This window comes from Arachis hypogaea, chromosome 8 (assembly GCF_003086295.3).
Source record: "Arachis hypogaea cultivar Tifrunner chromosome 8, arahy.Tifrunner.gnm2.J5K5, whole genome shotgun sequence".
NCBI lineage: Eukaryota > Viridiplantae > Streptophyta > Magnoliopsida > Fabales > Fabaceae > Arachis > Arachis hypogaea.
In genome coordinates this window covers 42,539,611-42,611,699 of record NC_092043.1, presented here as the reverse complement: position 1 = coordinate 42,611,699, position 72,089 = coordinate 42,539,611, and the positions used below count along the sequence as shown (strand labels likewise).

Below are 72,089 nucleotides of genomic sequence, written 5' to 3'. Positions count from 1 at the left end.
TCGTGAAGAGTGAAAAAATAAAATAAAATAAAAATATCATAAAATAAAATAAAAATATCATATGCATCGCACGTTTCTCTTAAAATTTTAGTTATCATCTTTATTTTTGACACAACTTCATTCTTCACCAAAAAAAATTTCCAGTTACAAATCATCTCTTGGAGATCATTATTCAAACATGGATACTCAACAGCAATTGGATGAAGAATAAAGATTGTAGTTAATTTTTTCAGAGAAGTGTGCATTACACATGATATCTTTATTTTTTTTTCTACTGTAAAAAGTGCAATTTTCACTCTTTACTATAGTATTACCCTTCAAAATCATGCAATGGCAAGGTGTATGAAATTCAAATCAACACTGAACTGAAAATAATTATGGGAAATTACCTGATCCTTGTCAAAAAGGGATGGCCAGTCCCTCTTTTCCACAAGCCTTTTCGCATCATCATAGCTCAAAGAAATTCTGTAATTCAAGTCCCCAAACCATATGATTCGGCTGGAGATCAATTCTCATATGATCAGAATTTGAGGCCATATATATGTAAAATTAAAGAAAGTAATGAAAAAACCGGCATTATAACTCAGAATGGTTCCGAATGAATGCTCACTCACTCATGATCTAAAATTTTGTCAGGCATCCTGCTCTGTGGTGTCTTACAAATCCTTGGAAACTGAGTGTTCTTTAGTATCTCTATGACATCGAGATTTCTGCGAAGTTCATCGCCCTCTTTCTCGCCGGATGCTAAATGACTGCAGATAAAACAAATACTCGTCTGATAAAATGACATGCTAACCGATATACAACCCTGCAACCACAGAACAAACATGGTGATGTGAATAATACCTTCAACTCTTTCCCAATAGAGATAATGTCACTGAAAAAATCACCACTTTTTGTGTATATTTACTAAACAAATCAAGCATTTTGCGTCCATTTGGTACTTCGGACAATAAATAAGAACCACAACAAAAATTACACTATAACATACCTTGTTTCCGAGACAACCCATGATCCCGCGACTGGTGCAACATATTCTCAAATGGCCTACATACTGAACAAGCTCCTTTCGCATCCAAACACAAACGAAAATTCCAACCATTTGCTTACAAGCAACAAGACTGTATTTCATCTGACTTGTGGCCAAAACAGAAATAGGGATATTGTCATCATCTTCTTCAGTGGAAGAATCATCTGGCTTTAAATTCGGTTCTTGGCAGCGGAAACAGAAATCCTTAGAGGCCTTCCTTTCCATTTCAAGAACACAGTTACAACTTTTTAGCTTCCTTCCATTTAGCTTCTTGAAAGTCTTCTTAATCTTCTTTAAAGAAGGCTTTTGGAAAGACAAGGAACTACCAAATGATGCTGTGGATTTCACTCCTTTGGAAGACAAATCATGAGATCCATTGAGTGATTGGTTGATTAAAGCAAGCCATTTTGCAGCCGGTTCATTATCCTCGAGGACTAGCACGTTTCCCGCATTCAATGGAACAATCTCCTGAAAGCTAAAAGGGTCGAGAAAGAAAAATTATATTCCCAAATAAATTATCACAGCAATCCTAAAATTGTACTTTACAAATCACTACTAGTAATTTGGATATTAATTTAAAAATATATGAATTTATATGTATTTTGTGGATTCGTCACTACATTTATCAGTTATATTGGAAAATACAGCAAAAATTGTAGTACTTTTTTTCAATACAACTGAACAAGAACCTCATAGTTTTGAACATTCAAAATGGCCTTTTTACTGTATTTAGTTATCCAACTTAAAAGCATATCATTGATTTGAAAACTTATTCCTGGATTAAAATAATTTGAATTTGATGTTAGATAGACCATACCCCAAGACATATATGTCGTGTTCATTTCGGACCTGCAGAAAATCACTCAAATCAAGGTTCCCATTGGGACATTGCCCTCCTACATTCCAAGTTGCTGCAAAAACTCTAAAGATTAAAAACAGTCAAATGACCATGATCTAAACTTGGTATTTTATATTGTGACAGTAACAGACTGTCATAAAAAAGTAAAAAACCAATAATGAATAGAAAATTTCACAAAAATACCTGAAATTATGAATTGCTTCAACAGAAGACATAGAAGACTCTGAGATGCAGTTTTCAATTGACGAATCAGGAATTGCATCTGCAAATAATTGCCAAGGGAGATATTGGTTTTAGAATGATGATACTACTGAAAAATTGATAAGTGCAAGGTCACCTTTTCTTTACATGTTCCTTCAGTAATAAGAAAATATAAATACAGTGAAAGTTAAAGGTAACAAAGATGTATAACTCATTCTTGCACATTAGCTTAAAGTCTAAACCTGAATATATTCTGATTTTTAGATCAAACCACAAGATGCTCCACACTCTCTTATACATTTCTAATTAAATTAGATGTTGATTCAACCATAGATAGATCATCAATCTCTTTAACATTATTACAAGAAAAAAGTAAAACAAAAAATTCTCCCTGCCACAAAGCACGAAAGGCATATGCTTTTCTTAATCCCAACCTATTATCGTTTTACTGTGAGGAGGAATTTTGATTCCCCGTATAAAAAGGAGAGAACTTATGAATGAGTAACATAGAAAATGAAAATGCATCTACCATTCTTGCTTCATCTAATACAGAATCTAAGACCCAACCCGGAATATATTCCAATATATCAAATAGCCTTGGATGTTCCGTTCGACGAATTTTAAGTTTCTCTTAACAGTCGCTAAATCCAGCTCATCTTCTAACCTTTACACTTCAGATGATTATTTTAAAATAACAAGAGATAGAAGAAGCAAGAAAAAAAGAAAAAGATAAAAGGTTCCATTCTAAGGGAGACAATAACAAACAGAACAGTAGTTATTCTGATAATATTCTGTTCAACAGAAAATTAGTGCTTGCAAACACTCCAGGAGAGCAAATTGAATGTCGAATGGTATCTCCAAAATAAAAATTAACAATGTCTATGATGAACTCCCATGCCATATTGACAAAAAAAATTAAATAAATAAATAAACAAACTATAAAGAAACATTTTTCTAGGTTTTCCATATCCATAAAAAAACGTTTTATGCATCTATTTAGTAAAACCAAAAATGAAATTCTATGGAACTCACCAAGTGAATCAACCAAAGCTCTTCCAGTTGTGCCTCCATTTCTCTCTTTCATCGTCAAAACTTTCCAAATAAACGACTGAAATCACATTCAGAAAAATATTTAGAACAGTAATATATACAAACCTATAGAAAATTAGGATTTTTTTTTTTAAAAGAACAGTATGTGTAAAAAGAAGAAACCTGCTTTCTTCTCTGGTGACTGCTTGGAATCTTGTCTGAAACTTCTTCTTGTATGTCCTCAAATTCATTGTCCATCTACAAATATTATGCTGGAACAAATTGATAACAAAGAATGAATTAAACAAAGATTTTAGTGCAAAACTATGTGACAGGTACTATTTAATTCCTCATCATGAAATAGCAGATACACAAAATGACATTCATATGAAGAAAGAATCCATAGGCTTCTAATGCAATGCACTTCCAGCCAGCAACAATAACAGAATAACAGAACTGAAGAAAATATAAATAAATAAAACCTTAATATAATTGTTGTTGTAGAACTGAAGAAGACTGTGTTGTGGTGTATAATTAAGCAACGGTTTTCCCAATTGGTTGTTCCGAAGAGTGAGAGAATTGAAGTTACCTAAACCCTATAAAAGTAATAATTGATGATGATTCTGAAAAGAAAAGAAGATAAGACAGATATAAATGGGTGAACGTGGAAACGTGGGAGTTGGGTGTTTCTTGCTCAGGAAATTGGAAGGAGATGTTCAGGGAAACACCCCAAAAAGGGGAAACAGTCAAACAGGAGAATAGAATAGAAAACAGAATCTCATGTGTCCCTTCTTCATTTCACATATTCTTTTTCTACAAACGGAATATCTATAATACATTACCAAAAAAAATATTATTTATACATTAAAATAAATTATTAAAATTAATTTTTATATATTTATGTATAAATATATAAAATGATAGAATTAATATTTTAGTCAATATTTTAGATTAATATTTAATTTTATATTATTAAAATTATAATTTAAAAATTTAATTTTTTATATTTAAATTAATTAGATATTAATAAAAAATAATAAATTTTGTTGATTATGTAAGATTATTCATATATTTTTTAGTATGGTTACTAGTTTCTAATTTACTTATTATAGTACTTTCATAACTGATACAACTAATGCAAATAAAAGATGCAAAAAGAAAAATCAAACTTTCACGCTTGACTATGAAAAATTTATTTATTTATTTGGGTCACATTTATTACTTATAATTTATTTATTTGTATATATTAAACTATTATTTTTATTTATAAAAATTTACAATATTAGTAAATTTATTTATGAATTAATAAAACTAACTTTATAAAGATGAATAGATTATTATTTTATATTCGTAAAAATTTAGAGTGTATAAATTTATTATGAGTAAAAGTAATATTTGAATATTTTATTACGTAAAAGTTATTTTTTATAGATATAAAGCTGAATTTATTTATTTATTTATTTATTTATTTGGTGACTTGATTTTATTTATTTATTTATTAATAGAATTGTCTTTGAAAGGTAAAATTTGTTGTTTATTCGATTGTGTGTTGTAATATTTGAGGGGCGTTGTCGTTGAAGGAAAGTCTTTGAACTTTGATTCGTCCGTTTGTTTTTTGTTCTGTTCTGTGGGAAACCAAAAACTCTTGTTTTTCTCGTTAGAGAGGATATAGAAAAAAAAAAAGTAACATAAGGACTCTTAATTCTTTCAGTTTCTTTCAACGCTCCGAGAATTGTTTTTGGAGTTTGAACCGGCCGTGTCCTTTGTACTACTATTTTAGTGATTAAGGTAAAGGATTGAAGTTACTTTTGTGTTTGTAGAGTGTAGTTTAGAGAGAGAATAACTTGCTACTCCCCACGTGCGTTCATGAGATCAAAATGGTTTTGGTAATCGCGGCACAAAGTTGACGGTTTGTGCTTTGTTTCCCACGAGTGTGGCTCCAAAAACTAGTTCTGCCTTGTGCTATGGGATGGAATTGGATTTACCCCTCTGAAAAAATAAATAAATATATAATTTATTTTTAATAGTCGATAAATATAAAATAATTTTATAAATATATCTAATTATATAATTTCATATCAATAAAAATAATTAATTATTTTTATATTAATCACATGAATAATAATTCAAAAAAATAAATGTAATAATATATAGTAAATTACATAGATAAATAGACTCAGAATCAAATTTTATAGATATCTTACACTAAATTATATTGCATGTTTGTCTCATTTGTATTTCTATATAAATCGAATCAATTAAATTCGATTTACACTTTTTCCATGTAAATCAAATCTATTGGATTCGATTTAGCAAGAGCAGTACTAAATCGAAATAGCTAGATTTGATTTAGTATCATAGGCCTTTTCTCCATGCAGCCCATAGTAATTCGAAACAACTGAATTCGATATACAGCCCATAGTAAAGCGAAAACAATTGAAATCGCCATAGGAAAAAGAGCCTAAACAAATCGAATCAAGTAGATTTGAACTACACTTGAATCGAAATAACATAAATCGATTCTAATTGATTCGATTTATCATTTGTATATTCTATGTAAGGGATTCAAATTAGCTTGCTTCGAATTACAGTCACAATATCCTCCTCCCCCAACAACCCACGCGAGAGAGAAAACCGAGGTCACAGCACGACAAGATTCAAAATTGCAGTTATGGAAGACGACTTGGATCGTATCTACCGATTGGACAGAATTGCCCATATTGCTAGTAGCATCAATGAGAAAGTTAGTAAACAAAATTTCTTTTCTTTAAATTAGATTAAAAATGTTAGCAATATTAAGTCACTTAGAGTATTTGATTATAGACATTGGTTAGATTAATGATTAGAAGTTTGTTAGAATTTTTAAACTAAAAAGTTTAGTTAGAGTAGTGATTTAGAAGTTTGTTAGAACTTTTAAATTATAAATGTTAAAATGAGTAGTGATTTGAAGTTTTGCTTAGAATTTATTTGAAATTAGAAATGTCAGTGATAATAGTGATTTAGTAGTGTTTGATATTTTATATTAAAATTTTTTTATTAGAATTATTTATGTTAGGTGAAATTATATTTAACGGGGATTTGATTTTTAAAAATAAGGTTAATAAGGGGCTACTGGTATTTTTCTCAAAAGGACATGCATAATTTAAAATTTGTGTAATGTATTTTTTTGTTAATTACATAAAGTTTATCATTATGTAGCCCACCTGATGTATTACCAAAGGAAAGCATGGTATGCCCTTAGACGACTGGATGGTACCGTATTTGCAGATGGTCGGGTTATACCATCTTACAAGATTTAACGACCACTGGTTTAGGTTGGATGAGTCGCTAGTTAGTATCTTCATGGAGAGATGGCGTCCGGATACGCATACTTTTCATATGTCATTTGGAGAGTGCACGATTACGTTACAAGATGTAATGTACCAGTTAGGCCTCCTGATCGGTGGTGACTATGTTAGTGGATGTCTGACGGACATTGAGAGGTATATCGAAGGAAGTCGACCTGCATGGACTTGGTTCGAGGAGCTATTAGGTGTATTACCTCCTTCAGACTGTATTGGCAAGTTCACTGTGAAGTACACTTGGATCCAGGATACACATTCAGTGAGCTTCCTTAAGACGTAGACGAGGATACAGTGAGGAAGTATGTGAGGGCATACATCATGATGTTATTATCAACTCAGTTATTTGGAAACAAATCTGGTACACATCATCACATCCGGTGGCTACCATACATAGCTAGATTAGAGGATATGGGCAGATACAGCTGGGGTACATCGCTCTTGCATGGCTATATCGATACAAGTGTTGTGTGGCTAACAGAAACGTTGTTAAGTTGGCTGGTCTGTTGTAGCTCCTTTAGTCATGGATCTTCTGGCTTTTTTCGAGTTTCAGGCATAATGGGTTTGACGCATTTCATTAGCTGTTGGCATCGAGGTACCTATGTTTCTTAAGCATGTTATATTGATTAAATTGTTCTCCGTACATTGCCATTGTTGACCTAATATATTGGATGTCAGGTGCTTAGGATATCAATCAACTCTGAGTGAGAAAGGGCCTAGAGTGACACATTGGAGGCTGAGGATAGACTTACTTTAGGTCATAGATGTGAGTGTTATTATAGTTTCACTAATGTTAACTTATTACCTTTATCATTATTTCTCTTTAAAAGTTCACATGGATGCTTTATAGCTCATAGAGGATGTTCAGATAGTACATCCTCAGATACTTAAGCCCCAACATACGATATTATGGAGGGCGATTACGATATTGATATATTTTGCGGTGATAGAATTGCATCAAGTAAATAAGGTGCTACTACAGTTAGGTGGAGTACAACATTGACCTCGTGCAGCACTCGACATAGATTTCTTGATGTTAAAGAATGACAGGGTGGTGATTATTGGTTTCCTAGTATATTACAGTCTTGGCACCTCTATTGGACTCATAAGGCCTAGCATGTACCTTAATCGAGACATTCGCATCAGCTCTAACCAAAGGAAAGATGAATGCAAATATAATATGATAGTCAAACATCATGTAATCACTAGGACGATGGCTTCCACTAGGCTCGTGTTCTGTTACATATCTTTGTGCTTCATTGCGGAGAATTTGGGGTGCACGAAGACCATGCTCTCGAAATTTATGAAGGATTGGAAGGTGGAAGAGGAGGCGAATAGGTACTCGCTGTCATAGTGGAAGAAGAAAACACTGGAGTGGAGTGGTGGGTGAAGGACTCCTTTGAGTACTCGTGGATGAAGCCATTTATATTGACCTGTGGATAATCAGAAACAGAATTAAAAGGAAGAGGAAATAAAAAGGAGTAAGGAAAGTTGATGATCAATTGATAGGATGATGTCAATGTGATGAAGTAAGAGAGGGGAATGAAAATGGAGATGAAGTAGGGGTGATGCAGATAACATGGATTGAGACAGAAAAGATGGTGTGATGGGATGATGATAGTGAAGACTACATTAGTTATTTTATAAAAAAATTAACTGTTGACTTCACATTAGTATCATTTTGTCAAACGAATTACATATTCAGCGTTCATTTTATCAAAAAAAAGTTAAAATCATTTTGTCAAAATCAAAATCTTTCGAATATCAAAATAACTATCTACTCTCTCTAGAATACTCACACCCACACACACGAGAGATCAATTTACATTAATTATATTGTTGAATTTTTCTTTTAATATTGTTAGAATATAATTAGGATCAATTAGGATCAATTAGTATTATTTAGTATATCTGAATATTTATTATAGGAGATTACGTCTTTATTATTACGATTCTCTTAGTACCTATAAATACCCTTTTATATTGTATCGTTCCAGACAACTTGAGTACACAAGTTGATTGCACTCAATAATATACAAATCCTTCCTCCAGTTTAGTCTCTTATCTCTAACATGGTATCAGAGCCATGGTATCCTCCTTGAAGAGGATAGGTTGTTTCCCTTGCGGTACCTTTTGTGTTTTTTCTATGCCATTCTTCTTTCCTTTTGTCACTCATTTGATGCTTTTTCACCTCACCGACTAGCCTATTTTCTCTGTCTTGTTTTTTTCGAGTCGAATGATCAAACACCATTGTCATCCGCTATTTACCTATTCTCATGAAGAAATCATATAGTTTTCGCTCTCTTTTGGCAATTTCGTATGTGTTCTCTCGTGGCAGCTCCGTCTGCATTCTCTCGTGACAGTTCCATCTCTGTTCTCTCGTGGCAGTCCCGTCAGCGTTTTCTCGTGGCAGTTTCATCTGCCTTCTCTCGTGGCAGTTTCGTTTGCGTTTCATTCGTGTTTCATTGTGGTAGTTCCGTCTGTGTTTCTTTCCGACAGTTCCGTCTGCGTTTCCCTCATATAGCGGCAGTTCCATCTGCGCTTCCTTCAGACAAGCGGTAGTTCCATCTGCGCTTCCTTAAGACTAGCGGCAGTTTTGTCCGCGCTTCCTTCAAACGAGCGGCAGTTCCATCTGCGCTTCCTTCAAACAAGCGGCAGTTCCGTCTGCGCTTCCTTCCGGCAGTTTCGTCTGCACCCGTTTTATCAGTTTATGCAATTTTTTTCTCTTTATTTCGTTGTTTTAAATAAGTTTCAAACTCAAGTGTGTCACTTGAGTTTGAGGGGGGATGTTAGAATATAATTAGGATCAATTAGGATCAATTAGTGTTATTTAGTATATCTGAATATTTATTATAGGAGATTACGTATTTATTATTACGATTCTTTTAGTACCTATAAATACTATTTTATATTGTATTATTTTAGACAACTTGAATACACAACTTAATTGTACTCAATAATATACAAATCCTTCCTTCAGTTTAGTCTCTTGTCTCTAACAAATATGTTCATTGAATTTTTTATCTAGGTGGACTTAGAATGTTTTTTAAGAGAGCCAAATTAAAATATTTTGGTCTTACATATTTTAAATACATACATAATACATATATAAATATTATTCTTATAAAATATGCAAGACCAAAATATTTATGAGTATTATTTTTTATAAAAATATTATTCATAACTTATATTTTTTTGTTTCGTTTAATTTTTATTTAATAAAATTTATTATGTTAGATATTTCGTTATTTATATAAATTGTGATAGCTAGAGTGTTAGGGTGTTTATCTTTTTGTATATAAATTATATTAAATTAGTGAATTTTATGTATAATTTTTAAAAGCCTACTATCGATATCTTATTATGTTTGATGTGTTAAAGAATAATATTAAATTTGTGAGTAAATCGTGATCAAATGCTACGCTTTTATATACTTTTGTAAAATAATATTGCTACGATATATACTTGTTAAAAATTAATACAATAATATTCTTAGTAAATCTTGATAAAGCACTAAAGTAACATGATTTATGAACAAATAGTATTTATTATTCTATAACTGATTCATATAAATTATAGTCTTGTTATTCATTTAATTTTTTAATAATTAAATTGGTCAAAAATCAATAAAAATCAATTTTATTAGTGAGTATATCTACCGTCTACATGTTCTAACTGTCTTTTTCGTATTTTTTTTCTTCTTCTTTTCAGTTTTATTAGTGAAGGCGTATCTACGCGCTTCAACTATTTCTGTCGGGTTCTTCCTCTTTTTTCTCCTTTGTGTTTTTTCTTTTTTTTTGTTTGATTTTTTCCGTGCTTTTATTCTTATTAAAAGGGTAAAAGAAGAAGAATTATAAAAAAAGAAAATAAGAAGGAGAAGATGAATAAGAAAAGAAGATGATGATGATGATGAAAAAGAAAAAGAAGAGGAGGAGTAGGTTTGAGTTATATATGCAGAATTTATCAGAAAATAGTACCAAATTTTTAATATGACATAGAAGTTTCTCAATTTGACACCATTTCTTTTTCTTTGACATAGTTTTTAATGTGACACATAAATTTCTCAATTTTGACACTAAAATTTTTTAACCATGACTCAAATTTTTGTTAGGAGGGTGAAACAAGAATTATGAGAAGAAGAAGAGAAGGAAGAAGAGTTTTGAATTGTGTAAAAAAATAATATCAAAAAATTTTAATCGTCACATAAAAATTTCTTAACTTTAATACTGAAATTTTACTACAAAAACATATAAATGCCTTATCTAGTGTTGTATTTTTTTCTTCTTATTCTTATTTCTTTCTTTCTTTCTTTTCTCTTTTTTTTTTTTGTTTCTGTTGCTCGTACTTATTCTTTTAGAAGTATTGCTTCTCATATTATACTTGAATGAACATGTCTGTACTATATTGCAATCTTATTTAGTTGAATGAATGTAGATTTACACTTATTATATTAAATTCTTTTCCAAAACAAAAGTAGTACCGAAATTTGTTTAAATTTGATGATGATGATGATGATGATGATGATGATGATGATGATGGAGAAAAAATAACAGAAAAAATTCAATTGAAAAAAGAAAAAAGAAAAAGAAGAGGAGGAGGAAAAGAAAATAATAGTGATGCTGGTTGTGATGATGATGACAATAACAAAAAAGAAGAGAAGAAGACCACGTAATATGAAAAATAATTATCACAACTTAATTAAACTTAATTAAATATATTGTTTGGTTGTAAAATTTTACTGTATAAAATAAAAAAAAAGTCATATATAATAAAATTTAGTATATATAATTTGACAAGTGATTTTTTTTTATGAAAAATATTTATTTAATCACAAAATTGTAATAATATTCAAATGTAACAATTTTATTAGGTGCCACTAAGAAGATTATAAATGTTTTTAGGAAGTGGGTTTTCACTTATTCACTCGTCTAATTTAAAGTATGTCCTCTAAGAATTTGTTAATTTTTTTAGTTGTACCTGGTATTTTTTAATTTAATAGGTTAAATATTAATTCGTTATAAATATAAATTTTATTTAAAAATTTACTGTTAACCAATAAATTATTATATGTATAAGATAAAATTTAAATTTTTAACATTTATTTAAATAAATGAGTGAATTGAGCACTCGATCAATTAAATTAGTTGCAAGAACTTGTTAACTAATGAACTCAAAGGCATAAACTAAACTTTAGGCATTTAAGTACTAAATAGGCTCTTCCAAATGAATGAATGAATCTATTCCGTCAAAGTCACGACCTTAGCTTGGACCCATCATAAAGATGGTGATGACTTGCTCAATAAATCCTTTTGTTTATTTTTTTTCTTTTTCTTTTTTCCCCTAGACTTGCACAGTGTACATAAATTCAGTGTCCCTATTATTCTGGACTCAGAAAGTACTTATTAAAATACTTATAAATTGCAATTAAAAAATCCTTATGAATTAGCTACCAGAAACCCTCACGAGTCACAACTATATAATGCACTTAAATTTTACATTTTTATGACGTACATTTTGAAGTTTGACCTTGTATATGTAGTCTTCATGAAAAATCTTTATGCTTTTGGTTATAATAAGAAAAGAATAAACTATTAAAAATATTTCCAAAAAATTTAAATGCTGATAAATTATCTTTTAAGAATTTAAAACGATAAAAATATTTCAGAAATTAAAAAATATGATAAAAATAATAACTATTTTGTTATTATAAGTAATATATAAATCATTTTTATATTTAACAAATAATATATTTACTTAATTAAAAATTTTATAAAAATATTTAAATAACTATTCAAAATGTACATGTAAAGAATTATAAAAAAATTCCATCTTTATACTTTTTTTTAATTTTTCGACTATTAACAAAAAATGACAAAAAGATTCACTTAATATAAAATTACAAAATTTATAAATAAAAAAGTCTCATTATTCTGACCATACTTAAAATTTGTCTTTTATCAAAATTTCATTTCTAACATCTTTTTTGAAAATATATATAAATGATGTACAGGGATCGAGTTAGTTCGAATTTAGAAAAAAAATCGAACCAATAAAATTAAATCAGTTTGATTATGATTGAATAATAGGTTTTTTTGTGAGTGAATCTAAATTAGTATCAATTGAATTATAATTGAATTGGTTCATATAATTAATAAATACTCAATTGAAAATTAAATTTAAAAAAAATTGAAAAAATAGGAAAATTTTCCTATAAATCTATAATAGTGAAAAAAAAAAGAAATAAGTAAGAAAGAAAGAATGAATTACAAACTACAATACATCATCAAATTCATACTTAAATAAATATAATCTAATATTCATAATTTGGAAGATTTTAATGTATATTATATAATTCCTACTGTTTTTTAAGACACATATAGCTAAACTCTTTTTCATAGTTTGCTATCAATAATAGAAGCAAAACGATAAAACGAACAATAAAACAAAGATCGAAAATTGAAGCTTTATAAAAGCGGATTCCTAGTGTACCTAGTAGTACTAGTATGGTCCAAAAAATGAATTTTCTCATAAATAATTCATATATATGCGTTATAAACTAGTTTTCCATATGGATCTCTAACTTTGGTGGCACTACGCCATCCAGCTGCAAAGAGACTAAAGACAACATAGAATATCACCAAATGGCCGCAGTTTCTTAACATCATTCTCCCCAAAATAAAGGATGGACATTTTCCTTTCGAATGGCAAGGTGGGGCTACTTAACTCCCACTTCACAGACACATTTCTTGGTATTCCTGTTTTCATGCTTCATATCCAAAAGCAATGTAACCCCAATTTCAGTTTATTTCCCCCAATTTTCAGGTTAACTTGTTCTCTTCAAATGTAACGGATCATAGTTTTACAAGAGTCAAGTGAATCTATGATGCGAGGATAATTTAAAATATTTGACATATATGTTGTCCTATACCATTTTTGTACGAGAAATTGAAAATGGGTATGCTTGTTGGATTTTTAATTTTTTATGGATATTTATCTGACCACTTGGATATATTAGTTTACACGTAATCTTAAGCAAAACCCTTATGTACTGAACTATAAAGATAGACTACATTATCATGGATACTCTCTTGATACGTAATATTTTGATAGATGGGATTATTCTAAATCGACTTTGAGCGACAGTATCAAATCTACATCTTTGCATGAAATTCTCATTACAAAATGGGGATCTACGATTTTTTAATGAAATAATTAACTATTAAAATAATTAAATATGACTCGTGTGTATTGCAAAGAACTTATTAAATGTTGGTAGAATAAATAAATAAAAAACAGAAATAAATATAAAATAAAAAAATATGAATAAAAATTTTTATTATTAATATTCACTAATATTATCATTTCAATGAAATAGAGACAATTCATATATTAATATTATATATATTACCGTATAAGAGAGAAAGAAATAGAGAAGTGTTTTTGTATTTATATATTATTGTGTGTTTTTATTTCAGAATTTACTCTTCTATTTATAAAAGTACAAAGATTATTTTTTTCAAATTTTATTAAATATAATTTCTTTTGAAAATCTGATCCTCCCACCTGGGTAATAAACTAGATCATATTACCTCCAATAATTTATCTTGATTCATATTTTTAAAAAAAATAATTCAGTTACTGTTTATATGCTTAATGGTTCTAAAGTTACTTCTTTTTGTAAAGATGTTGTTAAATTTTTAATTTCATTAACTCTTCGTATCGTTCTTTTTTTACTCCACTTTAATTTTGATATTATTTCTATTTCAAAAATAATTTCAATAATCAATTGCAAACTCACTTTTTCACACTCTTTTTTTTTTTTTTACAAGACAATAATTTGAAGATGATCGGTTTGAGTAACATGAGAGAAGGTTGTATGTCCCTAAACCTTCATCATAACAAATAATTCATTTTCTAGTCATACAATAAACTCTACTCATTCAACACCCATTACATCTTTCAATTTATGACATTTTCGTTTAGGACATCTTTTTGGATAAAGATTAAAATTTTTACATAGACAATTTTTTTTTTTATTTCTATGCCCCATGATGAGTCTTGTGATGTTTGTATTTTTTCAAACAAAAGAAACTTTCATTCTCTCTAAGTTTTAATAAAGCTAATGTAATTTTTGAATTATTGCATTTTGATATATGAGGACTGTTTCGACAAAATTCAATTCATTATAATAAATATTTTTTAACTATTGTTGATGATTTTAGCCGTTTCACTTAGGTAGTTTTTTTGCAATCAAAAAGCAAAATATAAAATCATGTCAAGAATTTTATTGCATTGGTCGAAACGCAATTTAACTCCAAAGTTAAGTATATATATATTTTGACAATGGACCAGAATTTCTCTTATATGATTTCTTTTTTTAAAAGGGCATAATTTATTAACATAGTTGTGTTGAAACACCCAAACAAAATAAGAGAGTGAAAAGTAAGCACCAATATATTTTAAATGTAGCTCATGCTCTCATGTTTCAATTTAACTTACTTCTATCATTTTGATCTTACGCTATCAATCATACAATTTATTTAATTAACCGAGTCCCTTCTTCTATAAATAATTTTAAAACTAATTTTAAAATTTTATTTAATAATAAATCTTCTAACTACAATGATATAAAAGTTTTTGGTTGTTTATGCTATGTATTAATTCTTATGGCTAATGGTTCTAAATTTGATCCAAATACAAAAAAAAAAAGCTATTTTTCTTAGTAAATAAATATTTATAAAATTAATTTAAAATATCCTTATAAATAATATAACTCTTTATCATATGAATAACAACTTCGATACATATTTTCTTTTTCTTGTTAAAAGTTTCTATTTGTTCTTCCCTTAACAAGTGCCTTTGGTGTCATAGTCATTGACCAACTTAATCAATTGAAATTAAGAGGGATCAAGTTTTTTGTCCTATTCGAAAATTGATTTTAATAATCATCAACAAAAAAGAATGCAGAATTTTTAACATATTCTACTTCTTTTTCGATTTTTTCCAGTGTTATTTAAATTATTTTTTTATTAATAGTAAATTTAGATTTATTTGATATAATTTTTTAGTAAAAATACATAAAAATTACATAGTATATAAAATATAATAGCTTAACAAATATTTTTAAAGTGGTATTTAATAAATCTCCTAACTACAATGATACAAAGGCTTTTGGTTGCTTATACTTTTTTATTCTTTTCACTTCAAAAATATTTATTGAACTATTACACTTTATATACCATATACTTTTTATGTATTCTCATTAAAAAATTACAATAAATAAGTCTACATCTATTATTAATAAAAAAAATAATTTAGATATTATTTCATTTTCTTTTCATGATAAAAGACAAAATACAAATTCCAAAGTCCGGATCCTTAACACTCTTGAGCATTTATTGGAAAATTTTGTTTAAAAATAAAACTACTGTCAATAGCATTGAAATAAATGCTCAACAGATTCTTTTCAAAAAAATTTTCAGGATAGCTCATGTCTATATTGCGCTAAACTAATGGTTCCTTACAGATATCATACCAAATACCGCATATGCATTGCGTGCGCATGTTAAAACAGTCAAAGTGTCGAACTTGATTAATATGTTGACGGTCACTTCGAGAAGAAGAGATAGCCCTTCTTTCCCAGTTTGGTGCAAAATGAAAAGATAGATATTAGAGTAGAGTAGTTTCTGGCTTCAACTTTAATTGGTTATATAACTAAATTTTTTTTATGAAAAAGAATAATATATAAAAATTCTAATTCTTTAAGTAAGATTTTTTTGTTGTGTTTTATTTAAATTATTTTTTTACTAAAAATAGATGTAGATTTATTTGTTGTAATTTTTTTAGTGAAAATACATAAAAATATTTGTTGAATTATTATATTTTATATATTATGTATTTCTTATGTATTCTTATTAAAAAAATTATAATAAATAAACCTATATCTATTATTAATAAAAAAAATAATTTAAGAAACATTCTATTTTCTCTTTAGAATGAAAGACAAGACACGAAGTCACTCTACATTCTTAACATTCTTAAGCATTTTTTTGAAAAAATTTTGTTTAAAAATAAATAACATAAAATTAGTTCGGAACATAACGAACAAATGAATGCCTAGATATATGTAAAAATTCATAGAAACTCATTGACCGAGAGATATAATCGAGCCCAAAATACTGAAATTTAATCAATAGCATTGAAACAAATGCTCAACAGATTCTTTCTAAAAAAATTTTAGGATTGCTCAGATCTATCTTTCGCCAATCGAATGATTTCTTACAGATATCATACCAAACATCGCATATGCTTTGCGTGCACATGTTAAGACAGTCAAAGTGTCCAGTTTGATTAATATGTTGATGATCATTTCGAGAGGAAGATATAGTCAATCTTTCCGTACAACATTACTATAGTTAATTTTGGGAGTGAAATGACATATATTAGAGTAGAGTAATTTCTACCTTCAACTTTAATTAGTTTCGGTTATATAACTAAATTTTTTTATAAAAAAATACATGAAAATTCTAATTCTTTAAGTAAGATGCTTTTTTATTTTTTTGTATTAATTAAATTATTTTTTTATTAATAATACATGTAGATTTATTTGTGCAATTTTTTTGTTAGAATATATAAAGAGTACATAGTATATAAAGTGTAATAACTTAATAAATATTTTTAAAGGAATTTTTCATTCCTTTCACTTAAAAAATATTTCTTGAATTATTACACTTTATATACTATGTACTTCTTAGGTACTTTCATTAAAAAAATTACAACAAATAAACTTATATCTATTATTGATACAAAAATAATTTAAGAAACATTCTATTTTCTCCTCAGGATAAAATACAAAACACAAAATCCGAAGTCACTCTGCATCCTTAACATTCTCACGAGTATTTATAAAAAATATTTATAATTTTTTTTATTTATGATTGAATATACTTTTTATTGAATTTATTATATATGGATATTATTAAATGTACTCTTTATTGTACTCTTTATATACGCTTAGATCATTTATAAATAGATATAAATTAATTCGATTTACTATGGTCCAAAATTAATTTGAAGCAGACCCATTCCATTTACTAGAGACGTCTTAGCGTGCATAATTCGAATCACCATGATTCGAACTATCCTAAGACTAGCATAATTCAAATTGGACAAATTTGAATTACAAGCATTACTACTAATTTGAATAGGACTAATTCAAATTAGTGTTGGTTTGTCTAATTCAAATGAGACTGATTCGATCTACATAAGAATGTGCTTTTGGGATATCCTAGTAATGTTTTTTAATTTGGTAGAATTGTATAATTTGGTCCACCATTTAATTTAATTGTGCATTTTATCCAATATATAAGGTACGTATAATAACTATGATCAGATATATAAAGTATACAACAAAAATCTGTGTGGCAATCAAATGTGTTCATATGATATATAATTATTAGGGCTATATACATCGAAGAGACATTTGGCGTAACATGACATTGTTAAAGCTTTTCCTCTGTAAGGCTTTACATTGTTAAACGCTCAACAGATTCTTTTCCAAAAATTTCTCAGGATTGCTCATGTCTATCTTACGCCAAACGAATGGGTCCTTACAGATACCATACCAAACACCGCATATGCGTTGCTTGCGCATGTTAAGACAGTCAAAGTGTCGAGCTTGATTAATATGTTGATGATCATTTCGAGAGAAAGAGATAGCCAATCTCTGTCGAGGAAGAGATAGCCAATCTCTGTCAGTTCTCTCAACATTGCTATGGCTAATTTTGGAAGTGAAAGGACATATATTAGAGTAGAGTAGTTTCTGGTTTCAACTTTAGTTAGTTCTGGTTATATAACTAAATTTTTTTATGAAAAAAGAATAATACATGAAAATTCTAATTCTTTAAGTAAGATGCCATCTTTTTGTTTTTTCTAATAATTTTATTTTTGTTAAAAATATCTAAGCCATTTGTGCTTCAATAAATGAATAGTAACAAACGAATTACTCATTGTAATGGCCTGTTGGGTCATAAAACACTAAATATTCTTGAAAAAGCGAACAATGTTTAAGTTACTTTTTTGTTAAGTTTTTTTTTTAAATAACTTAACTGCAGTCAAACAATCTTAGTACTGTTTTTCAGTCACCAAACAAAAATATCTTAATACTGTTTTTTGCCAAAGAAAAAAAAACATTTCTCTAAAAAAAATAGAAAAAGTTAAGCAAGACCATCTTATTTTCACGTTCAAATGCTAGAATATATAATAAATAAAAGCCTCACGATACTTCCCGCCATTTTCACAATCATTAACTTCAAGGGTTTTTGTTTTCATTTAGCCTACGAAAGAAAGAAAAGAGAAGCACGGAGAACTTGAAAAATCATCATCCATCAATGGCTGTCAAAATTTACATCGTGTATGAACTTTTACATTCCTTCTTGTTTGTCTTCTGCGTTACGTTATCTCTATCATTGTTAACCCTGTTTCTTGCACACTCTTACTTTCTTCTGTCATGCATTGTGCTGTTTCTTGCGTGCCTCATCAAATCGATTAGTTCTAATTTCAATGTTCTTTGAGCTTCTTGGGTGCTAATTGAATTGGGATTTTCATTTCATTCTTTAATGGATTTCTTAGTATGCTTTTATTCTGATATATGTATTACTTAAATTTTTTCCAGATACACGTGGAGTTCGTGCTTATACAGACTAGCCGAAGAAATAAAAACAGGTGCTGAATCTGTAGGTGTTAAAGCCACACTGTGGAAGGTATGTGTATTCATATATGTTTTCATACGTGTCACATTTTTTCCTAAAATTTGAAAAGAGAAGACAAGGAAACTAACTTTTAGATGATCAACATTAGCTAATTGTTTTTTTGAATTTAGAAAATTTTTATTTTTTTTAATTTAAAATTTAAAATTAAAAATAAAAAATTTATGATTTAAAATCTCAAGATAAATAAAATAATTTTTAAAAAATTAGTTAATATTGACTGAAAAAAATTGACTTCTTATTATTAGTCAATTAGTAATAGTAATTCTGCGTTATATTACCAACCATTATTGCAGAGTTATCATTATTGTTCATGCCATGATTGTTAACATGTATTGGATTCATACTTTGTTTTTGGAAAGTTCACTTCATTCTTGCATTGTTAACAAATATACTTCTTGTGGCTTTGGTATTTTGTTAAACAAAAACATTATGTGCATATTAAAACTCGGCTACTAAATTTGTCATTATGTATTTTTGATGCATGTGTTGTTTAAATTATTTTTTATGTGTATTTTATACTTATGTCTGATTTGGTGATTAATTTGTGTGTGTACACATTTTGTATTCATCTATATAATTCTGCCACGCCAACATACAAAAGGAAATAAGTAAGCAAAATGTTTCTCTTCTTGAAATCTAGCAATGCTCTGTGACCAAGTTCTCTTCAGCAGGGGGAACCAATTGCCTTTGATTTTTCCAATAGTTTCTCTGTTGATTTTTTCGATAAGCTTAAGCACCTTAATGTTGATTTCAATGAGAAAATAAACTCCATAGTTAATTGCTGAATGTTGTATGAGCACCTTAATGTTGAATGTGGCTGATACATTTCACTACTTCTTTTGACAGGCTTAGTGCTATCACTCATCTTTTTCGTCATGGAATGTTGTTTGTTCCTATTGGATACACTTTTAGGCCAGGAATGTTTGTTTCTATTGGATACACTGTGTCTCCTCTTCTTTCCTTTTTTGAATCATAAATTGACACAATTCACGATTCCTATCCGTATCGTGATTCATAAATTGAATCAGTTCGATGCTGAAAGTCATCCGGTTTTTGTAACTGATTCGAATCACGGTACTGACTCGTATCGAATCTTGCCATTCATAATTCAGAATCGCATGATTAGACTACCATGGTGCTTACTTCTATTGTTCTGTTACATTGTATTGAGTTAAGAAATTAACTAAATTAATTAGTGATGACAAACATTATTTTTGGGCAAAATAAATAATTAAGTGTTGATCATTTATATCTACATATTAACTAATTGTTTATTGTTGCAGACTAAATGTTAATAGCCCAAATGGAATATTAAGCAAACAGCAAAGATGGTGGGCTGAAAGCAAAATTAAGAGCCCAAGAAAAAGCAAAGAAAGAAGCCAAAGGAACCAACTGGGCTAAGCTAATCAAACCCGATCCAAGCCCGTTCCATCAATTCAAAGTTGATCTAAGCTTCTCATACAAGATTGAAGCCTTCATTCCCTCTCACTAGCTTTTACCAAAGCAACGTTCTTTTCTCTCTGACCATTTCAAATCACAGAAGTAAGAGAAAGTGCTTAGCTTCTAAGCTATTCAAAGAAGAGGAAAGAAAGAGAAGGTTAGGCAAGAAAAGCAGATATCAAATCACCCAGTTCAAACCAAATCAAGCTTAGGTTAAAGGTAACCAATTTCATCTTGCATGCATCAGATCTTCTTCTCTTTTTCCCAACTCTCTGCTCTATCCGAAAATGGCATTCAAGGGAAAGTTGTTCTCTTCCCTATTCTGCTTTACATCGACGGTCACAAGTGATACTTGGGGACCAAGTAGTTTCTCAATGGCTAAGATCAAGTTGACCATGAGAAGATTTCTATGGTTACTGCTTTGTGGCTTTTGGTCAAGATGAAGAAGTCAGAAGCAAAATTTCTACTCTAAGGTTTAACGAGAAAAAGTAATTCTGTGGGTTGGTGAAGCTCAAGGCTCAAGGTGTTGACCTTGGGAGAAGGTCCCAGCAACATGCAAGGAAAATAAAAGAAGACTTCTTGCTCATTCAAAACGAAGGAGAAAAAACCAGAGAGTGAGAACAGTGTTCTGTTAAGAAATTCCTCTACTTGGATAATGCTTTCTTTTAAAGAAGCATTCGGCCAATATTGAAGAACTGTATCTGAGGTTTGCAAATCTGGTTTTGCACATTTGCAAAGAGGCTGCTGATAAAGTCAATCTCCTTCATGTTTTACTGATTGTAATGTACTTTTCCAAGTTTATCTTTCTGTAATTTCTTGTGAGAAAAGGCATTGTGAGAAAGCTCAAGTAAAAGCCATGAGTGGAAAAAGGCTGAGTGATACATTTGAGAGAAAAGCCTAGAGTTAATTTTCTGATTTCTTTAGGTTGACTAAGTGTCTTGTATCTTGTACCTGTTTGGTATCCCTTTCTTAGTTGGGTTAGCACTAAGAGTAAATAGTTAGGAGTTAGCATAGCCAATGTCAAGTTAGGATAGAACTTGAGTGTGAAATTGGTGTTTGTAATTCTGTTAACTATAGTGAAATTCTTCCATAATTGTGGAGGAGACTGGATGTAGGTTGCATAGCACAAAGCAACTGAACTAGGATACATGCTGGTGTTCGCTTTTCTCTTCTCTGCTGAGTTCTGTTTTCTGATATTCATGAGACAAAAAAAATTGTCTCATAAATTTCTGCTGCTGAGTTCAAACAGAATCAGAATTGTAATTTTGTTTTAAAAAGGCCATAACAACAACTTAAAAGGAAGGCATAGATTCAACCCCCCTTCTCTAAGCCTACCACAACCTTCACATTGTAAATGAGTAATTTTTTTTAACATCAACTCATACTTATGTTATAATCATTAGTAATTTCTGCTAGTAAATCTTTAAGTCAGGTATTGCTAAATTTCTGGGAGAAGAACGGAATAAGAAGATAATATTATATATAAAGCTGTATTAAAGTTGTTAACTTGTTATATGATACAAGAATTATTTATGGATATTACTAACTAACTTCATAAATATTCTATCTACTAACTACTGGCTATTACTAACTTAACTTCCAACTACTAACAACTCTAATAACATTTTAATATGCCCCACAAGCTGGTAAATAGAAGATGTCAATAATCTCCAACTTGAATAAGTTTTGATGAGATGGTTGAGGAAGAGGCTTGCGGCGCAGTAATGCAGAAGAAGAGACGTGTGGCATGAGACACATAGAAAAACAAAAGAAGAGAGAGGTGTGGCGTGGGCCGCAATTTTAGTCATGACCAGAAGGGAGGAACATGGCTTCTGCTTTGCTTAGGCAAAGACGTGTGCGGCACGGTGATGCATAGGAAGAAAAGGGAAAAGAGGATGGTGGCAGAAGAGGTTGCTGTTAGTGAGTAGAGGAAGAAGAAAGAGAAGGAAACGCTGTGCTTGAAGGAGAGACAGCAAGCAGAGATCTTCAGCGAGTGTGTGGAGGTGCGTTTGGCAGCGAATGCCAGTAATTTTTGGCCCGTTGAACTCGGAAAGATGAAACAGGAATGATGGACTTATCGTTAAAGTGAAAAAACAGGTTAAAAGAAAACAACACAAATAAAAAAGTACTTTGTGAAAGACAATAAAATGGTTTCACCGAAAAAATGATATCGTATCCTCTTTAAGGAGAATACCATCACTCTGATACTATATTAAATTTCTGGGATAAGAATAGAATAAAAAGATAATATTATATGTAAAGTTGTTGTGTTGAAGTTGTTTTTATATTATACAAGAGCCACACTATTTATAGAGAAAAATATTTTATCTACTATCTATAATTATTACTAACTTAACTCTAAACTACTAACAACTCTAATTTTAATAGGTATGGCTCTTATTCTGAATCAAATATTGGTTCTTTACTCCTTTATCATTAGATACAGCCATTACCCATTAGTTCCTCTTTCTCATGTTTCCAATCATTCAATTTTAATGTAACAACACTTCATATTTTAGATTTTAGGAAACTGATTCTTTTCTCCTCATCTTTATGAATCATGAATTGGTTTGGTTCTCTCTTTGTAAAAGGAGACGTGAATCTTCATAAATTATTGGAATACGTCTTCCAAATTTGGCGTCCTGTTTGGAGGATTTCGATTGAATTGTTGTGCAAGAATTCTCTGATTATTCGAGAATATTAGATAAAAAAGAGAAAACCCAAAATAAATAAATAAGAACACTTTACTACCGAAACTAACTCCTACCAAACTCTCTAAACCATGAAATACACATGTAACTTTAATGAATAAATATCTGATGGTTTATGCACCTTGCTTTTCAGTCATAGAATCTGAATTGTTCTTGTTGCATTTTACATCTAATTCTCCGCTGAATCTGGAGATGGATCAATACTACCCAGTCTACACTTACCATTGGGGTTGTTCTTAATCTTACCACAAAGGCCACAATTCACCATACACAGCATTTTCTTATATACATATAAGGTTTATACAGTAATTAAATATTTATAATTGTCAAACTATCATACTAATTTGTGTTTGAAGTATCCCTGAAGTAAGAAAATAAAAATTAATTAGTCAAACAAAAAATTATTTACGAACTTCTTTTAACTAATAATTAGCCAATAAGACAGTAAATGAAAAAGGATTAAAAGTTTGAGTTGATATTATAAAGATAAAAAGAAAATTTTTAAAAGAAAAAGATTAACTAATTATTAGTTAACAGAAATCGGTTCCTAACTACAACAGCTTAATAAATATCTCCCGTGCAGTTGCCACTACTATTCTTCAACCATCAACGACGAAGAAACACATAACAACACACAATCATCAACTGAAAGAGAACATTAAAGATCATCAATGGCAGTCAAAGTTTACATTGTGTATGCGACTTATTTTTCTTCTTTGTTTCGTAATATCATGTAATTAATAATTAGTCATTGGTCTTTTTTTTTATCAAATTTATCGTTCTCTCATTCATGGTCTTTCATTATGGAAAATTCACAACTGATCTTCTTTCACTTATTCAACGGGTTCTTCTTTGTTTGTGGTACTGATTTGTAAAAAGAAAATGGATCTTTCTAAATTTTCTTGGGCTATAATTATCTTCTAGTGAGAGCACAGTTTTTATGATTGTTTTGACTTGAATTGGAAGCTGTTTTTCCAAGATATTTAGAGATGAAGACTTGTTGCTTGTTTGTGTTAGATTACTTTTTCCATTAAAATAGATGCTTCTGCATCTGAAATTGATATATAAAAATTTCAAGAGAAACACACATTGGATCGAATTAAGTATTTTCTATTAAAGGCGTTGATGTCATTTTGTGATCTGTGATCATGCAACTTTCATCTTTTCAGCTATTTTATTGTTTTACAGATTCTTAGCAAATTTGGGTGGTTTTTTTTTTTTTGTTGGATCTGAAATTTGGGTGGTTTGATATCTAGTGATTTGGGAGCGCTCCTCTTGTGAGTACCGGTCTTTAAAAGTGTATCAAATATTCTTTTAATTGGTTAAAAGAACAAAGAAAAATCTGAAAAAAAGAAATAACTTTAAAAATAATGAAAGCAACAACTTGGCAAAGAAAGTAAATTTGCAAAGAAAATGAAATTACAAAAGAATTTAAATAAATTTAAAATACATGGAAGGAACCTTACAGAAAATGAAACTATTAGCAAACTCAGAAATTTGTTGGAAATTTGAGAGTGCGAGAGTATTTTCTGAAATAAGATTCCAACCCCATTCCTTCCAATCTTCATCTATTTATCAGACTCTTTGACCAATCAAATTCAAATATATTTCCCACGTGCATCAATCTTTAAATAACTGTTCCCGTTCTTTGTACGATGTAAATAACTGCCATAAATTTTCTTCACTTATTACTTTTCTTCGATAAGACTTGTCAATCAATCTTACCTCTCTCCTTGATGAATTTCTTTCAACGAGTACTATATCATTCAAAAAATACTTATCAAACCTTGAACTCGATGTCTCAAAACTTGTTTTATTTTTTACTAACAAATTGTCCTCTTAGAATTAACGCGTCTTTTCGATATCATTTTAAAAATGAAATGCTTAATCCTATTTAACTTGCCTTTAAATATCATAATTAATTAATTAATTCGCACAAAACCATTCCTCTAAAAGAACCCAACAATTACGCCCACGATAGCATGTTCTCCTTCTCCCATTAATTACTGCTTCTCTCTCTCTTCGAGTTTCACTTTCTCAAGGAAGTTTTCCTCTTTTAAATTTGAAAAAATAAATTACAAAATAGAAAAAACTCTATTTACCTCTTCTTATTCTTACTTAGCAACATCTTCACAACACTTAACTACGTTAACTTTTCATTTTCAAATTCTTTCATTTTTTTTCTTTTTTATCCAGTAATTATTTCATCTTCAAACTCATCTTTTTTCTTTGCTTTTATCTATCTATAATCAAAGGGCCTCATTTAAAACTCCAGAAACTTTATTAACCAAAGATAAAGTTAAGAAAATCATAACTGATATTTTTATACAACCTGACTTAGATATTTTATCTCGAATTGAGGATATCATCGTCAAAGATCCAAATAACACTACCAATGACAAATTTTTTTTTTCTTTACTATTGAAGAAGATACTTACTGCTTCGTTAGCCCGATACATTCTCCAAAGTAAGCTGAAAAAATTGCTCGTCACTTTCTGAGTGTTGAAGGAAACGATCTGTTTATCAAACAAGACCTGTTCATAGCACCCTTTATTGACAGTAAAAAATCCTTTCGAAACAACCCTATGATCTCCTTTAAAAAGGCCAACTTCCTCTCCTAGTATTAAAGGATCGAATCTGTAAAAAGTGAAACTTGGAAATTATAAGGTATTCATGACCTCTTTCGTCTCTCTCATTTCACATCCACCACATATCATTGGATGATTGGTACTGTCTTCTACTTCTATAACAGAACTACCAACAACTTTCACCTTCCATATGGTATGGTTGGCCCTACGCTCTTTGATACCAGACTACCAATGAACAATCTTGTTGCCACGTTCAAAATGAAACCAAGTCGGCAGTACAAAATCATTGAGAAAAGTTCTTATGGTGAATTTATTAAACTCAATATGGAAAAAGAAAACACTTCTGTTACTGATTATGAGTGTGTATCATTTTTGTATTATTAGTTAAATGTTATTATATTTTGTTCGAGAAGTGTCTGATGCAAAAATTATTCATCCCCTTAGCTGCCTTAATTCACGAGGGACATAAATTTAATTTGGGCAAATTACTTTTTGGCAATCTGTATGATGAATTGGGGTAAATGGTCTAAAGTCTTCGAAAAAAAAGTCTCAATCAGTGCAAGAGGTCTCCTTTGGTTCTTCCAGCTTTGGCTCAACGCCACTTTCGAAAAATATATGAAACAAGGTGGAATCACGAGCTCCGATAAACAAAACATCGAAAGATTTCGACTAGTCTCATTGCAACCAAATTTCAAAAATGCACATTAACAGAGAAATTTTTTTAGAAAGCATTTTCGAAACTTCATTCATGCAAAGCTTTTCAAAATGAGGACCTAAAACTTTCTTCTTTCGCAAATCGAAGGTGTAAACCTTTGTCGTTCCAACATCATCTATTTTCAGATGATGACGTCCATTCTTCGAATAACGTAATTTGGTCCAACTTTCTTGCATTTCAAATTTTTTCGACAGGCATCCCCCATGCACTAAAGAATAATTCAAAGTAACCCTTCATGTCCCTCATTATATGGCCAGACAATTGGATTTTTCACAAGTCATCCCAACTCCTTTCTCAAGAAAACACCGAGTTCTTTGTCATGTTACTCTCAAAATAAAAGATGTTAAAAAATGTCTCAATCTCAGTGACAAGAATCGAAGCCATTATTCTCCACTTACCTTCCTTCATGGTGACTTCATTACCAAATCTTTCATCGAATGATGGAATAACTACTATTCTCGATATGATCGTACTTTAGATGATGTTATGAAGAAATCGTGTTTGACAGATGAGACATGGACAGAGATATTGTGTCCAAAAATATTGAATTAGTGTATTTTATCTCCATCTTGACAGGAAGACACGAAAACTCTAACAAAAGACACAACTTATTTTTTTATTATTCTTGTTAATTTTTCACAATTATATTTTTTATTATTATATTTTTCGTCTCCAATTTTTTAAATGAAAAAAAATAAGAATAAATTAGATTTTCATAATTTATTTTAATTTATTATCAAACAGAATATAAAACACAAAATTTTATGTCTTTATCTTTTGTGTTTCATTTTTAATGTCTTATCTTATATTATTCTCAAAAATAAATATAACTTAATGAACACTTAGATGTCACATTAATCTTTTTCGTTTTACACTAGAGAGCGATTAAAAAAAAGACCCATGTTATAAGCATTTTGAATTAGAAATATTTTTGTATTTTTCAATTTCAAAACAGAAAGTTTAAGAATCTATTTGTCTTTTTTTTTTAAAAAAAAAAATAGCCATATGATGTTTTGACTTTTGATCTTCTGAAAACCGAAAAAAAAAAACAAAAATCCTAAATCCCTAATTACCCAAACCCAGAGAGGTCCGCAGTCAGAACCCATCCCAAACAGCAGCCACAGACGGTGCTCTCTGCAGTCTCCATCTGCCTCTCTCAGTCTCGGCTCTCACCTCCCTACCTCGCTCACCGGTCACCGCCGAACACAAAGGCAGCCAACGGAGGTCAGCCCTCTGCCTCGTCCATACCGCCTGTCTCAGTTTGCCTCCTCTTCCTCCGTCTTGGCTCCTCTGCTCGTGCTTGCTCCACGTTCCTCCCTCGTGGTCTTCTTGCTCCTGCTTCTGCAGTGCGGGTGAGTTCACTGACTTCACTCTTCACTGAGTTGTTTATATTTTTTCAGTTTTTGTTTTATAATTTCTTTTATACTGAATTTTTCAATTTTCAGTTTTAAATTTTAATGTCGGTTTTGATAATTTGTTTAATTTGATGTAATTAGTTATTATTGATTAGATAATTGGTTCATTGCATGCAGGCTCAGTTTCTGTTCATTGTCATGAATCAGTGAAATACAGGTTCAGCTTCTGTGTTGTTTTTTATTTTTTATTTTATTTTATTTTTTATAATTGAATCCATTTTGTGGTGCTTTTATTCTCAAGATTAACTGCTAAATGCTTATTAATGTTCAATGCTTATTTCATTTGGATTTTAGTGTGCTTCATGTAATTGGGCAGGATGTTTAACCCTCTAAATCTGGTCTAAAGGATACTTTATTTAATTGGGCAGGATGTTAGTGAAAGCGTGTATATTTCACATTTTAATTTTTTTGATAATTTTAATTTTATATCTTTATTTAAGTGAGACTGGGTCAATCGGTTCAACCATTGATCTGCCAGTTGAACCATAACCGATAGACTGATCGGTTCGATAAACGGTTCAGTTCTAATAACTATGCATTCAATTCCTCACTGCAACCCCATTTCCCCTGAACCCTCTCTTCTGCGTCTTCCTTCACTTATTATTATTACTATTATTAATTAATTATTTCTCACAAAAGGTTCATGTCTGGTTGTTGATTAGGGGTTGGTATTCTCTGTGTTAGCCTTTTATCTTGTCCAGAGAAACTTCTAGATTGTTCTAGAAGGAAGCTGTGGTTCTTGTATGAGTGTGTGGGCATGGATATAGTTGAATCAGTGAGAAAGATTCCTTTGCAAGACCCACCCGAGGAAGATTTCTGTGCTGCTGATTTGACTTGGACCAAGTTTGGCAATGCTGAGCACCATGACGAGGTTGCCCTTATTCCCTATGACCGAGTTGATGCTTTTATAATTGGTGAGTGCTCTAATGTTGAGTGGCCTACTCGCTTCCATATTGAGCGCGGAAGGAAGCGAGCTATTGGTAGCTTGAAGGAGTATAAGGATGATGAGTATCTTGAGTACAGGCTGTAAGTTTCTGAATTAATTTGATTCAAGTTTTGATTTTGTTCCTTTCTTTATTATTATACTGTTTCAGTTACTATGTCTCTCTTAGTCTTTGTCCAAAAATGCTATGTGCACGTTAAAAATAAGCCACCATGTATTGTGTTGTTTAACTTATTTTAATATGTATTTTGTATTTTAATATATATTTTATACTAGTGGTTGATTTGGTGGCTGATATAGGACACAGATTGTTGTTCTTTGTCTCAGTGCAATCATACATATTTGTGTTCTACTAAATCCCATTTTTTTTAACCTCTGAAAGACACTAACCTAACATAGCGAAAGGTTAGATGATATTATACACAGCACTTCTTGATTTGCCATGTGATTCCTCTGGCCGGGGAAATTAGTGTCACATTTTTGTAAAATATAGGACTACTAAGTGTCATATAACTTAATACTTCAATCCAAGGGAAGTTTATGGCATGCATTTTATAAAAGCAGAGGTGCTGTGTGTAATCGTCAAATCGTGTAGCCTCATTGGAGGTTGATGTAATTTTACCCTTTATGATTTATTGCTTTCTTCTGGTTGGTCATTTTATGCGTTCGATGTCAAGAAAATAAGTAAGATCAATATGATACTGAAGCTTATCCCGCTTCCAATCTAGAAAAGCTTGATTTTTGCTAAGTTGCAAAATGTTGTTAAAAATGTTGGGAAGATCATTTTCCTGTCGCTGTGTACGTTTGGAATCAACAGTTGATTTGAAAATGAATAGTTCCAAACTTAAGTAGTCATTCCACAAACTGGATTCACATACTGATGATGCCAAGTTGAACCTTCTTCCTTGTGAAGGTACTGGTGCTCATTCGGACCAGAAAATTATGGGGAGGGTGGAGGTATATTACCCAGTCGAAGGTATCGGCTTAATACCAGAAATCGTGCTGCTAGACCTCAATCAATGCGGGGTTGTACTTGTCATTTTGTTGTCAAACGTCTTTATGCACGTCCATACCTAGCACTTATCATATACAACGAAAGGCGCCATATTAACAAGTCTGGTTTTGTTTGCCATGGACCACTTGATAGAGATGCCATTGGTCCTGGTGCCAAAAATGTTCCATATATATGTAATGAAATTCAGCAGCAAACTATGTCTATGATTTATTTGGGCATTCCTGAAGAGAATATCCTGGAGAAACACATTGAGGGAATTCAGCGATATTGTGGTTCGGATGCAAAAGTTAATAGTCTTGCCTCTCAATATGTTCACAAGCTAGGGATGATTATCAAAAGGTCTACCCATGAGCTGGATCTAGATGATCAAGCCAGCATTCGGATGTGGGTTGAACGGAACAAAAAGTCTGTATTCTTTTATCAAGATACTTCGGAGTCAGACCCTTTTGTTTTGGGGATCCAAACAGAATGGCAGTTGCAACAGATGATTCGTTTCGGTCATTGCAGTGTTGTTGTGGCAGACTCAACCTTTGGCATAAAGAGACTCAAAGTAATTAGCTTTCAATCTTTATTTTGAATTTGCTATATACGAAGGGAAAATAACTATATGTATGGCCTAACTTTGTTATCTTTTCATGCTTGTAGTATCCCTTGTTCACGCTTCTTGTTTTTGATTCAAGGCAACATGCACTTCCTGTCGCATGGGTCATTACACGTAGCTTTTCAAAGCCTGACATGTCAAAGTGGCTGAATGCTTTAATTGATAGAGCTCATAGTGTTGAACCTGGATGGAGAGTTAGCGGCTTTGTGATTGATGATGCTGCGGCTGAAATTGATCTTTTAAGGCAAGAATTATTACTTTGAAAAACCAGTTTAGTTTAAAATTGTTAACTAAAATTTTTTTCTTATGTGTTGTCTGCTTTGACAGAGACATATTTTGCTGTCCAGTCCTATTTTCACTGTGGCGCATTCGTAGATCATGGCTAAGGAATATTGTTAAGAAATGCTGTAACATTGAGGTTCAACGGGAGATTTTTAAGCGTCTTGGGGCAATAGTGTATAGTATCTGGGGTGGTGTTAATACATCGCTTGCGTTGGAACAATTTTTGCAGGACTTTGTTGACCAAACTGATTTCATGGAATATTTCAGAGCTTCTTGGTTACCAAAGATTGGTTAGATCTTTCTCTACTCTTGCTTTAAATAAAATCACACATCGCAGATGAAAATGTCTTAAAAAATTTTACTCTCGTTACTGTCTCAGTCAGTCATTGAGTGATTTACTCTAGATTTTTCCTTATGCTTCCTTCTTTTCCGCAGAAATGTGGCTTTCAACAATGAGAAATTTTCCGCTAGCCAGCCAGGAAGCGTCTGGAGCATTAGAAGCATATCATGTTAAACTGAAAGCTAAACTTTTTGATGATTCACATCTTGGAGCACTGCAAAGAGTAGATTGGTTAGTCCACAAGCTAACAACTGAGTTGCATTCGAGCTACTGGCTCGATCGCTTTGCTGATGAGAGTGATTCGTTCCAGAGTGTGAAGGAGGAATACATTGCTTCTACGTCGTGGCACCGAGCACTTCGAATCCCCAACAATGCCGTTACTTTCAATGATAAAGACCGCTTCTTTGCCAAAGTTGTTAGCCAGAAAGAGAGCAAATCGACACGTATAGTGTGGAATCCAGGATCTGAATTTGCATTCTGTGATTGTGCTTGGTCAATGCAAGGTAACCTTTGCAAGCACGTCATAAAAGTAAACATGGTCTTTGAAAACATCAAAGGTTGTCAACCATCCATGTCATTGAAATCATTTGAAGACATTTTGATAGATCTATGGAGAAAACCAGTGGATGGTTCCATTGCATTGGATCTGTCTCTAGCTTGGACGCAGCAGATCCTAGATCAAATCGAAAAACTCGTCGAACTGAATAACTCGCCGGATATTGGCACTGTTGTTAACAAAATGCCTTTGAATTGGGTTTCTAAGAAAGGTCGAACCTACACCGGCAAACCAACGTTGCGTTACACTCTTCCACCGGCTAACAGCAACCCCAAAAGTTTGATTGTATACAAGAGGAGTCGCAAAAGGAAAAGATTATCACAATTAAGATGATCCTGAATTAGCACAAATCGAGTTTATTCAGGAAGTTGCCGAATTGGCTCTTGTACCTGCAAATATCTAGGTTTCTGCTCTGTTGCCTCTTGTTATAGAACAGTTATTGTTACAATTATATGCACATCTTTCGCAGAAACAAAACCGAAGAATGAAAAGCAATTTCAGTGCATATTTTGTTGAGTCTACAAAGCTGGGAACAACTTTAATGTGATAGTTAGGATAGAGTAGCGGTTAATTTTACCTCAAAATTTGGAAGCTATTTCTTAACTTTTGATTCATTATTTTTGCCCTCATTCTCATACATTCATTTAAATAAAAAAATTTCTTTTACCATTTTAAATTGAAATAAGAAGATTTACATATTTAAGTATTGGGTAGTGTTAGGGAGCCAATGGCTTAAGTGTACAATGTGTACAATGGGCTAAATCTTTGGTCTATGAATAAAATGAACATTACCATACTATCTAGAATAATCATCGATACCAAGGATAACTATCCGGATACGAAGGATAATAAACATCTCAATAAAAAATTAAACTGATTTTGAGGTTCACCAAGGATTGAACTCTTGACCTTTCGAATCTAGAACTCTAATACCATATCTGAAACCACTCATCCCAAAAGCGTAACCTAATAGGACAATATAACACTAATAGTCATATCTCTAATGCTTCCTAAACCTCCATTGTTCACATTGTACGCTTAGGCCATTGACTCCCTATACTTTCTCTTCTCTTAAATATTACATTACATTTTCATTGTCACTTAGTGCAAAAACGGATTTTAAACAGTTTATGTAGGCATAACCAGCAAAAATAAAGCAAATTCAGTATTCGATTTTTGGGCTTATTGCCACCAGAAATTGATCATTTTTTTTTTCCATTTTTGCAGTTGTTGGCAACGAAAATGGAGCAGAAGAGAGAAGGTAAGTTGGTAGACTAAAGAGAGCAGAATGCAATGTTTCAGGGTTTGAGAGAGTGACAATGAAAGAGGTTACATAAAGACGTTTGCAATGATTTGTGTAGATTTGATGCTGAAGAAGAGTGGCGGAGAAGCAAAAAGGGTTTTAATGTTCTTGGGGCAAATTTCTAAATCATTTTAAGCGAAACACCCAAAAAGCAAATAAATATATAATATATTCAATTTCGTAGTTAACTTATTTTGGAACTAAAATCCAATACCAACTAGATGAATGAAAACACACAAGCATACATAGTGGGTGGAGTTTTCTGCTAGGGAGCTAATAGAATATTTATACAATATGTATAATAGGTTATTGAGTTAAAAAATAAACATCACTCATACTATCCAGAATAACCATCTGAGTATTAGGGATAATAAACATCTCATGCCATGAAATTACTCATTACTCTTGACTTTTCGGATCTAGAACTCTGATACCATGTCATCATACCACTCATCCGAAAAGTTTTCGTTGATGGGAAAAGGTAACACTAATGGTTATATCTCTAATACTGAATCGCATATCCATAAACTTCCATTATACATGTATAAATATTCCATTGGCTTCCTATATTTGCTCTATAAAATTTGCATGCAAATGTGGTGACACCAAAACAGAGGAACAAAGAAAAGTTTTGAGGCATCCGGAGAGAACTAGAAAACAAGTGAAAGACAAGATTGGGCTAGGCAAAGTAGAATAAACGGAATAGGGTCTATCACAACGTCTGGCTTGGTCGGTAGAAGATGCAGAGTTGGAGATGAAAAATACAGGGTCGTATGTTTGTTTAAGCGAAAGATCTTTTTGTAAATATTTTATGAAATAAATGGATAAGATTTACTGTAACTTTATATTACTGCAATGGAACCGAACTCGTCTATCCTGATACGAAGAATTTTAAGTGTATTAGGTATATTAGTGTTCGAATAATTTTAATCGTTAATTTCAATTATAAAATATATATAATATTAATTAAAATTAACGGATAATATTATTGATATCAGTATTTTGGATATATTTAAAATTTTTTTTATAAAATATTATTATAGATCGAATTTATTACAAATCCAAGCTTTATTGTTATCTAAGTCTAATTCATCAGGTCCAATATCAATAAAAATTACTCTCATTAAAAGAGCGTGTACAAGCGTTTAAAATTCCCAACGTTACTCTTCGCGTTCTAATAGAAAAAATTTTCTTCTTTTTCTTCGCCTTCTTCGCACATGCAAGTTCTTCTTCCCTCCTCCTTTTCCTCCTTATTCTTTCAAATTCGCACATGCTTCTCTCTCGTTATTGTTATGACCAACAATAACATTTTGCTAACATATTTATTGGTTTTGATTTTTCTGGAACCATCATTAAATAATTTCGATTCATTTCGTAGTTTATTTCGGTTTATTTGTGTGTTAATTGAGGTTCACTTGATGATACTGACAAGTATTGACCAAATTTTTTATTCCTCAAGAAATTTTAGTTCATTCCTTAATTTAATTGAAGTTCATTTAGGTCCAAAAATAAATTTAATGTGTTTTTGTTGATAATTGAGTCTTTTTTTAGAAAAAAAGAATGAAATTATTTATGATCACTTTATTCAATTGTATTAGATTTCATTCCATTCCATTCAATTTGTCTTGAAAGCCATTCCAACTATTGGGACAAATTATTCATCGACAACACATCTGGACTGCAAATGAATCGAAAATATTATCAAAATGAAACCACTGTATAATACTAAATGAAACCACTATATAATACTAAACAAACCAAACATTATTCATTATATAAATTCAAATTCAGAACACCTGCGTCTAGAATGAACCGAGAAATACCATCAAAACGAAACCAATGTACAATACCAAATGAACAGGAAATTGTGTTCATAAATAACTGGATTTAGCGATTTTATTCCATTCATTCCAAACCTCGTCCGCTGATTTGATTCAAAAGAATAATCCAAATCGCTCTTATTCAACTGATTAAAGTTAAATCATTCATTTTTTGATACGCTATTGAAACGAAAAAGAAATCTAAAATATGAAAACGAAGAAGAATAGGAAGAAGATAAATGCAATACAAATCGAAGAAGAGAACGAAGAAGAATACGAAGTTTTATGTTGTAGAAATCAGAGTAAAGAAGAACACGAGAGCTTTACATTTAGGAAGAGAAGCTCTATGTTGAGATAAAAGAATGAAGAGAAGGTTTACTTTGATAAAGAGAAGCTCTACGTTAAGGAAGAAGCTTTACATTAATAGGGAAGCGTGGGGGCGTGATCCAAAAAGCACTTGGTTAACTTGGTTATGGAAATTACTAGAGCATTATTGTTATTATTGTTGAAATAAAGGAACTCAAGTAGGGGTGTACATGACCCAGCCTGGACCTGAATATTTTGGGGGGTTAAGTTGGTATGATTTCACCGGGTCTAAGATTAAATAAGGGTCTAAAAAATAAATTCGGTCATTATTTAAGGTCGGATTTGAGTTTGAATCGAACCTAGCTTCACCCAATTCCATATGCATTAGGGATTAAAAAAAGTATTTGTTTTAAATTAATTCCAATATTATGTTATATTATTTATAAGCTTATTGTTTTATTTTTAATCAGGCTTGTTGAATTAGAAAATAGATCAAAGAAGCATGAAATTAGAATTTATAGACAAATTCAAGTTCAAATATATATATCAACTTCTTAGTAACAAGCATGTTTTTCTTTGTAAATAAAGGCATCATAATTTTTTGATATAAAGTTTATCAAGATCTATACTTCATCGGTCTAGACTCTATTTTAGTATCTAAAAGTAGTGTAATTTCACCAGGTCTAAAATTGGATAAAGATCCCAAAAAATAAACTTGATTATTATTTAGGATCAAATCCGAATCAAATTGAACCTGACTTCACCCGATCATATATACATCCTCTCAATCCAAAAAAATATAGCATAAGGTAAAAAAAAAAAAACACTAAAAAGAACAAAACACATTTTGAATTCTTTTATTATTTTCAACATTATCATCAACTATTGAAATCGATACAAGTATGCTCCTCGTAGCTTTTAATCAATCTACCAATAATTTCTGCAACACTTGAAACTTTGTGTTAAAAGACTCTTTCATTGATGTCAAATCAAATACTCTAAATGAGGAGAAAAAACTCATCCACCACTTTTTACGGCCTTCCTTTCTCATTACTACACTTTTAAAATGATATGTTTAATAGTACATGCGATAGTCCAAAAATGACCTGCATCATGAATCCAAGCCCACCATAGCAAGAAAACTAATGAACAATAAATAGTTAGTATATATTTTTAAGAGTAAAGTGACAAGCAATTAAATGTTTAAAAAGGTTGATTTTGAATTAATTTGTTCTTAAAAAAAATACTAATTAAGTCCTCCAAAATAATAAATAATGGACATATATATTTTTCTGTTAATAAATAGTGCAATACAAAACGAAACTGTCAACGTATTTTATTATTTGTAGTGATACATGTCTCGCTACTGTCACATGAATAGAAAAACGATGTAATTTTGGATAGTGATTATCTTTTGAATTTTCATATATCATTTATCAACTGCTCTCTATTTATCTACATAACTATCTTTCATAGATAAATATATTAGAGTAACTAACAATACATAAAAACATTACCATTAGATTTTAGTTGATAAATTAATAGAATGACATCATGTATGTGTCCAGCATTTGCTATTCTAGAAGATCAAATTAGTACTATTTTAAAGACTAATTCATCCGAAGCCGAAATCTTAAGAGACCTAATTATTAGGTCACTCTACTTTTAATGTCTTTCCTATACAACAAACAGATTTTATCATTGTATGTGTTCAATAATACTTCATCTACTTAACTATTGTTAGTACTAACTCTACCTACCAAAACAAATAAAAAAAAGTTCAATTCGTGGGAACTAATCCGCTCTGAATAGCTTTAGTGAAGCAGTAGCTAGTTATATTTACATAGCTGTTAAAAAAGGGATAAAAAAGGACACAATTTAGGAAGTAAAATTCCTTTCACACTTTAGTCATCAATTGTAAACTACATGTTATTCTTGGCAAGGTCTTGTCTTCAAAATATTAATTGGAAGGATATATAAGTTACACTTGAACCTAGCTATAACAATCTCATTCCCCGGAATAGTACACACAGCATGCTTTCATGAATTAATAGAAAAATTGAAACAAATAAATTGAACTAGATAGTATTTAGTAGGTCATGAAACATCACATACAGCAGCTTGGAGTAGCTAGCTGTAAATGCTTTCTAGTTCCGGCGAGTAGAAGCCGGCAACGTCAGGAACTTCCAACTTAGAAAGCGAAACAATTCTCCTCTTTAGCTTCTCTATTGATTCCAAAGTGTGATCAAAATAAGTAGGGTTAAGGGAAACAAGCCCTGGATTCTGACTATTGAACACAGAGAAAAAAGTAGCATCCTCAAAACCATGACTTAGGGAGAAATGGAACAATCCCTTGGGGAACACGAAAACATCTCCAACTCTTAGATACTTCTGGAAGATCTGATTTTTCGTGTCAATGAATCCGGCAATCAAAGCACCTTTGGAGACGAAGATCATCTCGGTTGCTCTAGGATGGTAATGGAAGTTATCCAGGCCGTCCCTGTCCATGTCAGTTCTGCCAATTGAGAGGCCAAGAGTGTTCAGGCCGGAAAACTCGGCCGCCCCGACAATTTTTATTGATGCTCCGAAAATGTCGGCCGTGCCGGGGTTGCTTAGTCCATCGGTCTTGAAATCTTGAGCAGTTACATTGGCTGGGTTTTTGCAGGGTAAGCCGTTGATGAAAATGGTCTGAGTTTTGGGTGGAACTGCTGGACATGTGTCCTGTAAATTATCACAATCTGAACTGCCAATTTGGAGATTGGTAAGGGCAACAAACATGAACAAAAAGAAAAGGTAATAATAATAAGCAAAAGATTTCATCTTGTATTATTGTATATATTTCTCTCCAATTGTTTACTGTATATTCTTTTTTTTTTCTTGAGTTCATATTTATACATTTGTTAAGGCATAATAACTATATATGGGTGTTGCATGTTGATGTTTAATTAGCCACTTGCTAATGTGTGTTTCTTGAGGATTTTGCAAAAACTGCAAGTAATGAGAGTCTTGGATTTTACTTCTGGGTTTGGACTGAAGTGTAATGTAAGAAGTGCTTTGCTTGAAACTGAAAGCAAATCCAATTCAACATCACGTCCTATAACCAAATTCCAACCGTTATTTTTGAAACTTCAAGGTTGTGTCATGTGAACTTCCATTGATTAGTTACCGATAGCATTGGTAACTAGTACCGGAGTAGAAGCTATTTAAAGAACAATTCTGTTACGTTATCAACAGCATTTCTGCCATCTTCTGCCAACTATTGTTTATAATTGTATTTAATAAAAGTGTCTTTGTGGATGTGTCTAATAAAAATATCTTTTTTATAATTGTGTGTAATAAAAATATTTTTATAAATGTATTTTCTAGATGTGTCTTTTTATATATGTGTTCAAAATATAATAATTAATTATTATTGACAATAAATTGGTAGATAATCTATTGGTACGTTATACTTTTTCTTTAAAGAATGACCTTGTTTTGCCCTAAGATATAATCTAAGTGTAATTCTTATATATATATACCCTAATGTGTCAATACTTCATGTATTACTTTTTTATTTATTGTGTGTAAAAATAATAAAAGTAAAATTAGTTGAGATGATAAGTAATTTATAATTTAATTAATAAGTCTTAGGTTTAAATGTTGAAAATAGTAAAAAATTTATTGTGTCAATAAGATGAAGTATAAGACTCATTTTAAATGGTCAAACTCAAATAAGATATCACGTCAATTTTTTGGCCTAGTTTCTATTTTGGTTGAGAGGTATGTCTATTGTCTAGTAAAGCACACGCAATTAACGTTGACAAAGAGATTAGAACCTTTATACCCACTCCTACAGTATTATATCCATTTGTATTGTGTCAGTCCTATAGAAGTTCAATACATAGTCCTGATTTAAAAAAAAGATAGTAGACGAGGTATCTAGCTAGTGGGATCTTTTTGTTACGGTCACGTCCTTTTCAGTATGATCATTGATAAGTATTTAAGTGTATACACGGAGTATACGAGTAATCAATTTTGACAAAATAGGTTTCTTGTGATCCAAGTATATATAAAAGTTCAACTTCCAGTTGGTAATGACTGGTTGATAATGTTTCTTTTTTCCTACTCTATACCTATCCAATAGTTTTGCTGTTACAAATACCTGAGCAAATTCATTTGTGGTATAGAAAATTGTATTTATTTGGAATATGATGTCCATTCTCAAACAACGAAGATATTCAGAAGTGTACGTGATACTATAAGAACCCAGTGCCAATGGCAGCAATCGTATAAAAAGTATAGAAAAGTTTTTAAATATACCGATATACTGGTATTTCAGTGATTTTTTTACCGTCAATCTTAATTATATATAGTTTTTATAACTAAAATCAACGGTTAAAAATCACTGAAATGTCGATACACTTACAAATTTTCCAAAAGAATGCTTGTAGTGCTCGCTACACTGCAACCTTCTCTTCTTGAAGCACAAAGATTTTCTTCCAGCTCTCTTGACCAACGTTTGAGGCCATTGATATGATTCATAGTTAACATCCAAAATAATTTAGTAATTAACGTGGTTCCACTTGAAGCATGTCACTAACAAGCGACAACAAATATTTTACTATGAAATATGAATTAGGTACAAAATAAGTAAGAACTCCATTTAAACCAAAATTTCTGACGAGATATAAAAATAATGACTAAAATACTCAAATCAAATTCAAATCTCAAATACACTCAAACTACTTATTATTATTAAATCAATTGATGTAAGTTCTCAATTCTCAAAAGAGGTAAATAAAAACAAAATATTTTTCACCAAATACAAATTAAAGAGAAGACATAAAACTAATACAATTTTTTTTTAACCAAAAGAGATCAGACACAATAAACATTTGGTATACAAAATATAAAAATACACAAGATATAAGTCTAGAACTTCATTAACTATATTGGGATATGGCGTATCTTTTATGTTTGGAATAGTTCTATTGAGTTTTAGAGATACTTATAGAAAGTCATCTACCACACCATATCCACTATCAAACCATCAACAATTTAATATTATTGATTATGCTACGTATTTGTGAAATTTTTTAAAATTCTCGTGATCTTGTTTCATAAAAACAAATATTTAGATATTATAATAGAGAATTCTAAAAAATAAGTAAATAAATCAAGTAACTAAAAAGATCTAAGATAATATCTAGATATATATATCTATAATATTCAAGAACTAGAATTATCTAGACATTGTAATAAAATAACTTGTAAAGCCTATAAATAGGCCATCATGAAACTTATTATAAAAAACTAACAAACACAAATTTCACTAGCCTTTATACTCTCTCCACAACCGATCAATAATATAACTATTATTTTTCTCAAATCATTCATCTAAACTACTTATTTATCAAAACTATCCTTACTATAATATTCAAATTCATAATACATTAAATCAACACTAAACTATTTTATAAAACTAACAGTGATATCAGAGCCAGATTCGATCATCCACTAGGCATAGAATCTTTCTGTTTAACCTATCAACTATATAAATCCACTACATTATAACCCACTCAAACAAATCTTTCCATAACTATGACTATCTCAACTATAAATGTTCCTGTGCTCATATTGTTAGAAGACAATTATGAAGACTGACATTCTCAAATGAAAACCTTTCTACAAGATTTATATTTAATTAAGGAAGTTTTTTAGTAGAAATTTTTAAAAACCTCCAAAATACATTTTATTTATGACAATTTATAAAACTTCTCTTAATAATTAAAATTTATATTAGAGCTCAAAAAACCCTCTTCAAATTTATTCAACAAAGTAACTAATGGCAGAACAAACCAACATCATCATAGCAACATTCAACAATCAACAAAATTTATAAAAAAAAATAAATTTTCTAGAGAATCAGTAACCAAAATAAAAAATGCATTTCTTAACAAGAGAACCAAAGACCAAATAGGCAGATTTATACTAAATCAATATTCAAATTAAAACAGAAACCAAATCAATTAAAATCATAGAACAAGAGACACTTGGATTACCTAATTAGAGATTGGGCCAAACCAAGGAGGCAAAGAACCAGTGATAGAGTGCAATTCAAAAGCAACGACGTTCAGAGGGGCAGACGACGACACGACAACAAAAGTAGAAGAAGTGACAACCCACAAACAACGAGGAAAACCATGGATGGTGATGACGGCGATGATGGCTTCGCGCAGCTCCAATGGTGATGACAGCGACGGAGTTGGCAGGACGAGGGCAGCCAAGTTCCCCTCCAGTGACGGCGGTGCTACTTCCTCTCTCCCTCGCGAGCTCATCTCTCTCCTCGCATCATGACTCTCCCGATGGCGATACGACGGTGGCAGTGACACTCACCGGCGCCACCTCTCTTTTTCCCCCTCTCATTCCTTCTCCTTCTTCCCCCTCGAGCTTCCCCCTCTCTCTTTTCTTTTCTTTTCTTTCCGTGTATATGTGTGTATGGTGAGGGCTGAGTGTGTATGTGTGGAAGGTGGCTGGGGAAAAAAGTGAGGGTTAGGGTTAAGAATTGGAGAGTGTGTGTAAATTAGGTTTGTATTTGAAAATTTTAATAAAATTAGGATATAGAGTAGGTATTTTTAATAACATTAGGAGTAATCAAATTATTAAAGTTTTAAATTCTAAATAAGAAAATATCCAAATATTTATGAAAATTATATGAGTTTTAATTAATTTTAAACTCAAAAATCACTTTGATTTAATTACTTTTTAGTAAATAACTTTTTGAAAATAAAATCATAATAACTATAATAAATCACAAATAATTTATTATTTATTTTCTAACAATAGAAAATTTTACGGACTTAATTATGAGTGTTGGGTTATGGTGGGTTTAGGACTAGTAGAAGAAGGAAAAAAATCATAGCTCTATATTTTATTTTTAAAGGAGTTCTTCAAAAATTTGTTTAAGTATAAAAATATGTTAAATTTTAAAGCGATAATAAAACAAAAAATAATATTTATTATGAATTTATTTTAAATAGGAGAAGAAGGGTGACCCAGCGAGGCAGCGACGACAGTTCTACCTTTTGCAATAAAACGGTAATCTTAAGTGTGAGAGGTGGAGTTGTGGAGGCACTGAGAGTGGACAAAGACAGCAAACAATAAAATAAAGAGTAAAAATGAGGGTTAGAATTAGAATTTTTACTTTTTACATTTATTTTTATTTTTAAATTTTAACTATTTTTATTTATGTTTAAAAGATTAATTGTTAATCAACATTTAAGACTTGATTATTAATAAAAATTATATTTTAATTTTATAAAAAAATATAAAATAATATATACTATTTTTAAAAATTAATTATTTAATCTTTAATTTTTTATAAAAAAAAATTAATTAATAAAATAATATTTTAAAAAATTAAATTTTTGAAACAAAATAAATTATCTTAAAAATTTTAACATTTTAAAAATATTTTTTTAACTACAAAAATTCTTGTACTTTGTGACAAACAAATAACTTATTACAAATAATATTAAATTTTGTGACAAATTAATTTTTTTTACAAAATAATTAGAGTTTTTAAAACAAATAGATATTTTGTTACAAAGTATTTTAAATTTTTGCAATAACTTCATTTTTTATTAAAAAATATTATAAAATTTTATAACAAAATACCGGTTTATTAAAAAAGCTAATATAATTTATAACAAAAAAAATCAAGTCCTTACAAAATATCAAAATGTTTTGTAACAAATTATATTATTACAAAACATTATCATTATGTAATAATCATTAATTTTTGTTAAAAAAAATTATAATAATTTTAAATTTGTTATAAAATTTTTGTTATAAATATTCTATTTTTTTTGTAGTGAGAGAAGTTTGGTGACAAAATTAATGGTGGGTGGAGTTTGTGGTAAATTTTGTGAAGATACATTTGAATTGATAACGCCTCCCATGAATCTTTGAGCTCTATGATACCATGCAAGATGAACTAAGAGAAAATGAGAAACTAGAGAAACTAAAAAATGAATAAAATGGATTGAATAAAATCTTCTATACAATATGAGTAGCATTATTAGGATACAGTATATGGGCGCCCATACTCTCTCTCTCTCTCTCTGTTGAAGCAAATTGTTTTTTTCAAAGGCAAGGTATATTTATACATAGAAGGGAAGTACAAGTTATTAGACCATTTACGAAAATATGGGTGTTTGACAAACAGCACTAAAAGCAACTTGATCTACCAAAACTGGAGAATTGCAGGAATTAAGAAACAACCAACTTTGGAGCACTTGCCTGTCAAGTAAACTATGTTCTATTTATTGCTTTAGCCGCATCTATTCATTACGGACGGAAAACTCTATTCGATACTATATGGTACGCTGCATCCGTGACCGTGCATATATAGCTGGATTAGGAATTAGCTAGGATTATATTATTAGTGTATTAGTGTATTTATTAATGCTCCTTTAATAAAAAAGATGGAAAATAATAAATATTACATTAATAATGATGGAAGTTTATTAATAAACATTATTAAAAGAAAATGGAAGTTTATTATAGAACATTATTGGGTAGACAAACATAAGAGGAAAGTCTAAAATTACATGCATACAGTTATTACAAGGGTTAAGTATGGTTTTGGTCCAAAAATTTTCAGTGAGAATCGAAATCGTCCCTCATTTAATTATTGATTTAGAATCATCCTTAACGTTTTTTTTCGTATTAAAATCGTTCTTTTTTTTTTGGACAAAAATACCATCACCACTATCAACACAATTACCTCCACCACCACCACCGCCATAACCTCCACCAACACCACCGCCAACACCACCAACACCACCACCAACGCCGCTGCCGTCTCCCTCCCCCCTTTCCCCTTCCCCTTCCCCCTCCCTGCCTCCCCTTTCCCCCACCCCAAACCCCACCCCGCGTCCCCTCCCCCTCCCCGTCTTCCCTTCCCCCCACCCCTCACCTCCACCTCCATTTTCACAAGAAAAGTAGAAACAGAAAGCAGAAAATCAACAAATCCAACACAAATTTAACACAAACAGAAACAAAAAGTAATAAATCAACAAATCCAACACAAAGCCAAATCATCAGAAATTCAAAGCACAAAGAAGCAGATGCAGAAGGCAAAGAGTGACGGCGGCTGGGTAGATCGGCGGTGACAGGAGCATGCATGAACGGCGGCGACAGGAGCATACATGAACGGCGGCGATACACTCCACGGCTGGGTAGATCGGCAGCTCGGGCAATCCCTTCCCGGCGACGCACTCCACGGTGGCGGCAGAAAGATACATGAAGGGAAGGCGGCGACGTCTTCCTCTGGTCGTGGTTTCGGCAACGGCTCGTGGACGGACCGGCCGATGGTGGCGGCGGCTATGGACTCCTCCCCTCCCTCCCGCGTTTCCACTACAAGATTAATATTTGTTTGTGGGAGTATTTTAGTAAAGGTTTCTAAAAACCTCCACAATACATTTTATTTATGGCAATTTAAAAAACCTCCACTAATAATTAATTAAAATTAAGTTTTGAAACAAAACCTAATTTCCCAATTTTTCAAAATGAGACTGAGTTAGCTACTATGTGAGAGTGAGTTAGGTGGGAGAGAACCCTTCCACCGCCATTTTCGCCGTCATTTCTGCTGCCTTTCCGCCGCCGGCACCGTCACCGTCACCGTCACCATGCCGTGTCCATTGCGGTAGAGAGCTTCTCGAGCCACCTCTTCTATCAACACGTTTTCAGATCTGTTCTTCTATACGGTTATTGCTGCCACAGTGGAGTTTCCACCGCCGTTGTTGCTGCCGCCGTTTCTGTCACCACTGCCATTGTTGTTGCTGCCGCCGTTGCCGTGGTAGAACGTTTCTAGATCGAGTCACCTCCTCTGTTAACGCGTTTTCAGATCTGTTCGGTCCCAAAATTCTTCGACGCAACCTTCTTTCCCTCCATATTTCTCCTTCGAGCTTCCGCAGGTACTTCTTCTTCGCTATTTATTTGTTGATATCTCTTCTCTATTAACAAGCTCTGAATAAGAGTCTCTTATAGTTTTCCTTTCGTGTTCAAGATAGATTGTTCTGTATCTCTTCAAAGTTGAAGCCTGTGAGTTATTTAGTCGCTTATAGAAAGCATGGAAGTACCTTTGTTTCTGATTCTCTTGTCTCAGTTTTGAATCTTTGCTGTGAAAAGGGCCTATTGAGATGAACTTTGGTGTGTAAGCTTCCTCATTCAACTTGAATGGATGAGAAGGAACCTTGTAAATGCGACATTCATCAAAAACCAATAGTTCAAAATGTTTCTGGAATGTTAATCAATATTTCCTGAATCTTAGGTTTTGTTTCTCCTTCTAAAGCATTATTGTTGTTAATGTTTGGAGAAGCCATTGCAACCTAACTTCTCTTCTTGCCTAATAGAATCCATCACAAAGTGAATATTCAATAAATCACTTAGCTTCAAATATATATTAACATATATAATTTTGAAAGGATAAAAAAATTAAACTGAATCTCTTTTAATTTATACAAAGCAGAGTATAAGAGAAATTCCCTGAATATATTTTACCAAATAGTAATGATTTTTTTTTTCCGTAAAAGAACTTGCAAATACCAATTAAAGTGCAAGAGCTAAATGACTAGTTGCTTTTCAGTTTCCATTATTCATATATTTTCCTTTATAAGGTTTGAAGCTGCCTTTTGATGTGTTTTTTCCTTTCATATCTTGTAGTAATTAGTTTTGCTAAAGAGTTCAGTGATACTGATTTATTATGATTCATTTCAATTGAGTTAAAGTTGAAAATTGCTTCAACAAAAACAGCTTTTTATTTCAAGCTCTTTTGTTCCTTATTTTTGGTTTATATGTCATGTCCCAACTGGATTATGTTTCCCACTCAATATGGACATCATCATTTGATTGATGCTGAATAGCATAGAAATTCTTAATTAAGTTTTTAAAAAATTATATTTTCATATCAGCTACTTTAATTGGATTCTGTCACTTGTTTTATCTGCCTTGAAACTGAGACGACTACTTTGTTATTCGCAGGATTCTTCTCGACCTCAAGAACAGGATCATAGACTTGATGTAAGTTACTATCTAATTAATTTCTTGTCAATTAATGTAATAAAATGAATCGTTTAACATATTAAGTTCAAAACTTTAAAGTTTCTAACATATGTACTTGTCACCTTTAATCTATATAGATATCTCTATCTAATTATATAACTATCTTTTGATCTCTACTTGTCGTATGAAATTTGTTTTTTCAAGTCCATGAACATATTTTCTATAGTGCTAAAAAAGATCTCTACTTGAATGTCCAGGAATTATGGAAAGGATTTATCTTGTGCATTCTTTAGTAATGAAGGGATAATAAATAATCTTGTACTTGTCTACGTCTATTTATCTATTTGAATGACTTGTTCTTTTGTATGGATCTATATTAACTTAAAGACCTGATGCTTAATAATTAGTAAATAAAGGGAGTTAATTGTTCTAACTATAATGAAGCACTTGATTATTTTTGCTGACTTTACTGTCATGCTTGTGTAATAACAGACTAGTCTTATTCATAAAGGTACAAGAGTATTTTAATATTGGATATTGACATGCATTTTTGTGAATTAAATGTGAATATTATCTGCTTGATATATAAATTTTGAGCAGGTTGTGTAGCTGCTTTGCTGTCACAATTCTTATATGCTGATTTATACTTATGCTCAAACTTAAAATGTAGAGGATCTTTTACTATTCTCAATTCTGATAGAGAATTTGTAACATTTGTCAATTTTGTAACTTTATTCATAAAAAACTTGTAGCTTAATAACAATTTTTTGTAACAAGTTAAGAAATGAGTAAGAATCAATGGAGACTCATGATTTTTATGTCTCTCGTAACAAGTTAGTATAATGTCTAATTATCTTTTGTGTGCTTAACAGTTTTGTGTTTGTTAATATGCAGTCATGCCAAGGGGAAAACGCATAAAAAATCCATTGAAGTTTGTAGATGAGAGGGAAAACAACAATGCTTCTCGTTCACTTCAACCTCCAGCACCAGCAGCATCTGAAGATACCACTAGTGTAGAGGCTAGTGAGGCTCCTTCTAAAGCTCCTTCTCAAGTCGTTGCAAATTCCATTTCATCTGATGGAGCCACACGTTGTTCTAACTCAAAGTCTTCATCTGCTTGGAATGTAGAGATAATTGGTATTAATTTATATTGCATAACTAGTGTAGAGGCAACTGATTCACAATATTAATTTTAATAGATAGAAAAACTTTAAAAAATTCTCATAACTTAAAATGGTAAATGATGATAACTGCCTCTTTTTGAGATGTAAACCTCCCAATTTCACCAAAAAATTTCACTTACCACTCACTCACGCCTCAGATTATGATGATGTCTTTTTTTATTTTATTTTATTTTTTCTTTTGGCCATTATTTGATATTTATATATTATGGAAAACAATGGGATTGTAGCAGCATTGTAGCAGTATGTATATATGCTTCGGTGAACTTGAAGAGTCAGTTACTAGCTAGATTATTATAACACTGTTCTTTTAGTTTATTTATTTTTTTAATTACTTGTTTCCTGTATTAATTTCTCCCATATCCCATGGTTCTAATGTCTTTTTCCAATCACTGCTTCTATTTGTAACAAATATTATACATTGTTATCATTTAAATCATTTTTATTTTTCTTAAGACTCTACAAATGTGAAGAAGAAGGCTAAGATCAAAGTCAAGGATGTTTGCAACTTACCTAGAGGAGATCGTGTAATTGTAGAGGTTGACGAAGAGGGTGCGGCATATGGCGAAGCACAAGGTTTACTTGCTGGCTATTGTGGTATATTAGCAACTAATGCACGTATCTTTCCAATTAGCTTTGAAAAGTGGTCAGGACAAGAAAATGGTGGCATGCCTAAGTCTTTCAAGGATGAGTGCTTTGATACAATGATAAAGGTAAAATCCGTTTTATTTGAAACTTCTATTAGTTCAAGTAATTAATTAATTAATTAATTAATTAATTGTTTGTTTGTTTGAAGCCCCACTTCCATTTTACAAGCACAGAAAAGATTGCCTACAGGTATTGCATTCAAAGTATTGCAAAGAAGTGGGCAACATATAGGCAAAGATTGTGGAATGAGTTCTATGATCCAACCATGAGAAGAGAAGCATTGGTGAACAATGTGCCTGATGATGTTCCAAGAGATCAATGGGCTTGCTTTGTCAATTATCGACTAAAACCGTCTACAGTTGTAAGACACTAAACAATTCATTTAGTTATTGTTGTACTTTAATTAAAAAAAATTATTAATTGAAGTTATTATATTTATTTTTAGGAGCTTTGCATGAAAAATAAGGAAAATCGAAGCAAGCAAACCATTCCTCACACTTGTGGATCTAAATCCAACTCTCGGAGGCGACATGAGATGGTATATATACACACACTTGGTACATGTGTGATTTTACTTGTATTATATATGTTAATTGTTTAACTCTTTATTCCTTCTTTTTTAGTACTTGGAAACGGGAAAGAAGCCTAGTAGAGGAATGATGTACATTGAAACACATAAGAGGAAGGATGGGTCTTTTGTAAATAACAAAGCATTAACTATAGTGGTAAGTGTTTTGTAAACCTTTGCTATCTTATCTTATTTTATTTGTATGTGATCATGTGAAAATGGGATTTGAGTGTAGTTGCTTGTGGATTGAGATATATAATGATTATACGAAAGTGGTTCACTTCACTTGCAAGCACTTTTCATTTTAAATTTTTAGTTGTGATAATGGTCTAGGAACATTAGAATAATCATAATCTGCAATGCCATTGATTACATGTGTTGCTACTTTTAAATTGAATAGTTTCTATTTACTACTTTTAAATAGGAACAAATTGAGCTGAATATGACACAGTCAAATACACAATTTGAGGTGTCCCCTAATGATGCTGTTGGTAAAGTTTTGGGTCCTGAACACTCTGGGAGAGTTCGTTGCATGGGCATGGGAGCAGCGCCTACAAATACCTTTAGGAATGTGAGAAGCCAGCTTAATGGGATGACCATCTCCACTAATTCAGCTGTATCTTCTTCGCCTACTACTGCTGCAATTTTACAGGAAAAGATCAATAATTTGGAGTTTGACTTACATAATTCACAGCAAAAGGTCATTAGTCTAGAGTCTAAGTTACAGCAATCATTTGATATGATGAAAGCATATCTAATGATGAAGTAAGGAGGAATTCCCGAAGTACTTGTTGGCTTCTTTTCTGCCCGCGAGATAACTTTATAATAAATTCATTTGTTAGGAATATAAGTTTAGATGGAGTAATACTCATTAATAGTGGAGTCTAATTATTGAAATTGAATATGTTCATATCATCAATTCTAATTATAGAAAAGGGAGTGTTATGTTAAAGTTGTTACATTATTTTACCAACTTGTTTCATTATTAGTGGTAACTCACGACTCTAGATGCCAAAAATTAGGCTGAGAATAGTTAAGAACAAGGACATCACAATATTCTTGCTTTCTGTTAGTGGTTGTTGTCCATTAAACATGGGAAACTATTCTGCTGCTGCGTTTTGCAAGAAGAAGCTATAGTCATATATCATTCATTTTCCCAAAACAAATCAGCCTCACAAAAAGATAACCATATTTTATTGAATTCGGCTGAACCCATGAACACCAATACATTTTGTAATAATTAGTTATTAGGCAGTTACTTAATTATATCAATTTGGTCATAAATTAGTGCAAGTTGTCTCTGATCCTGTTTTAGGATAATAATATCATTTTGTAGTAAGCAACTAAGCATATCCGCATGTTTCTGCCTCTTCAATTGTACAGCTGCAGTTTTCTGTTTTTTTACACTAGGTTTAGATGCTCTTTAAAATTGAGTTGTAAGAATTTTATATCGAATTATTTTGATGCTTAACTTTACTAAAATTACTAATAACATCTTATGTTTATATATAGGCTAATGATGCTGAAAGTGAGCCTACTACTCCCTTTGATGCTAGAAGATCAGTTGGTGATAGCAACGGACATCCGAGGACAAATACTTGAGATTTTTTTGTAATTAGATGATATTGAAATATTGAATATTTTTACTTTTTTAAGAAAAACAGTAATAGTTGTGTAAAACAATACCATATGCAATTATGTCTTATATTGAAAAATTGTGTTATAAAAGATTTAGTTTTTAAATTTTGATATTAAAAAATAAATTTTTAATTTGAGAGTATATAAATAAGATGAGATTAATGAATGATTTGAAATTAAAAATAAATAATTAATTACAGGATTTGTGGGGGTTTGAAAATCTCACAAAATAGTTAATTTTTGTTAAATTGAAAATTAATTTGTGGGGGTTTTAAATTGCCACAAAAGTGATTTAAAATTGCCACAAAAGTTTAATATAAAACCCTCACTAAACACATACAAAACTCTCACTGAATAGATTGTGGAGGTTTTTAAAAACCCCCACAAAAGTCCTCGTGGCACCTCAAATTTTGGGGGTTTTAGGAACCCCACAGACCAATTGGTGGAGGTTATAAACCTCCACAAATAAGAAAAAAAACTGCCACAAATAAACAAAAGTCTTGTAGTGTTCCTTTCCCCCCACCCCCAACGTGTTTCTTTCCCCCACCCCCATCGCGTTTCCTTTGCCCCCTCCTCCAAAATGCGTTTTTTTATTTTTTTTAAAAATTTTATTTTTTTATTAAAATAGGGGTAGTTTAAGAATTAAATTAAAAATTTTATTTAAAATGACGATTTTAATACGAAAAACATGTTAAGAGTAATTCTAAATCGAAAATTAGATAATGGACAATTTCGATTCTGGTTAAAAACTTTCGGGACCAAAACCATACTTCATCTTCTTCACCTAGCTCTACTATATATATATATTAATAATGATGAGGGTACGATATTGAATTATTGTTCGCCTTCAATATTGTATGATTGTTGGGCGTGCCTACTGTTCTATCTCAAGCAGGGTTAAAATTTATAATATTTGGTAGGCAATGGTAGACCCAAGAAATTAAAAATGCATGCAAAGCCTAGAATTTCAAACTATATATAAATATAATCATTGTTAATCTGTTTCACCAACAATTGTAAACTCTGCAAAATAATACCAAGTGTCTATCTTATTCCAGGTGTCCTTAACTAAAACCCCCGTGCCATAACCTCATGTTTTAATTTGTTAAAACCAAAATATTTTATATTTCAATTCTTAATATATAGTCGTGTACGCAATATAAGATTCACAAACAAAAATTAAAATTTAATAATATACGTTTTCTTTTTTTTAAATATCCAACCCAAACAAATTTTAAGAGTAATAACTAGGGGAGAGAGCGCCCACATTGATCGGACTATAAAAAACAATCACATTTTTTTTTCGGAAATATTTAACAATAAAAAATAAATAATAAATATTAAATAAAATAAATTTTAATTATTTTTTATCTTTTAGTATTATCGTTTTTTTTCACTATTCAAAAATTAATTTATTGCAGATTAAAGCTTCATATGAAAATTTTACTAGCAATGATCTATGAGGATTGAGGGGGACAGAATTTACTAGTAATGATCACATATAATATTGATGAATATAATATTTATAAATGGCTCTAAAATAATGATATTCCTAAGAAATAAACTCATGCATAATAATGAAGTAGCTTAATCGTTTATTTAACATAATACTATGATGGAGATACGTAACATTTATTTCAACTCGTTAGTTATTTTTTTTTTCATGTTTTTTCTTTTTCTTTCTTTCTTCTTTATTTTTTTAGTCTCCCTCAAAAATGGATTTTAATATTCCTTAATGATCCGGTTATGGATACAATAAATAAAACGAAAATACTTAAATACTCATAATAAAATTTATTAATTATTTGTTTAATATACATGTTAAAACTTTGATTGAAAGCAACAGAGTAACTAATCTTTTTATAGGATTAATTCTAAAAAAAAATTAACGAATAAAAATTTGTTTAGAATTAAAAATCGATATAAAATTTGTTAGAATCAAATTGAATGTTAACTCATAAATGAATAATAATGGTTAAAAATACTTATGATATTTTCCATATTTATTGAACTTCAAAATTACTATGCAGACAGATTTTTAGGGGTTTTAAGAGAGGGAGGAGGATTTGGGGACTTGAGGTTTCAAGAAGGAGGCTGTGAATGGAGTAAAGGGAGGAGATCTGGATGGAAAATATATTTGAATATACTGTTGATTTTTTTTTTTTTGAATAAATCCACGATATTTTGTATTTCATGTTATTGTCCGATAAAATCCGACGATACTTTTATTACAAATTTGGTAAAAAATTTCTTGGTTTACTATCGAACAATTTTGATAGTAATCCTTTTGCCAATTTTAAATCTCTTTTGGACTATATTTTTTGCATTGTCAAATTTAGTGACAGATTTGCAAATCTGATGATGAAAATCAACAAATTTCACATTTTATATCAATGGATAATTTTGGATGATAAATTCGACAATGATAAGCAAATTTTGGCGGTGTAGTAAGATAACCTTTTAATTGTTAATTAAAAGAAAAAACTACGCTACTAAACAATAATATAAATATATAATTAATACTAAAGTTAAATATAAATTGTTGAAAAGATGCTCATCTTATTTATAGGGATATTGAGGCAAAATTTTCAAAGAAGAGTATAGGAAGGAGAAGTGTTATGCTTGTCTTTTGTTCTGAAAAGGAAGAATAAGTTATCATTTTTATTTATAAATGTTCACCATGTTAATTTTTTTGGTAAATTTATTTTTTATAAGTACAATATTAATTTTTTTTAGTAAATTTATTAACATTGTGAATATTTGTGAATGAAAATGATAGTTTACTAAAAAAAATTCTATGAAAAGAAGGGAAACGCATGAAATCAGCAGTATTAATCGATGCTTTTAATAATTTTATTAATGATGGAGAGTTAGTGCATTTGAGATATGAAGAAAGAAAGTTTACCTAAAATAATCAATACTACGGGGAGATTCTCATTTTTTGGAAAGGATAGATAGATGCCTCTCTTTTTTTCTAATTTCAGTCAAATTACCAAGATCCGACCATTGTATGCTGTTATTAATGGCACATAGAGAGATACATAAAACTAAAAGAATGTTTTAATTCCAAAAAAGGTGGTATGATAATGAAGAGGTCCGAAAAATAATGGAAAAAGCATGGCATTCATAGTTTGAAGACTTCTCAATATTCATATTCTTTTTAAAGTTGAAGAAAAATAGACATATACTGGTAGAATGGCAAAATTTCAGCTCTATTAATTCTCAAAAGAAAATTTTAACATTGAAAAGTCAAGCAGAGCAAGAAAAATTAAAGCTACAAAAGCGGACAGAACGAAGATTCTTCAACTAGAGGAGGAACTATCTAAAACCTATTTGAAGGAAGAAAGATTTTGAAGAGAAAAGTCTAGAATTCAATGAATGAAATGGGGTGACCAAAATATCAAATTCTTTCATGCTAAAACAAAAAATCGGAACCAAAAAAATAAAATTTTTAGGTTGCAAGATGGAAAAGAAAACTTCAATTCAGACATAAAAGGAATAGTTCGGATTGCTATTGAGTATTTTCAGAATCTATTCACTTTTTCAAATCCCAGACCAACCACGATCGAACTAGAGGATTTGGAGATCAAAGTGGATGAAGAAACAAATAGAAGACTTACCAGAAGAGTCACACATAAAAAAATAAAAAAGTAACATTTTCTATCAATTCATTCTTAGTCCCAGATGACGACAAATTTACTACTAAATTTTACCAACATTTTTAAGAGATAATTAAAGCTGATCTTAACACTATTGTAAAGATTTTTTTCTCAAGCAGAAGAATGCTACGAACAATGAATCATACTCATATACGTTTAATCCCAAAAGTGCCAAATACAGAATCCATCATAACTCAAGTCCCTACTATTAGCCTAAGCAGTATTTTTTATAAGATTTTTTTTCAAGATTCTTATTTATAGAATGTAGGGTATATTATTAGTGATAATTAGAGTGCCTTTATTAAAGGGTGTCTGATCGGTGATAATATCCTAATTACCATAAATTTATGCATTTTCTAGAAAATAAAAATTATAGAGATAGTGAGATGGTAGTAAAATTTGATATGATTAAGACTTATGACATAACTGCATGGTCTTTTGTCTAAAAGATTATGAAAAAACTTAATTTTTGTAACAAATAGGTGGATTGAATTAAGGAGTGTGTTACCACAGTATTCTTCTCTATTACTGTAAATGAACAATCATATAGTTTTTTCAAATTATATAGGGGATTCAATAAGGTAATTCCCTCTCTCTCAGTCCTTTTTTACTTTGTGCAGAAGGACTTTTCCATTTACTTTACAGAGAAGATAAATCTCAGGTGTAAAACTCTATAGCAGATGTCTTATAGTCAGTCAATTATTCTTTGTAAATGATTCCATTCTCTTTTGCAAGGCAAATGAGATAGTATATCTTAATTTGATAGAAATTAGGGAGTGTTACGTTGATATTAGCAGACATGCAATTATTTTTTCTTAGTCATCCATTTTCTTTAGCAAGAACACTCTTAGTCCGACTAGAAATTTTTTTTGTCCCACTTACTTCAGATTTCACATGTGGACAGGTAAAATAAATATTTGGGGTTGTCAATGGTGATTAATAGATCAAAAACATAGACTTCCAATTTCATAAAGGAGAAAATTGACAAAAAATTACAGGCTAAAAGCACTCATTATTATCAGAAAGTCGAAGGGAGATATTAATTAAAGCAGTGGCCACAACAATATCAATTTATTCTTTGAGCTATTTTAAGCTCTCAGATGCACTACTAAAAAAATTTAAAGAAAGATGATGATTTTTTAGTGGGGACAAAGTGTAAAATGATACCAAGCTTAAAATTTAAGTGAATTACAAAAATAATTATAAGAAAAGAAGAAGGTGGGTGATGTACTCTCAGGTCATTGAAATTTAAAGTAATAGAAGAAGAATTGAAAAGAAGTGAAAAGAGAGAATAATCGATTAAAAGAACCACCACCGAGTACTGAGTACCAATTACAATATATATAGCAAAAGGGAAAATAAATTACTAACTAATAGTGCTATAATTATGTCTAACAAACTAACCAACTTGACAGCTATACAAAAAACAAACTCTATTATGTTACATCCCCCCGCAAGCTGGTATTACGTGGTTTGTGCAAATCAAGTAATCCCAGCTTGGAAAGCAAATGAGAGAATGGTCCTGGAGGAAGGGATTTAGTGAAAAGATCAGCCGGTTGTTCACTGGAGACAACGTGCCTAAGATTAGAAACCCCTTCTTTGAACTTGTTTCGAGCCACATGACAATCAACCTCAACATGCTTGGTTCTTTCATGAAAGACAGGATTTGAAGCAATATAGATAGCAGATTTATTATCACAGAAGATATCAACCGGAAGAGGAGGAAGAATGTTGAATTCCTTTAGTAGTTTGAGTAACCAAACGAGTTCACAAGTGCCATTAGCAAGGGCGCGATATTCTGCTTCTGAGGACGACCTTGAAACTGTAGCCTGCTTCTTACTCTTCCAAGAAATAAGAGTTTGGTTAAGGAAGAAACAATAACCACTGATGGATTTTCGGGTGTCTTTACAAGCCCCCCAATCAGAATCAGTGTAACCAGATAGTGTGAAAGAATTGTTGACAGAGAAAAATAAGCCAGTTGCTGGTGATTGTTTTAGATACCGGATGATCCTATAGGCAGCCTTCAAGTGGACATCAGTTGGTGAATCCATGAACTGAGATAGGCATCCAACAGAGTAGCTGAGATCTGGTCTTGTGTTAGTAAGGTACAGAAGTCTGCCCACCAATCTACGATAGATGGTTGCATCAGGAAGAGGGGAGCCTGAAGCCTTAGACAGAGAAGTAGTGTATTCCATAGGAGTAGATGCTGGTTTTGCACCAAGCAAACCGCAGTCTGTGATCAAATCCAATGCATACTTTCTTTGATACAGTGCAATACCAGCATTGCTTCGTGCTACCTCCATCCCAATAAAGAACTTAAGAAGGCCAAGGTCTTTAATTTTAAACTTATCATCCAAAAAAATTTTGACAGCTTGAATTTCACTCAAATCATCTCCAGCTAACACAAGATCATCAACATAAACAAGAATAGCTGTGAAAGTTGTACCTGTGGATTTGGTAAAAAGCGAGTGATCATTTTCAGATGGAGTAAACCCCAGATCAGCAAGTGCAGCAGACAACTTGATGTTCCATTGGCGACTAGCTTGTTTCAAACCGTACAAAGATTTTGTCAACTTGCAGACTAAGTTTGGATCGGAACACTGCAACCCCTTTGGAAGTTTCATATAAACGTCCTCATGTAGGTCTCCATGGAGAAAAGCTGTATTCACATCAAGTTGATGAAGATGCCAATTCTTTGCTGCTGCAACGGTAAGAAGAACACGCACAGTGCTCATTTTTACAACGGGACTAAAGGTGTCAATGTAATCGACTCCAGGAATTTGAGTGAAACCTTGGGCAACAAGACGTGCCTTATGCCTCTCGATAGTGCCATCTGGGTTGAATTTTGTGCGAAAAATCCACTTACAACCAACTGCATTCTTTCCAGGAGGAAGAGAAGTGATGATCCAGGTTTTGTTTTGCTCAAGAGCAGTGAGTTCTGCCTCAATAGCCTTCCTCCAACAATCATGCATAACAGCCTCAGAATAGTGTTTGGGGTCCGAGTTATTTATGAGAGCAAAAGTGAAGGCTTGGTGCTTGGGAGTAAACAATGAATATGACAAATGGTGAGAAAGGGGATACTTACATGTTGAAGGTAATTGGGCTGCATTGATTGGATCTCTATGTGATGAAATATGGAAACAATGAAAATCTTTAAGATAAGAGGGTGTTTTTCTTTCTCGTTCAGACCTTCTCAAAACTGGTGCAGCAGATTGTGACTCAATATGAATGGATGAATGTTCCAATGGTGCCAATGCAGATGCTGATTCTAAGGTGGCGGGTGATGCAGAATCTGTTATATCATGAAGAGATGCCATAGGTGATGTAGAAGTGGCAGATAAATCAGGTGTAGTGTGTATGGTGTGAGGTGCAATTATACCATGAGTATGCTCATATGAAGAAGTATGTGCAGAGTTATTATAAAAGAATGCAAAAGGGTCAAAATTGGATGATTCAATTGAAGGCTGATCTATAGAAAAATTAGTGCTTGGTATTTGTTTGAATGAAAAACAGTGTTCATAAAATTCAGTGTTTCTTGATATAAAAATTTCTTTGGATTTTAAATCAAACAAAATGGACCCTTTTGTTCCTGATTGATAACCAAGAAAAACACATTTTCTAGCTCTAGGATCTAATTTTCTTCTATTAGTACTCAAAGTGGTAGCAAAAACAAGACAACCAAACACCTTGAGATGAGTCAAATCTGGTTTATTCTTGAAAAGTGCCTCATAAGGTGTTTGATGATTCAAGAAGGTGCTTGGTAGTCTATTTATTAAATGTACTGAATGTTGCATAGCATAGTGCCAAAAACATTTTGGCACATTAGAATGAAACAAAAGTGCCCTTGCAATATTCAGTATATGTTGATGCTTCCTCTCAACAATTCCATTTTGTTGAGGAGTTTCAACACAAGATGTTTGATGTAATATTCCTTTTGAGTTATAGAAGGAGTTCATTTTAAATTCCATCCCATTATCTGTTCTAATTTGTTTCACAACTTTATGAAATTGAGTTTGCACCATTTGAACAAAATTTTCTACTAACACTCTAGTTTCGGATTTTAGTTTCATGCAATAAATCCAAGTAAACCTCATTTTATCTTCTACAATTGTAAGAAAATATTTATGGCCAGCAGTAGATAAAAGTGAGAGTGGTCCCCAAATATCTATATGTAACAAATCAAAAATATGTTCTGATTGTGTATTACTAATGGGAAAAGACAATTTCTTTTGTCTAGCCAAGTGGCAAGAATCACAAACATGAGATGATGAAATGCATTCAATAAATGGAAATGTATTTTTCATGATTGACATTCTTTTGGATGGTAAATGACCTAGTCTAGCATGCCATAGAGTTCCTAAATCTTGCTGCACTGTGACATTTACAGAATGTGTGTTAACTTCTGGTGTAGTTAGTTTCCAAGGTTGAGCATCCATCACATAAAGATCACCAATGACTTTAGCTTGCCCAATCATCTTCAATGATGGGAGTACATGTATCTCACAAAAAGAATCAGTAAATTTTAATTCACAATGTAATGACTTTGTGAGTTTAGACACTGAAATCAAATTATATTTAAAGTGAGGTATGAATAAAACATTGGTAAGAATCAAATGTTTAGAGAGTTGCACAGTGCCACAAATGTTTGTTGTAGTGGTAGAACCATCAGGTAGATTTACCAAAACTGGTCTCATATAATGAAAAGTTTTGAAAGACTCTTGAATATAGGATGCATGATCAGTAGCTCCACTGTCAAGTATCCAAGAAGTTTTAGTAAGATTTGATGATACACTCAAGCAATGCCTACCTTTTGGTTGAGTAAGGGTGGCGGAAGAAGTAATGTGGTTTACACTATTTGAAGTTGGCATGCGTGGTTGTTGAAGGAGTGCTAGTAAGGTTTCCTTCTGATCTGGAGTCAACACAAGTACTGTATCATCGCTCTTTTTATCCTGGTTAGAATCAGCAACCTCAGCACTAGAATTCTTAACTATCTCGTCAGTGCTAAGTTGATTGGCTACTCGCTGCTTTTGGTGAGTAGGAAAGCCATTTTTCTTATAGCATGTCTCTGCTAAATGACCAATTCGATTACAGTAGCTACAAAACTTTGAAGTGTAGCCTCGACTATAAGATTTTTGATTTCCTCCTCTACCTGAATTTCGTCCACGACCTCTGCCTCTTCCAGAAAATGAACCGCCTCCAGTTGAGGTTTTCACCTCTAAAGAGTTAGTCACTATGTTGCTATTTGACGGGTCACAATTCAATTCTTGCTCTTGTTGGGTTAACATAGATAGTACAGTGTTGATTTCAGGTAACGGCTTCATTAGCATGATTTGTGATTTAACATTTGAATATTGCTCATTCAATCCTTTTAAGAATTTGACAACATATTCCTCAGAAGCATAGTCTCGAACAATTCGTAATCCACATGAACATCCATTAACACAAGCAACACAACTAGGAATAGCACGTAAATTTTCTAATTCTTCCCAAATAGCTTTCAACATAGCAAAGTAAGAGGTAACAGTAAGATCACCTTGTTTGAGTGCATAAAATTCTTCTTTTAACGCACCAACTCGAAAGACATCTCCCTGTGAGTAACGACGTTTTAAATCATTCCACAAGTCTGGAGCTGAGCTAATCCACATCACGCTCTTAGCGATTTCAGGGCTGAGAGAGAGGTTGATGAGAAAATTGTTACACCTATCCCATGCTTCAAAATTAGGATCACCTTCACCTGGTTTTAGAATGGATCCATCGAGGAATTTCACCTTGTTCTTCGATCTGAGTGCTCTCCACATCGTGCGACCACTGATAATAATTAATTTTGAGGTGTCAATTTAAGAGGAATTAGAGCCAAACCAGGACTTTCTCCTGGATGAAGAAAATAAGGGCTAATCGGATCAGAAATTGCAGAAGAGGAACTAGATCTGCCAAGATGTGCCTGGAACTGAGAGAATTGACGCATGAAAGCAGTGAAATTCTCAAAATCTGCAGCGGAATTTGATGAAGGGTTTGCATTCGGATTAGCTAAATTATCTGCCATAGTTGGATCTTCTCGCTCTGATACCATGTAAAATGATACCAAGCTTAAAATTTAAGTGAATTACAAAAATAATTATAAGAAACGAAGAAGGTTGGTGATGTACTCTCAGGTCATTGAAATTTAAAGTAATAGAAGAAGAATTGAAAAGAAGTGAAAAGAGAGAATAATCGATTAAAAGAACCACCACCGAGTACTGAGTACCAATTACAATATATATAGCAAAAGGAAAAATAAATTACTAACTAATAGTGCTATAATTATGTCTAACAAACTAACCAACTTGACAGCTATACAAAAAACAAACTCTATTATGTTACACAAAGGGCTCAGACATAAAACTAAAATGCATAAGGTGGGATATAATATGTAAAAAAAAAGAAGTATGAAAGCTTGGATTTTAAGGATTTAAAAGTCTTTAATTTAGCAATGCTGCCTAAAACAAGGCTGGAGAATCATAATGAAACCTAATTCTCTAATTTGCAGAATTTATAGAAGGAGATATTTTTAATTTTTTTCTTTTCTAAGAGCTGACATAAGACCCCCATGAGCCTAGAGAAGCTTGTTAGAAGGCAAAAAAATTATTCAATAAGACTCCTGATGGCAGGTGGGACGAGATAGTCAAACTAGAATTATGGAGAATTTGTGGCTCAAAAATGTGAAGTCAATATCAGAACAATAGTAAATAATTTCAAACTAAAATAATTTGATTTGGGTTAATCAACTCATTCATAATAGATAGTGGAAGAAGACCAGAATATAATCAAAAGACACTTTAGCTTAGAAATAGAATAAAAAATTTTGCAAACTGCTATTATAAAAGTAGGAAAAGGTTTAATTATCTAGGAAGGAGAGCGAGATGAAACTTTTACAGCGACTTCTGGCTATAGAACAACTTTTCAAATGTTGCATTCTCCGATTATTCAACTACTAGCTTTGTACAGGAAGAAGAGCATCTGAAATTCGTTGCGAAACCTTCAAATCTGCCGAAGATCAAAGTATTCCTATGAAAAGTCCTTCGTGATGGCCCTCCCAGTCCGTTATAGACTTCATGCATAGCTGCCAACAATCCTAGAAAGTTACTCTAGATGTAACAATTTAGGAAAAAACATAAATTACTGCTTAATTAATTGTCCAAGATCACAAAAAGTCTAGCAGAGATGAGATTTGGGAGCTTACCCATTTGCAAGACAACTCAAAGGAATTTTGGGTGCGATGGAGACAGTTTGCGAAAGGAGTTTAACAAAGACATCATTGGAGGGAAAAACACAGCACAAATAGCAACTATCCTCTGAAAAATATAGAATATTATTATATTTTTTCCTAGCATGAAAAATATAATAATAATATGATAATTGAAAATATTAAATGAAAATTGAGAATAATTAGTTATTCTATTTCTAAATTTGAATTCTAAATTTGGATGAGATCTTAACTAATTATGTTTTAAATTGTTGTGATATGATTTATAAAATTTAAAGGATTCAAATTACAAGATATTATTTTAATTTGAATTAAGATTCAAATTTAAAAATTTAAAATTAGTAACAAATCTCATACTATATATATATATGTCAAGATCAGAATAGAGAAAAAATTATACACAAGAATTTTATTCTTTTACCTCTACATATACTACCACAAAAACGGGGTTTAGCCACCAAATTTTAACTACGAACACTAAATCGTGATAAAAATAAATGAGCGTGTCTTCTATTTACTACGAAACATTGTCACAGTGGCTAAAATTTAATCTTTTACCACAAATAATATTTTTTGTAGTGTACTTCTTGCTTATATTAACGTGTCATAGTTATCTTGTCTTGGATAAATTAATTTTTTAAATAAATTTATTAATGTATAGTATCATTTTTTTAAATATTCTGACATTAACACATGTTTATGAAATTAATTTTAAAAATATAAAAAAATAAATTTAGATAAAATAAAATATTATAAAAATAAAGATAATATTCTAATATTTAAGTTAATTATAAAGATAAAATTTATTTAGCTAAAATAATATAATTTGAATAGATAATAAAAAGTTTAATAATTTTTAAGTATAATTTTTTTTCCGCTTTTATTAAAAATAAATTATTTTATTATTTTTAATTTAAAAAAATGAGGATAAGTTAAAAAAATTTAGTCTTTATTTACATGGTTTAGTATTTACTATATATTTTTGTGAGTACTATACTCTTATTACATATATAATTATCTTTTTAAAAATTATTTGGTGAAATTATGAATTAAATTTTTTATTTATACTATTATTTAATTAGTATATTCCATTAATTAATTATTTTATAATTATTTTTAGTTATAAAAAAATTAAAACTAATTAATTTATGAGTCACTTATATAATAGTTTGCAATTTTATTAAGTAACAAAAAAATTAATTTGTAAAATTTCTTATAACAATTTTATGTAATAATTAATTTGGCTAATGTAATAAAATTTTAGTAACTAATTTAGTAATTAAAATTTATTAAACATTAAATTTTTCAAGTAAAAATATTTATAAAACTTACTTAAATGTATAATTTTTATTATACTGTTTCGTGTATAATAGGTAAATAATTAAAGGATATAGTGCATTATTTGAATCATCAACTATCAACCGTATAAAATGAAAGATCGTGAAGTTCATATATTTATTAAAGTAGTTTTTTGGTTATTTATTGTTATTATAATAAAAATTAAAGATAAAAATATTACGGACTCGAAATTTAAATTTAAATTTAAATTTTTAATCATATTTAACCATTAAAAAATAAATAAATAACTATTATATCAAAAATAAAATAATTTAAAGTATATTTAATAGATAATAAACAGTAGAATAAAAAAATATTTTTAAGATTAAAGAAAGTTAAAAAATCTAAACAACAATGATCAAACTGAATTTTTTAGATTTAAAATTTTAATATGCGCTTAACTTCTGAGGTAGCTTTTATCATGGACAAATTTCAATATAACTTCTCATCATTCATGTTGTCTTTTAAAACTCTTATATGATAAGGTATCCTCCAAAACCAAAATACCGATTTTTTCTTTCTTAATTTTGATGTTATTTGTTGGTTTTTTTAAGCAGGATTTTTTCGTGAAGGCAAAACGTAATAATTCAGGAGAAGCCCTTTTAGTATAACTACGGTAATCACAGAATATCAACAACAATAAAGAATTTGCAGAAGGTTTGGACGAAATAAATCAAAATTAACTGTACCTACCAAAGAAGATTATAATGACCATTTAGTTGTGAATGTCAAAGGTATATGAAATTTTAATTTTTTTACGTGATTTTTTTAGTTCTAATATTTAGTTTATTTATTTTATTCAATTTTGTATTCAGTTGTGGACACTTCTACAAGAGAAATTACAACTGACAAAATGATAATAATTTAAGTTTGGCATTTGAAAAATGATGAAAAAGACATAATAAAACTTGATGAGCATGGACAAAGTCGAGATAATGACGCAAATTTATTGGTACGATTTCTGGGTGTAATGGCTCGTAGAGCAACGCTGTAAATTGAAAAGATCTTTGGTGCTGAAAATGTAGGACGTGTGATAAATTTAGAGAAGCTGGTTGAAACTTTAGAGAAAAAGATATGGAGAAAAAGAAATCAAAATTCAGTTGACAGTTCTATACAAATTTTTGTTATTAAAATACAGGAATAAGTGTATAGTTTATCCCGTGATATGCCAGACATTTAATTGATGTATTTAATAAGTAATAGTTAAAATTTTAAATATATTTATTCTAGAAGGGATTAAAATTTATTTTATTTATGTTAAATTTTTTTTTTATTTTTTATTATATATAAGTTTAGACTTGTATTATTATTATTATTATTATTATTATTATTATTATTATTATTATTATTATTATTATTATTATTCTAAATTCTTATTAATATTTTTTATAAAAAATGTTAGATATTATATGTTTAAAAAGTTTATTTTTGTTATTAATGTTATATATATAAATATAATTTTAAATTAATAAAAATTATTCGATTAGAATAAATTAGTACAAATTAGTCACGGATTGTATGGGAAAAATAGAGTGAGTTAGCCACAAAAATAGTGTAATTAAATAATTCAACGTTAGCTACACAAAAAACTGTGACTGAAAAATCCAGCCTACACAAATGAAGTGTGGTAAAATTATACTTTTCGATTTGATTATTCTTATTTAGCCACGGTATTATGCGTGGATAATAATATACAAATTGTGGCTCTTTGAAGGTCTCCACGATGTTCAAAACTGTGGTTAATAATGCTAATATCGTGGCAAATTGAAAATACAACCCCGATTAGTCACAAATATTCTTTTGTGACCAATGTATAGTTGCTACGGTTATCTTAGAATTTAGCCATAATTTTTTGTGTGGCTAAACCCCTTATTTCTTGTAGTGATATATGAACATATGTGAGTCTAATTCTTTGAGAAAAATTTTATGATCTTGCAAAAAATTACAAAAAATTTTTCAATTTAGATCAGATGTCCATTAATTAAAGAGTTGATAGCAAAAATTAATTTCGATATGATTATATATAGTCTTTATACAATTAAAGAATAAAATTAAAATATGCTAAGATATTTAGATCGGATTTATATATTATTTGAATAAAATTTAAATACAAAATAAATTTTTATGATTATTTTCTTTTTCTTTTCTTTTATTGCGTATTATGAACGCATAATTATCTTTCAGATGGTCTAACTTGCAGCTACCTATAGCCAACATTAACTTAGCCATCATAGTTGTGGATATATATAGATATATACAGGGGCAAATTAGAATAATTCTTAAAAACGAGACAATATAAAAAGATAACTCTAAAAAAATGTAAAATTAAAATTAAATTAAAGATAGATTAATATAAAAATTAAAAATTTTTATACACTACAATTTTTAATTTAAAAAGTGAGTCATTGCTCCGTTAAAATATATAAGCGTATTATAAAAACATAGTAAGACTTCAGATGGTCAAACTTACAGTCACCTATAACCAACATTAACTTAGCCATCATAGTTGTGTGTGAATATATACACTAAAATAATTTTTAATTTGGAGAGTGAGCCATTGCCCCCCTTGGCATATAGTCATATACTAACCTCCGCCCATATATATGCAATTGCAATACACAGATACAGAAATTTAGTCGCATTCATCAATCACCCTTATTATTTTACTAAAAAAATTGATTATTTTAATTGTTAATTATTATGCTATAAAGAATATAAGCACATATAATAAGATAGTTCAGCCCACTTTTTCATTTTTGACACCATTTGATATTTTAAGTCATTAGGTGATGACATTTTCATTTAGTTCCATGCATGGGCAAACCAACTAGCTACAATCTTTAACGGCACGCTGTTCTATAAATAGTTAGAGCAATGGGCAAATGAAGAACATGTGTCTCAGAGTTACATTATTGTGCAACTTTCTGAGGATTTTGCTGATTTAGAAAATAATGGCTTTCGGGCTTCTAGGGTCACTTCCTAGTTCTTCTTCAACCACCGTCACGGGTATTGTGTCTCTCTTCTTTCTCATTATTGTTGTTTTTTTCTTTCTTCTTTTTGTTTTCATTTCCTGAATTGATGTGTTTATTATTTTTCTATTCTCTTTTCGTATATAACAAGAAAATAGTTGTCGTCTTTTGTATAAAAATGGTTTTCTTACTATGGTTTTGCTACTGGTATCAACACAATAATATATATATATAGGGACACATTCAAAAATGATATTATGGAGGGCCAATAATGCATATAATATTAAAAATTATGTAAAAAAAATATAATATAAGATGTATTACAAAAATATACCGATAGAGAATATATTTTAAAATAAAAAAATATGTGTATACTTTTTACTAACGAAGTGGTCGATTTTTCGTATCATAAAATTCACCAATAATAGAATTTATGTCAAAATTTTTAGTAATTTTCTTTTCAATATAATTAAAAGATAATTAGCAAAAAATTCATATTTTATTTTGTTTCTAAGTTATTTTTCACAATATTCATAGTTAAAAAAGATCTCTTAATTGTAGCAGTTGAAACAGAGAGAATTAATATTAAATGAATAAAAAAAAACTGCTACAAGAAGAAAAAGAATTCACTTTATGAGATTTGAAAATTTTTATTTAATTAAAAAATATTAATAATAATATCTTTTTCAGATTTCTTTAATATTGTTACTTATTTTTTAAATATTAAAAATTATTAATATTTAAATTAAACTGAACTTTTATTTATACTAGACTAAATACTAAATAATTTTAAAAAAAATAAATTATACATGATAACTTATTACTAATAAAAAAGAGTTGCAGGGACCGAGGCCGCCACTCGTCCCTCCTTATGTCCGTCCCTATATATATATAGGTATATTTTAATATATCTATAACTTAGTTATGATAAATATGATATTTCAAAAAATATTATTAAATATAAATAATATTTTTTATTATTTAACAATATTTTTTAAAAAAAATTGTTAAAAAAATGCTGCCAAAATATAAAAAAATTATTTTGATAATACTTACTTAGCTATAGTTGTCGCCATAATTACCATAAACACACTAATATAAAATCTATCTAATATTATTTTTAAAATACCTGAACTTTTTTGTACATGCAAAGAAAAAATATTACCGTCTTAATGTATATTTATGTCCATTATAATATGGGTTCGTATATTGATAGACTGATATTTTAATAATTTTTAATCATTAATTTTAATTATATATTATATATTTTTTATAATTAATATCAACAATTAAAAATTATTAAAATACCCATATACGATACACTTAATTTTTTTTTTTATAATATGTTTGCACTACCACACACAAAGTTACATGGATGATTGCTAAAAAGACGGAAGGTAGCAACGGCCTAGCCATAGGCTGTCGGTCCCTAACAGTACCCAAATTAAAAATGTTATACTTTTTTGTCGTCAATAATATACATTTAATAAAACGCAGTTTTGTTCCGTCCGTAAATAAAATGTTAGGTACCAGACAAATGACACAGTAAAATATAGAGATGAAAAATTAGAAATTTGTATAAAATATGGAAACAATTGAATAACTTTCTTTGAGAATTACTACTTTTCTCTCTCACAAGGAGACTACAATAACACTCTCTCTTGACAAAAGGAGAACACACTTCTCTCTATATATATAGAAGAAAACTACTCAAAGAAATATTATGTTATTCTCTTTGGATGACTTGATTGAAATGAATTAAAGAAAAACTCAATTTATAGGTGAGTCTCTTCAATATGAACCATCCATCAATTAGAGGTATATAATTCTTTTCTTTTTCAACCATTAAAATCCTAAGGTTATAAACTAGGATTGTTTATTACCTTTCATTTTATTTAGTTATTATTTATTTATTTATTTATTTTCTAAAATTAGCTTTACTAATTTTCACAATCTCCCACTTAAAGCTAATTTTGATAAATTTTCAAAATTCATGTTGCTTATGTATTCCATAGGCCGTATGAGGATCTACACCATTCAAACTTTTCTGTGTTGATTGGTTTTGTCATGGCATCTGCTAGGTTGTCTTTAGTGTGAATCTTCTGCATATCAACACTTCCTTCTTCTACTACTTCTCGAACAAAGTGATATTGTACTCCAATGTGTTTTGTTCTTGAATGAAAGGCATGATTCCTTGCAATGTGCAAGGCACTCTGACTGTCACAATACACAGAAATCTTCTGTTGTTTGTGTCCGAGTTCTTCTATCAACCTTTGGATCCAAATAGCTTCCTTGCATGCTTGTGTAGCTGCCATATATTCAGCTTCTGTAGTAGATAAAGCCACAACAGTATGTAATTTAGATAGCCAGCTTACAGCTCCTCCTACAAGTGTAAACACATAGCCTGTAGTAGATTTTCGTTTATCAAGATCACCTGCAAAGTCTGAATCGACATATCCATTGACAATGAATTCTGATCCTCCAAAACATAATGCAACATTCGAGGTTCCTTTGATGTATCTCAAGATCCTCTTAACAACATTCCAATGCTCTTTACCTGGATCTGCCATAAATCGACTTACTACCGCAACTGCTTGAGCAATATCTGGTCTTGTACAGATCATGGCATACATAAGGCTTCCCACCGCTGATGCATACGGTACTCGAGACATTTCCATCCTCTCTGCTTCACTACTAGGGCACATACTTGAGGATAATTTGAAATTCATAGGAAGTGGGGTTGAAATTGGCTTACATTCTTGCATATTGAAGCGTTGCAAGATCTTCTTCAAATAATTCTTTTGCGATAGCCAAATCTTCCTATCTTTTTTGTCTCGGTGAATTTGCATCCCTAAAATCTTGTTTGCTGGTCCCAAGTCTTTCATATCAAACTCCCTAGCCAACTGTACCTTCAATTCTTGGATTTGATCTTTGTTGGGACCTACCACCAACATGTCATCCACATACAACAGTAGAATGATGAAATCATTATCACCAGACCTCTTGTAATAAGTACAATGATCTGAACTAAGTCTGTTGTATCCAAGGCTAATAATGAAAGAATCAAATCTCTTGTACCAACACCTTGGCGCCTGCTTTAGACCGTACAGAGATTTAGTTAACCTGCAAACCAAGTTTTCTTTTCCTTGTTCTTCAAAACCTTCTGGTTGGAGCATATATATCTCTTCTTCAAGTTCTCCATGAAGAAAAGCAGTCTTTACATCTAATTGCTCTAGATGTAAATCAAATGCAGCACACATAGCCAAAACTACTCTAATAGTAGTTAGTCTCACCACCGGAGAAAATATTTCATTGAAGTCAATACCTTCTTTCTGAGCATATCCCTTGACAACCAATCTTGCACGATATCGTTCCACCTGATCATTACTATCTCGTTTGATCTTGTAAACCCATTTGTTACCAATGGCTTTCCGACCTGCTGGAAGTTCAACAAGTTTCCAGGTATGGTTCCTATGTAATGCCTCAATTTCTTCTTGCATTGCTGTCATCCACATAGAAGCATCTGGATTGCGCATAGCCTCCATAAAAGTTGTTGGTTCTCCATCTTCTGTCAAAAGACAATATGCATCATGGTTTGTCAAAACATAATTTGAGTGCCATGATGGTGTTCTTCTTTGTCGAGTGGATCGACGAACTTCTATGTCATTGGCCTCTGCTTCTTGTTCTTCGTGCTGTGGTTCTGCTTCAGAAAGATCACCTTCTCTGCATTTTTCATCTATTTGAACAGTGGTTATATCTTTAACAGTGTTGTCATTTTCTTGTTCCTTTTGCAATTCATCTTCTGCAAATATCACATCTCTACTGACAACTACCTTGCGGGCAGTGGGATCCCACAGGCGATACCCCTTAACTCCGTCAGTATAACCCAAGAATATACATTTTCTAGACTTTGGGTCCAGCTTTGTTCTTTCCTGGGAATTGTACATTACGTACACAGGACAACCAAATATATGTAAAGAAGAATAATTAGGTGGCTTACCTTGTCACATCTCCATTGGTGTCTTCAACCCAATTGCAGTTGATGGTGACCGATTTATCACATAACAGGCAGTTTTAACAGCTTCTGCCCAAAAAGACTTAGCTAAACCTGTAGTTTGCAACATAGCTCGTGCTCTTTCTAGGAGAGTCCAATTCATTCGCTCTGCTACACCATTTTGCTGAGGCGTATATGCAACTGTGAATTGCCGTTGAATACCTGCTTGCTTGCAAAATGTTAGAAAATCACCATCGACATATTCTCCTCCATTATCTGTCCTTAAACACTTGATCTTCTTTCCAGATTCAAGTTCTAACTTTGCTTTAAACTCTTTGAACATCGCAAACACGTCTGACTTCTTCTTGATCGGGAACACCCATAGCCTCCTAGAGTAATCATCAATAAATGATACAAGATATTTTGCTCCTCCTAGGGACATCTCCGGCGATTCCCACACATCAGAATGAATCAACTCCAATATGTGCTTGCTCCGAGCAGTTGATCTACCAAACGTCAATCTATGTTGTTTGCTTGTAACGCAGTGCTTACAAAACGGTAAGTTTACCGATTTGAGCCCGGGAATGAGATTACGTTCTACAAGAATCTTCAAACCTCGTTCTGACATGTGGCCTAGTTTGCAATGCCATATCATCGTCATTTCTTCTTGGCTTGTTGAAGCAACTGATGCCTCTGCTTCTTGCAAAGTATCTCCCACAAGCATATATAGATTTGCTGCAATCTTTTCTGCTTTTATTACCACAAGAGCTCCTTTAACAACTTTCAAGATCCCACCTTCAATATGGGTCTTGCAGCCAAGTTCATCCAGTTGCCCAATCGACAACAAGTTCTTCTTCAAGCTCTTCACATGTCTTACCCCTTGAAGTGAACGAATAGAACCATCAAACATTTTTATTTTGACAGTACCTATTCCAACAATTTCTAAGGCATGATCGTTTCCCATAAACACAGATCCTTCTAAGACAGGTTCATATGTACAAAACCAATCACGATGAGGAGTCATGTGCCATGTTGCTCCTGAATCAACAATCCAAACATCAGTGAGCTGTTTGCTGCCTTTAGAACCAATTGTTGCTTCGCCATACAGGATTTCTCCATCATCAGAGGTACTCGCAACACATCCTTGAGAACTTGATCCTTCTGTAACCTTCTCTATACTCTTCTTATTCCAACAATCTTTCTTGAAGTGCCCTCTCTTACCACAATTGTAGCATTTGATCTGCTTCTTACTTTGTGACTTTGGTCTACTTTGACTCCCACTGGAACCACGCTCCATTGATCTTCCTCTTGTCATCAACAAAGCCTCTGCTTGTTTTGAGCTCTCTAATCTATCTTCCTTATTCTTGCGCCTAGATTCTTCTTCAAGAACCGCAGCAGCCATGTCATCAAAAGAAAGATAATCAGTCAAAACATTATTAGTTAAGTTAATGATTAGCTGATCATATGAATCTGGTAGACTTTGAAGTAAGAGCTCTGCACGTTCATTTTCCGCTATGGTATATTCCAACGATGAGAGTTGGGAAAATAGCGTATTTAGATTGTTGATGTGATCCGTTGCCGATGTGGACTCACTCATTCGAAGAGTATAAAGTCTTCTCTTCAAGAATATCTTGTTGTGAAGTGACTTGACTTCATATAATTTTGTGAGAGCATCCCAAATTTCCTTTGCTGTCTTTTTCTCTGCTACACTTGATAAAACTGAGTCAGCTAGTGCCAAGTGTAAGTTTGCAACAGCATTGTTGTCCATCTCCTTCCATTTTTCATCTGTAATTCCAGTGGGTCTACCTTCAATTGCTGTCACGCAATTGTCTTTTCTCATAATGGCTTTTATCTTCAATTTCCATATGGAAAAATTACTCCCACTGAATTTTGGAATTTCATACTTTGCTGCCATTTTTTTTTAGACGGTAACTCGTAGCGGAGAAAAAAATATATATTAATCAGCAACCTTTGGCTCTGATACCACTGTTAGGTACCAGACAGATGACAAATTAGAAATTTGTATAAAATATGGAAACAATTGAATAACTTTCTTTGAGAATTACTACTTCTCTCTCTCACAAGGAGACTACAATAACACTCTCTCTTGACAAAAGGAGAACACACTTCTCTCTATATATATAGAAGAAAACTACTCAAAGAAATATTATGTTATTCTCTTTGGATGACTTGATTGAAATGAATTAAAGAAAAACTCAATTTATAGGTGAGTCTCTTCAATATGAACCATCCATCAATTAGAGGTATATAATTCTTTTCTTTTTCAACCATTAAAATCCTAAGGTTATAAACTAGGATTGTTTATTACCTTTCATTTTATTTAGTTATTATTTATTTATTTATTTATTTATTTTCTAAAATTAGCTTTACTAATTTTCACATAAAATTTATTGGTTACTATACTTTTTTTTTAATTTATCTCTTCACTCAATTAAATAATTTTTTCAAGTCATAAGAAGTTTTAAATTTAAACAAAAATTTCACTCGAGAAAACTAAATAAGAAATATTTATATTA

At 31.1% G+C, this 72,089-nt stretch overlaps 5 protein-coding genes across 8 annotated transcripts in view; 3 read left to right on the top strand and 2 right to left on the bottom strand.

Moving 5' to 3' along the window:
* The window catches only part of LOC112707575 (type I inositol polyphosphate 5-phosphatase 10), a 4,586-nt gene extending 635 nt beyond the window's left edge, over nt 1-3,951 (bottom strand). The window contains exons 1-8 of one of the 2 annotated variants that reach the window (XM_025759372.3): nt 3,602-3,951; nt 3,303-3,391; nt 3,123-3,198; nt 2,073-2,151; nt 1,848-1,952; nt 992-1,505; nt 615-808; nt 390-498 (exon numbers count right to left, since the gene is read on the bottom strand). In XM_025759372.3, coding sequence (XP_025615157.1) covers nt 390-498; nt 615-808; nt 992-1,505; nt 1,848-1,952; nt 2,073-2,151; nt 3,123-3,198; nt 3,303-3,377 — 1,152 coding nt within the window. In that variant the 5' untranslated portion in view covers nt 3,378-3,391; nt 3,602-3,951. The remainder of the gene's footprint in view (nt 1-389; nt 499-614; nt 809-991; nt 1,506-1,847; nt 1,953-2,072; nt 2,152-3,122; nt 3,199-3,302; nt 3,392-3,601) is intronic. The other variant, XM_029288571.2, reaches the window with a different exon arrangement.
* A 23,584-nt stretch (nt 3,952-27,535) lies between these two features.
* Nucleotides 27,536-32,341, top strand: LOC112707574 (uncharacterized). The gene is made up of 7 exons (XM_025759370.3): nt 27,536-28,036; nt 28,217-28,256; nt 28,762-29,125; nt 29,956-30,607; nt 30,703-30,902; nt 30,986-31,230; nt 31,376-32,341. The coding sequence occupies exons 3-7, from the start codon at nt 28,857-28,859 to the stop codon at nt 32,167-32,169; spliced, it is 2,160 nt and encodes a 719-aa protein (XP_025615155.1). The 5' UTR covers nt 27,536-28,036; nt 28,217-28,256; nt 28,762-28,856; the 3' UTR covers nt 32,170-32,341.
* A 4,801-nt stretch (nt 32,342-37,142) lies between these two features.
* On the bottom strand, nt 37,143-39,806 carry LOC112707573 (germin-like protein subfamily 3 member 4). Its single transcript, XM_072201340.1, has 2 exons — nt 39,674-39,806; nt 37,143-37,986 (listed from the first exon to the last, which is right to left on the bottom strand). The coding sequence occupies exon 2, from the start codon at nt 37,771-37,773 to the stop codon at nt 37,396-37,398; it is 378 nt and encodes a 125-aa protein (XP_072057441.1). The 5' UTR covers nt 37,774-37,986; nt 39,674-39,806; the 3' UTR covers nt 37,143-37,395.
* Nucleotides 39,807-44,701: 4,895 nt separating this feature from the next.
* LOC112707572 (uncharacterized) lies at nt 44,702-50,454 on the top strand. Of its 3 annotated transcripts, none has more exons than XM_025759362.3 (9): nt 44,702-45,227; nt 46,294-46,332; nt 47,209-47,451; nt 47,952-48,208; nt 48,292-48,504; nt 48,589-48,681; nt 48,767-48,868; nt 49,136-49,411; nt 50,224-50,454. In XM_025759362.3, exons 3-9 carry the CDS (start codon nt 47,211-47,213, stop codon nt 50,311-50,313), a joined length of 1,272 nt encoding a protein of 423 aa, XP_025615147.1. In that variant the 5' UTR covers nt 44,702-45,227; nt 46,294-46,332; nt 47,209-47,210; the 3' UTR covers nt 50,314-50,454. The 3 variants fall into 3 exon arrangements, with proteins under 3 accessions (XP_025615147.1, XP_025615148.1, XP_025615146.1); XM_025759363.3 differs by having other exon boundaries at nt 44,706-45,227; nt 49,136-49,327; XM_025759361.3 differs by having other exon boundaries at nt 44,706-45,227; nt 49,136-49,476.
* A 15,044-nt stretch (nt 50,455-65,498) lies between these two features.
* Nucleotides 65,499-72,089, top strand: part of LOC112707571 (naringenin 8-dimethylallyltransferase 2, chloroplastic-like) — a 9,460-nt gene continuing 2,869 nt past the window's right edge. Inside the window, exon 1 of the mRNA XM_025759360.3 lies at nt 65,499-65,595. Coding sequence (XP_025615145.2) covers nt 65,541-65,595 — 55 coding nt within the window. The 5' untranslated portion in view covers nt 65,499-65,540. The remainder of the gene's footprint in view (nt 65,596-72,089) is intronic.

What these genes read in the sequence shown, in the direction of transcription:
- LOC112707574 (XM_025759370.3), top strand. Translation starts at nt 28,857, where the DNA reads ATGGATATAGTTGAATCAGTGAGAAAGATTCCTTTGCAAGACCCACCC. An exon ending in GCTGAAATTGATCTTTTAAG is followed by an intron (nt 30,903 to 30,985) that starts GCAAGAATTATT and finishes CTGCTTTGACAG; the next exon opens with AGACATATTTTGCTGTCCAG. An exon ending in TTCTTGGTTACCAAAGATTG is followed by an intron (nt 31,231 to 31,375) that starts GTTAGATCTTTC and finishes TCTTTTCCGCAG; the next exon opens with AAATGTGGCTTTCAACAATG.
- LOC112707573 (XM_072201340.1), bottom strand. Translation starts at nt 37,773, where the DNA reads ATGGACAGGGACGGCCTGGATAACTTCCATTACCATCCTAGAGCAACC.
- LOC112707572 (XM_025759361.3), top strand. Translation starts at nt 47,211, where the DNA reads ATGCCAAGGGGAAAACGCATAAAAAATCCATTGAAGTTTGTAGATGAG. An exon ending in GCTTTGATACAATGATAAAG is followed by an intron (nt 48,209 to 48,291) that starts GTAAAATCCGTT and finishes GTTTGTTTGAAG; the next exon opens with CCCCACTTCCATTTTACAAG. An exon ending in GACTAAAACCGTCTACAGTT is followed by an intron (nt 48,505 to 48,588) that starts GTAAGACACTAA and finishes ATTTATTTTTAG; the next exon opens with GAGCTTTGCATGAAAAATAA.